Genomic DNA, 72,089 nt, shown 5'->3' with positions numbered 1-72,089 from the left:
TTGTTTACCCTATAAAGCAGCTCCCTATTTCTCTTGCATGTGCTCCCCCCAGCACGAGTTTGTGGCTGCCCTGGGAGCAGCGCATTCTATGTAATAGTGTGCACTTTCCCTGTGTGTGCCTGGCGCACCTGTTTTAAGGTGCGCTGGGTGCAAACAGGATAAAATGCACCTTCTACATAATAGGGCCCCTGGCCGACAAACTAACTAAGTCCTCATGTATTCGCCCCTTCCCAGGAGCCAGGTCATTGCCAGACAGGAGACAATGACGTTCAAAAGGAAAAGATCAGGGTGCAGCCCTCTAGACACACAGTATCTTGAACATTATCCCATTTGTCCTTAGACATCTTTTTAAAGCACCCTGCCACTCTTCACAATCTGTACATTATTGTTTGTCCAAGTGCAAACAACCATAAATTACATCTCTGGATTCACAGTAGCTGCTTAGTGCCCAGAGATACGTGTGTACTACCTAAGTAGAATCATGCCTACATACACCTTGGAGGTAATTCACTTAGGTGTTTTTAATTGTCCTAAATTAAACATAGTGTCAAACAGAGTCTGAAGGCTCTTTGTTGTGGTCCATCTGTAGACAACATGAAATCGGACACTGCATGGTCACAGTGACACTAATGACCTGATTATGAGTTTGGTGGTCTCGCAGTGGGCCACCACACCAGCGCCCTCTGCAAGACCGCCAAACCTGTAGTCTGACTGCCCGCCGGATTCCGAGTTGAATCCTTGCGGGCGATCCTGCTGCGGCGGCCCCACAGCGGTGCCTTTCTAAAGCTCAAAGGAGAGCCATAGAAAGGCTGCACCGCACCATATTTCTACGCAAAGATAAATGCACCATGTCATACATTTCTTCCTGTGCCCGAGAGGGGGTGCCAACATGCAGGGGGACACAGCATGTGCCCCCCTGCATGCACCGAGGCACAGTTGCCTCAACACCACCCTTTTCATGGCGGGCTTACCACCGTGCATATGGTTGCAGTGAGGCAACTCGTATTATGCTCAAGAGTGCCGCAGCGGCATCACCAGCATATTGCGGCCTCAGACCGCTGCGCTACCACTGCAAGATCCATGATCCCTGGCAGTTGAGGCAGCCCTGTGGTGGTCCCACTGCTGGACTTGGAATACGGCAATCAGACTGCCAGTGCCACGGGGCACAGACTGACACCACGGGTTCAGTGGTCCCATGGACCGTCAAACTCGTAATCAGGGCCTATGTCTCTTCAGAATGTACCCTTTCCCCAATATAGTGATTCAGGGGCTAGTAAAGAGTAGTTGTGGACACAGCCCAAATGTAAAGACAAATACACTAAGATTAAATTTAAACATGTTTAGCCATGCAGTGAGGTTCTTGGTCAGCCCTTACACATGGAATGGTTGATTTAAGGAGATGCAGAAAGCACTAAGTTGAAGCTCCTGTCCAACCAAGCTCCGTTAATTAAGCACAAAGAGGGCAAAATAACTCCTGAAGGGCACATTTGCTACCTGTTTAATCCTTGACTGAGGCTAAAGCTGCTCTCTCCAGATGGACAATCTATTCAAACATAGGTAACAATAAACAATAACCAGACAAATTCATCCAAGAATAAGTATTTAATTAATATAAAATCTCAAAAGTAAAATAAATTAGGCAACAGGAACCTGTGGGGAAGATAATTTTACTGGTGCGTCATTGTACCAGCACCCCAGTCACTTGAATGGTCAAAAATAGTCTAACAAAACAACAAGTCAGAGTGTAAAGTGGCAACCCGCTGCCAGTGGTATGGATTCCTTTGGCAGAGAGCATGCTAGGGTCAGACCTGCCAGGCTGCTGGCCGGGTGGAATAATCAATGTCAAAAACTGCTGAATGCAATCGCACGAAATTTGGCAGAAAGCTCGAACTTGGTCCAGAAAGCATGCTTTTTTTGATTTGGTGTAAATTCGTTCAGTAGTTTTTGAGAAAATAATGCCTAAAACTTTATATATATTTCAAGCCATGCAGGATCCGCAGAGCCAACAGATCTCATGATGAAATTGGATTGGGAAAATGGCAGAAAAAAGATACAATAGGGGGGAAGGGTAGAGATATCCATAGGACTGCTAGGGGAGTGGTCCCAGAGAGAACCGCCACTGGCCAAAAACATTTTTTTTAAAACATTTTGATGCTGGCATTTTGGCAGGCGGTAAAACTGCTATATCTCCTGATTTACACCCCAATTTAAAACTTGGCAAACGACGTGGGATTCTAGGAGAGCTAATACCTCCCCAACGTGTTTGTAATTCAGCTGGACCCTGTACCCACCAGGCTTACAACCAAGTCTTTCTATTTTGTACTCCTTCCTCGTAATGGGCAGTCTTTGGATGGGAGACCGGGGATCGGGGGTTACTTTCTTCTCCTTCTGTCTCCTAACAGAGTGATATGAAACGGCACACTTGCACATTTAATCATTCTTCTTTTTTCCTCTATTATTATTTTATATGATGCTGAATTATAAATTACACTCCTTGGGTTGGACGCCCGAACGACAACCCTTCCAACTAGCCTTTCATAAACCATTTTGAAAGCCATTGCGCGATTCAGAAACGTTTTCTAAATTACTAAATGGGTTTGGTACATTAGAAAAAACATTTTATCAGTCGCAAACCCTCTGATTTTGAGAATTGGAGCATATGCAACCGGTAAACAGGTTTGTCTAGTAGGCCCTGATCTTTGAGGACCAAGAGAGGACTACTGGAGTGGACGGATCATTTGTCAATTCAGAGGTAGGATCCTCGTCCTCATGCTAGGCTTGGTGTGGAGGTCAGTTTCCTCGAAGAAGCAGTCTTAGATGTAAAGTGTAGATTCAACAGTCTTCATTCAAGAACAGAATTACATTGAAACCCCATCCAGCAGAGAGCTGAGGAACAGCTGACATTAGCTTTAAACAGCACTAGGCAACAAGCATTCTAGAAGTTATGGCTGTCAGATTCTAAAAACACCACACTTAGCAAAAGGAAGTGAAAGACTATTGTAAGAGTGACAGCCCTATTATTGCTGACCTGCCCCAGCTAGTACTATGATGACAATCCAGTTCTTGGAAAGAGACACAGTCCATAGACTTCTACAGTGTCTTATTGGGGGCCCACCTTTATGCCAAACCAATGGCAGAAGGTGCACAATATTAATGCAAAATAACATAACATGACAAAACCTAACATAACAAAACGAGAGAAAACAATCAGAGTCAATAGAAAGAGAAATAATAGCACAAAACATATTTGATGAGGAGAACAAGCTAAAAAAAGGTGAAAAAGTAATGTGAAGAAAACGGTTAAAGCAACAAGGCAGCCTAATGATCCACGACTGGTAGCCAGGGACACAACTAAGCAGTTTCTGTGATTTTAACTTCAACACAATATGCAAAAATGCAGATACAAGTGTACATTAAGCAAATACACAAGTTGTGGACTCTTTCATTTAATTCACAAACAAAACCATATACAAGAATCAAAATCTTACTTCAAATCGGAAGGTGAGAGAGTTTCAAATTTTTGTTTTATTTTAAAATATCAAGCAATATGATGGATGATACATATCATTCTATCTTTTTTCCACCAAATGCATGTCTTATTTTTGTTGGAGTATACCAGTGCTTAAAATTCAGGCCATCTATCGTCGGTACTAGATTCTTTTTGCTATTCTTGCGCTGCCTCTATGAATAAAAATAAGAATATCAATGTAATTTTTAATTTCCAGTTTCCAATTTCTTAACATGAACAGAACAGTTTCAAAATTTCAGTTTTCAATGTTGCTTGTTTTTGGGTATATACTTTATTAATCTGCTAATATTATTTATTAATTGTCGCAGATCTCCAGATAACGCTGTAGAAGATCCCCCTGAGTCACTTTTCACCTAGATTATTCTATTCACCGCTGTCTTATCCTTTCATCTTATGCTGTTTTCACCAGACTAAATAAAGTATGAAGCAACTAATAGGTTAAAGGTGTTTTTGGTCGAAAGTGTATAATTGATAAAATTACCAAAAATCTGGCTCACAAAGTACTAAAGGCAGAAAACGAGCCTCAAATGCCCTTACCATTCACAATGTTCACATGGAGACTGGTTGTAAATTGGGGAACAACCTTTACAACGCAGTCATTACATTGCACTACACTTACAATGCAGTCATTACATCGCAACATCCTTTACAACGCATGTCACTACAATGCAGGTATTACAAAGCATACCATTACAACGCATACCATTACAACTCATAGTACCCCTACACTATCCAACACTTACCCTACTGTTGCACCCCCTGGAGTTAGAATAGTAATTTTAACCCCCTACACTATCCAACACTTACCCTACTGTTGCATCCCCTGGAGTTAGAATAGTAATTTTAACCCCTACATTATCCAACACTTACCCTACTGTTGCACCCCTGGAGTTAGAATAGTAATCTGTACCCCTACACTATCCAACACTTACCCTACTGTTGCACCCCCTGGAGTTAGAATAGTAATCTGTACCCCTACACTATCCAACACTTACCCTACTGTTGCACCCCCTGGAGTTAGAATAGTAATTTTAACTCCTACACTATCCAACACTTACCCTACTGTTGCACCCCCTGGAGTTAGAATAGTAATCTGTACCCCTACACTATCCAACACTTACCCTACTGTTACACCCCCTGGAGTTAGAATAATAGTTTGTACCCCTATACTATCCAATACTTGCCTTAAATGCAATGTAATGGTATGCGTTGTAATGGTATGTGTTGTAAAGGTAGTATGCGATGTAATGGAATGCGTTGTAAAGGTAGTTTTTTAATATGCAATGTAGTGTCATGCGATGATTGGAATGCGTTGTAGAGGATGTTGCGATGTAAAAACTGCATTGTAAGTGCATGCGTTGTAAATGTATGCGTTGTAACATCATACATTTGTTTGTGGCTGTAATCTTGGCCGCGGACCGTGGATTGGATGCTAAGTGCGGACAGTGGTGGTTTCTATTTGCAGAGTCGAAGATGTCCAAGAGAGACCGACTCTGCTTTGTGAACCGAGGTTGCAGATTATAAGGTGAGGAGACTGTGGTCCATGGACCAGTGCATACCCCCACCATCCCACCATGCCCTTTGCATTCCATACCTGCCAACTCACAAGGTGCCACAGTGTGTCACACATTTTCGTCTCCTTCCACAAGGTCTCTCGATGGGGAGCCGAAATCACACAGTGGCAGGGAAAATGAGCTGCAAACTACCATAAAACCTGGATTTTTAGCTCGTTTTCGGAGGCAGTAACCAGCGGATATACATTGAGGATTTAAAACACCCCATTATATCAGCCACAGCCTCAATGACACTTTGTTTTTATTTTTTTGAGAGGGGCGTGGGGGCTTGGTGAGGGGCAGAGTACCTCTTAGGTAGATCTTGGCCTTAGGCCCCGACCGCTCCTCATACGGTGGCATTCATTTGTAAGTTGGCAGGTATGACATTATGGCTGCTTTTTAAAAATTCCTGCCATGCAGGGATGACAGTTTTGGCACTTTGCAAATGCCAATGCAGAAATGATGCTCTGTTTCTCCTCTCAGGCCTCCATCTTTTCATTTGCAGCCATTCAGTAGGATTCACAAAGGGAATCGTGACTCATTAATACGCACGAGGCAGGATCTGTGTGAATCCTACAAAATGTCAGTTTTTGCACCTTGATGGATTAGTCATGAATAGCTAGGAAAAAATGTTGGCACGCAAACTTGTAACCTGTGCAAAAACAACAACTGTGTAGCAACCCGGGACATCGGGCCCTAACTTCTAGCCAGTGCTTGAAATGGAAAAATAGAAGTGCAGGTACTCTGTATCATAGTACCTGCTTGTTTCTGAGAAGTGCGGGTACTCTCCAATTGAAAGTATTACGTTTCCCTTGAGAAGTGCAGATACTCTCCCTCTCAAAATAAGAAAGTGCTGGCACTCCGTACCGATTTATGAAGACAGTGGTCCTTAGACAAGGAAGAAATTAAAGGAGAATGAATATAGACCAAATGGAACTATATTTTAAGACAGTGTCCAGCCGGACAATTTATTATCTTGATAGGAATGATCACAAAACAATAAACCACGGAGTGTGATGGAAGCGGGACACCAGCCGATGTCCGACTAACACACTAAGGGGACACAAACAAAAGGGGAAGTAGTAGGCAATAACAGGTCATCTGGATATTGTAAATCATAAAGCAGATAATCCAAAACATACACATATGCATGAAAAATTTGTATCAACTGTGCATTTAGTGCATTTAGGTCGACGACGTTTCGAACCTTAAACAATGTCGGTTCATCCTCAGGACAAAGAATAGTTGCCTAAAGAGTTAACAGTCACAGTTGTCCCCACTGTGCGGGAATCAATATGCCATACCATAACAGTAAAATGGAGAAAAGAGGGGAAACATAAAAGAATGAAAACATGTCAGTAAATCATTGGTACAACTGCGTGTGCAGTGCAAGACTCATACCATGCCAAAGTGTCAACGGCAACGGAGTGCAATGCATGCTAGATACAAGCAGTGTGCTGAAAGGAGGGAGCAGGACGAGTGGCGCAACGACCAGATGGTGACAAGTGATGGCCCAGACTGGCTAAGGAGAAAACAAAATAAAACGCTATTGCGCAATTGTGCAAATGGGCTGTGTCCTAAATTGTGACCGAGGTGGAGGACTGTGGTGGTGCGAGCGGGTACTTGCAGGGGTGAATTGAAAAACAATGGTGCGCAAAGGTCAAGATCTTTAATGACAAAAATTGGCTTACCGGGGGGGGTTTTGGCTGAAAAGGATTCAGCCCGAAATTCGATATAGAATTGTGTTCTAAGGGGGGAAAAATATACGGTCAGTCAAACCGATCGAATGGCCATAACGTCAGATGCCGTGATAAACAATAAAGAACCTTACCAATGGGAAAGTCCAAGATTAGGTTCATGTGAATCTATGAGGAAAGGGAAAGAAGTGTTATGGTGTCAGTGAACACTAAAAAGGAGATGAAGCATGCATGCTCCGCTGCTGGGGCTTACCGACAGGGAAGATGCCCTCGTCTAGAATTCTGTTGAAACAGAAAATGAATGAGGGGCAATAATACCGGCATTTCGTGGGAGATCGTATAGATGATCATACCAGGGGTCGCCGTAGTCTTACCTGGCAGTGTAACTGGCAGGTCCGCAATGGGGGTCCTTGCAGGCTTGAAAATTCAGCACGGCGTACACTCGGGGGAATGTGCACTCGATATGGGAAACAATCGGAATCACGTGAAGGCGGCTGACCAATAGGAACATGGCAAAAGCTGAACGCCATTTTGGATTGGGCACAAGTTTAAAAAGTGTGGCGGACATCTTAGGTGTACTGCGGTCGGGAGGTCCGCAATTTAGACAAAAACGAGTCGTTGCGTAGCCGTTTCTCCAAGTGAGAAAGTGAATTTCGTGAAACCCACATCAAACATACAGTGACTAAATTACAAGGTCGAATTCCACATAAATAACAAAAAATTAAAATTTTCATAAAAAACGATTTTCAGTGAACCAAATAGCATAAAACTAGTGGTGAAAGGTTAAAACAAATAGACCAGTCAGAGCGTACTGAACAGAAGTAAGTAGTCCAGTTATAACCAGAGTCATAGTGAAGTTACATACGGCCAGGCAAAGATGATGCCTAGGTCAGGGAGGTCCAATCCTCAGTCCGATTCAAACCAGTGTGCAGACTTTGTGTCTTCAATATCCAACGTAGTTCCTCTTTGTTTAGTAACTGCTGCAAATTACCTCCGCGACTGGGGAGTCTTATCACAGAGATGATAGTCCATTTGAAGTCCATTTCAGTGTGGGATCGTTCAGTGAAATGATGCACAAGAGGGGCATTAGGAGTCCTGCATTGTATTCTGCTCCGGTGTTGGCACATTCTTGTGCGTGCCTTCTGAGTTGTTTGCCCTATATAGATCATAGAACACGGACAAACAATGGCATAGATGGCATTTGTGCTATTACAATTGGAGAATTCTTTACGCTCATACTTGATATCATTATGCATAAATTCCTTGCTCTCTATAGTACTATCACACATAGAGCAGTTGCCACACCTAACATGCCCAGTGAGTTTTGGTAGCCCCCAAAGTGTATCAATTGTGGTCATTTGTTCAGGAGCGGGTAATGCTGCACGCACCAGATGGTCTTTCAGATTCTTAGACTTCTTAAAGGCAAACAAAGGTTTGTCTAGTTGGAGTTGTCCTGCATTCAACACTGGCCAGTGTTTCTTAATACTCTTAGTGAGGGAATTGGATGCTGGCGAAAAGGTGGTCACACAAACCAGACGGTTCTGTGCTTTTTTGGGTTTGGGTTCCAACAGCACATCCCTTGGGCAAAACCACGCTCTTTTTAGTGAAGTTTTTATCAATCTACGAGGATAGCCTCTAGCGCTAAGTTTGGCACTAAGTAAAATTGTGCTTCCTTAAAGTAATCATCTCTAAGGTAACAATTTCTTCTCAACCTTAAAAATTGTGAATAAGGGAGGGAATCATGGAGCGCTCTGGGATGGTTACTTTTGTAACTTAAAAAAGTGTTACGCTCTGTAGGCTTCCTATAGAGGCTGGTGATGAGTACGCCCTCTTTGTCCTGTATGTTGAGGTCTAAGAAGGGAATGCTAGAGTGGCTTGTAGTTAGGGTATAAGTTAGACCGCTACAATTGGAATTGAGCCAATGTAAAAATTGGGGTAGCATGTCATCAGAGTCATTCCAGATCATAAAAATGTCGTCAATGTACCTCTTCCATAGGGCAATGCCACTATGGAAGGGGTTGGACGGAGTCAAAATGCGCCCGCATTCAAGGCTGTCCATGTATAGTACCGCCAGATTGGGGGCAAAAACAGCCCCCATGGAAGTGCCTTTGATTTGGCCATAATATTGGCCATCAAACAAGAAATAGTTCTTGGATAAACACATTTTTAGAAGCTGCAAAATGAACAAAGTAGGTATGCGATGGGGTCTGGGGCGGCTGTTCATAATACCTTCGATGACTAACATAGAATAATTCTGAGGTATATTGGTATATAGGGACTCCACGTCCAGAGTACAAAGTACGTTGGACGTGGAGTCAAAAGGGTGCTCCTCTATCAGGTTGATCATGTGCATACTGTCACGAATGTAACATTGGGTAGCAGGCACAAAGTCTCTAATGAAATAGTCTACAAAGAGACCCAAGGGTTCTAAAACTGACCCACAACCTGACACGATGGGCCTGCCAGGTGGGTGTTCAGCGTTCTTATGCACCTTCGGTAGCGTGTAAATAACCGGGGTGCGTGGAGATCTGGCATTGAGAAAAAGATGTTCTTTTTTACTGAGAAAGCCAGAATATAGGCCTTCCTTGGTAATCGACTGTATCAGGTTCTGTATCTCCATGATGGGATTCTTTGGAAGTTTAACATAGTGTGACGGATTATCCAATTGAGAGAGAATTTCTGTTTTATATGTGTCGGGCAGTACCGGCCCATTTAAAGCACTGCAAGTTCTATCGCTAACTGCGCTTTGGTACAATAAACTCGGCCTTCATTCCTAACAACAGTTTTGTGCTAGCACAAACAGTGCCTCCATCTTCATTTTTAACAATAAAGCACAATTTACTACCCCCACTTCAAGAATGGGGCTTTCTTTTTTAATCACAGGCCTGCAAAACACTTTAAATGAGATTTTAGACTTTTTCTGAATAAAGCACGCATGCTTTGACAAATCAGGCCCTCTGCATGAGGGCACCAGCATGCCAGGAACACTGTCGCTTCCCTCCCTGGCTGCTGTAGATGGACCCGCACTACCTGCTGGAAACATCTCGTAAATGAAGAGTTATAGCAGGCTGAACATCAGTCTAATATGATCAAGAGATACTGAAATAGAATTAGCATAGGCACTTGCCTGGCACGGATGGCCTTGTCTGTGCTAGATGGGCGAGCCTACCTCTCATTGTCTGCTGCTTGGAAACAATCAATCAGAGTACTTGTAAAGCGCGCTACTTCCCTGTGAGGGTCTCAAGGCGCTAAGGGGAGGGGGGTGCTGCTACTGCTCGTAGAGCCAGGTCGTGAGGAGTCTTCTGAAGGCGAGTAGGTTTTGTGTCTGCGGTATGTGGGTAGGGAGGGTGTTCCAGGTCTTGGCGGCGAGGTAGGAGAAGGATCTGCCGCCGGAGGTCGTTCGTTGGATGCGGGGGACAGCGGCGAGGGCGAGGCTGGCGGATCAGAGCTGGGGGTGGGGGTGTAGAAGCTGAGTCTGCTGTTCAGGTAGGCTGGTCTGGTGTTGTGGAGTGCTTTGTGTGCGTGGGTGAGGAGCTTGAAGGTGATCCTCTTGTCGACGGGGAGCCAGTGTAGGTCTCTCAGGTTGGGGGTGATGTGGCTGCAGCAGGGGACGTTGACGATCAGTCGGGCGGTGGCGTTTTGGATGCGTTGTAGTCGTTGTAGGTGTTTGGCTGGGATTCCTGCGTAGAGTGCGTAGCCGTAGTCCAGTCTTGTGCTGACGAGGGCCTGTGTCACCGTTCTTCTTGTTTCAGTCGGGATCCACTTGTAGATCCTGCGGAGCATTCGGAGGGTGTTGTAGCAGGAGGAGGAGACGGCGTTGACCTGCTTAGACATGGAGAGGGAGGAGTCGAGGATGAATCCTAGGTTGCGTGCATGGTCAGTGGGTGTTGGTGCTGTTCCCAGTGTGGTCGGGCACCAGGAGTCATCCCAGGCTGAGGGGGTGGGTCCGAGGATGAGGACCTCTGTCTTGTCCGAGTTCAGCTTCAGGCGTCTGCTCCTCACCCAGTCGGCGACGGCCTTCATTCCCTCGTGGAGGTTGGTTTTGGCGGTTTGTGGGTCCTTGGTGAGAGAGAGGATGAGCTGGGTGTCGTCGGCATAGGAGATGATGTTGAGGTTGTGATGGCGGGTCACTTGTGTGAGGGGGGCCATGTAGACGTTGAACAGCGTCGGGCTGAGAGATGAGCCCTGGGGGACGCCGCAGATGATGTCGGTGGCTTCGGATCGGAAGGATGGGAGGCGGACGTGGTCCAGTCAAGGGCCTTCTCTTGGATTCCGGCTCCTAGGAGGCGTGTCTTTAGAGTGCGATGGCAGACCGTGTCGAAGGCGGCTGACAGGTCCAGGAGGATGAGGGCTGATGTTTCGCCGTTGTCTAGTTGGCGCCTGATGTCGTCTGTGGCCGCGATGAGGGCTGTCTCGGTGCTGTGGTTTCGTCTGAATCCGGACTGGGACGGGTCCAAGATGTTGTTGTCTTCCAGGTGGCGGGCCAATTGCATGTTGACGATTTTCATTCCCTCGTGGAGGTTGGTTTTGGCGGTTTGTGGGTCCTTGGTGAGAGAGAGGATGAGCTGGGTGTCGTCGGCATAGGAGATGATGTTGAGGTTGTGATGGCGGGCCACTTGTGTGAGGGGGGCCATGTAGACGTTGAACAGCGTCGGGCTGAGAGATGAGCCCTGGGGGACGCCGCAGATGATGTCGGTGGCTTCGGATCGGAAGGGTGGGAGGCGGATGTGGTCCAGTCAAGGGCCTTCTCTTGGATTCCGGCTTCTAGGAGGCGTGTCTTTAGAGTGCGATGGCAGACCGTGTCGAAGGCGGCTGACAGGTCCAGGAGGATGAGGGCTGATGTTTCGCCGTTGTCTAGTTGGCGCCTGATGTCGTCTGTGGCCGCGATGAGGGCTGTCTCGGTGCTGTGGTTTCGTCTGAATCCGGACTGGGACGGGTCCAAGATGTTGTTGTCTTCCAGGTGGCGGGCCAATTGCATGTTGACGATTTTCTTGATGACCTTTGCCGGGAATGGGAGCAGGGAGATGAGCCGGAAGTTCTTGAGGTCCTTGGGGTCCGCCTTGGGCTTCTTGAGGAGGGCGTTGATTTCGGCGTGCTTCCAGCTTTCCAGGAATGTCGCTGTTTCAAAGGAGATGTTGATGACCTTCCATAGTTGGGGTGCGATGGCTGCGTCTGCTTTGTTGAATACGTGGTGTGGGCACGGGTCTGACGGAGATCCTGAGCGGATGGAGTTCATGACCTTGCGTGTCTTGTCGTCGTTGACGTTGCACCAGGAGATCAGGCGGTTGGCGCTGGTAGTGTTTACAGGGGAGGTGGAGTCTGGCGTAGTCGGGGTGGTCGTTGTGTTGAAGCTGCCGTCGATGTCAGCGATCTTGCGGTGGAAGAAGATGGCTAGTGAGTTGCACAGTTCTTGTGAGGGCGGGATGTCGTTGGCGCTGGGGTTGTAGAGTTCCTTTACGATGCTGAAGAGCTCCTTGCTGTCGTGTGCGTTGTTATCCAAGCGGTCTTTGAAGGAGGATCTCTTGGCTAATCTGATGAGGTGGTGATGTCTGCGGGTGGCGTCCTTGTGGGCTGCGTGGTTGTCCGGTGTGCGTTCGTGGAGCCATATCTTCTCCAGTTTGCGGCATGCGCATTTGGAGTTCTGTAGCTCGTTGGTGAACCAGGTGGCTCTCTTGCTGGCGTGGCTGTTGGAGGGTTTCTTGAGCGGGGCAAGGGTGTAGGCGCAGTCGTCGATACACTGTCTGAGGTTGCAGGCTGCGGCGTCTGGGTTGGTGGGGTCGGCAGGTGGGTTCTGGGCGAGGGTGGTGATCAGACTAGGTAGCAAGCTATTGCTCTACCCCACAATCCCCTTCTTAATGTTCCCAGCTAGAGAAGTTAATAAAATATATTTTTTCTACTAAGCCAGGGAATTTTTAACTTTTTGTATTTCTGCACTCACTTGTTAGGTCCCTACACTTCACTGACACCCCGACACCTACACATAGCCTCTGTCACAACTTAAGTGCTCCCGTGTAGTTCGCTTGGTCGTAGCACGCCCCGCCCCATTATGGGGACGGGAAGACCCCTATGATGAAGCATGACACTAAAGGACTTTTTAGTGTGTGAGGGGTATTTTAAAAAGCACATAGTGCTCTCATCTTTCTAGACCTAAGAGAGAGCCTAGTATCTCACTAGACCCTTAAAGAATAAAAACACCTAAAAATGTATCACCACTTCACATTGATAGAATCCTATTGTTTATATGATCAGCTGGTCTTCGGTGACTTCGCTCCAGCAGCGGCAAGGCAGCTGTTGCGTGCGGTGGTGCGTGGTTGGTTTCTTGAAGGTGAAATGGATGCAGCGGTGGTCAGTCCAGTGGAGTTCGGTGGTGTGGTCGAAGGCGACGTGGGTGCCTGTGAAGAAGACGGCGTCCAGCGTGTAGCCGGCGGCGTGGGTGGGTGCGGTGACGAGTTGTCTGAGGCCAAGGTTGGCGAGGTTGTCGATCAGGGTGGCGGAGTTGGCGTTGTTGTTGTTCTCGAGGTGGAAGTTAAGGTCCCCGAGGAGGATGTAGTCCGTGGAGGCGACTGCGTGGGTGCTGGCGAGGTCGCCGATGGAGTCGCTGAACTGAGCCCGGGGTCCGGGGGGTCTGTAGATGAGTGTTCCTCTGAGGGTGGTGTTGGGGTCGGTGTGGATCCGGAAGTGGAGGTGTTCGGCGGTGTTCAGGGTGTTGTCTGCGTGGATGGCGACCTTGAGGGTGGACTTGTGGACGATGGCTATTCCTCCTCCGATTCGGTTGGCACGATCCCTGCGGGTGATCTTGTAGCCGTCCGGGATGGCTATGGCGATGTCGGGCGCCGAGGAGTCGTTCCACCAGGTCTCAGTCAGGAAAGCCACGTCTGGGGCGGAGGTGTTGAGCAGATCCAAGAGCTCGACGGTGTGTTTGCGTTTGGAGTGGGTGTTGAGGAGTATGCAGCGGAGGTGGTTGGGTCCAGTCCTTGGAGGTTTGGTGGCACTGTCGCAGGTGCAACTGCAGGTGCGGCAGGAGAAGGGTCCGGGGGTCCGTTTCGGGGTGGCCTGGAAGCAGGTGTGGTTTCAGCCGGCGTTGAGTGCATGGAGGGTGCTGGCGTCGTAGTGGAGTCTGGTGTCGTGGCGTTCGCGGGGTCCAGGGGTTCTGGCGCTGGGTGCGGTTCAGGCGCGGATGGGGGCAGACGGGCTTGCCTTAGGTGCGCCTTCGGCGTACCAGCGGCACACCTGCTGGGTGCGTCCGTTTCACGGCTGTGCAGCATCCAGCATATATGGGGAGGTGGGGGGGAGGAGCAGCTGGGAGACGGGAGCAGCGAGTGGGCAGGGGGCGGGCCGCAGGGGGCACAGCGGCGTGGAAACAGTGGTACAGAAAGCAAAATGGGGCACAAGGGAGGGAAACGAGTGGCACAGAGCAGAAAACGAGGCATGAAGAGGGGAAAACAGTGGTACAGAAGGCAAAATGAGGCACAAGGGGGGGAACGAGTGGCACGGAGCAGAAAACGAGGCACAAAGAGGGGGAACTGGTACAGAAGGCAAAATGGGCACAAGGGGGGGAAACGAGTGACACAGAGCAGAAAAAGAGGCACAAGAGGGGGAGACAGTGGCACAGAAGCAAAAAGGACGGAGGACACTTACCAGCGGCAGTGGCAGCGGCAGCAGGAGCACACAGTCGGAGCTGCGTGAAGGGGGAGCGACCTACCAGGAGGGTCATGGGTCGCTCGCCTCACTGCACAGCGTCCAGCATATATGGGGAGGTGGTAGGGAGGAGCAGCTGGGAGGCGGGAGCGGCGATTGGGCAGTGGGCAGTCAGTGGGGCAGGGCTGTAGGGGGCACAGTGAAAGGGGAAACGAGTGCAACAGAAGACAAGAGGGGCACAAAAAAACGAGTGGAACGGAGGGCAGAAGGGCACAAAAAATGAGGTAAAAACGAGTGGCACAGAGGGCAGAATGGCACAAAAAACAAGTGGAACAGTGGGCAGAAAGGCACAAAAAACGAGGGAAAAACGGGTGGAACAGAGGGCAGAAAGGCACAAAAAACGGGGGGAAAACGGGTGGAACAGAGGGCAGAAAGGCACAAAAAACAAAGGAAAAATGGATGGAACAGAGGGCAGAAAATGAGGCACAATAGGGGGAGACAGTGGCACAGAGCAGAAAACGAGGCACAAGAGGGGGATACAGTGGCACAGAAGCAAAAGGGACGGAGGACACTTACCAGTGGCAGCGGCAGCAGGAGCACACAGTCGGAGCTGCGTGGAGGGGGAGCGACCTACTAGGAGGCCGTGATCGCTTCTTCTTCAGCCCACAGGTACCAACTGAAATCTGATGTTCTGATCAGAAAATGAATGGCTAGGACCAATGCCTGGCATTAATACAGACAGGGGCGTAGTTTCGTCATTGAGATTTGGGGGGTGTGAATCGTAAATTTCCCGACTACAAAACAGTATGCCAAAGGGTGGAGGGTTGGCAAGGTTTGGGATACACTGTTCCCAAGAGGCACAGGATCAGAATTGATTTGCATTAAGTTTGCCCCTGTCTAACTTCTTGATTAAAAAATAAATAACAAGTTAAAACCTTTCAGTCAGACAAGGACGATGAGAAAAAACAACAAAGGCATGGAAGTCCCGACTCAGGGCCCCTAGACCCATCTCTCAGGCCAAGAATGCATTTATTGGGGGGGGGGGGCCACACCCCAAATACCCCCCCCCCCCAGAATGCATTTATTTGGGGGAGTCACTCCCAAAATACACCCCCCCCTCCCAGAAGCGACATACCTCAATACAGAGACCCTGATTACAGCTTAAATTTCAGCAGGTTATATTTGTTGAAACTTCCTGGGGGAATTGTGCCCATTATATATCAAGACTTATGGAATTTAGTGAGAAAAGCAGGAAACTCAGCAGGCAATCCTCAATTTCAGATGGAAAACTCAGAACTGCAGGAGTTTACTGCAATCCCACACCCGTGCTTTTGGGGGCAGGGTGGGGCAAGATCCGTATATGGACCTCGGCTCCTTCCGAGCCCCTCATGACCAGAGTCTTAATATCAGTTTTACAGACATTCTCCATTAATTCAGTTCCTTACAGCCGGGAAAAGATTTGGGGGTCTTCAGAGGATCCACTTTTGGATTCTTTTATTGGTTTGGTTTCATTTCATTAAGGTTTGGCCCAGAAACATAAAGAATAGGTAACAAAGTATACACTTTTGTTGATATTTTATTGGGAACTCCCAAGCTGATTAGCAAGACTGTTTAAGTAAGCATATGCATTTAGCAACAATGCAAAGGCTTTATTTGGAAGTAAGAAGCAAGGCGGTCTCAACGAATAGGCAGGATAGACGGTCACCTTGGGGCTGTATGTCAAAATATCGGATTTTAAATATGGTGCTTCCAAAATATTGCTGCAAAAATATTGACGTTTTAACTATTGCTATGAGAATTATAAACGGGTAAATCAAATCAAATCAAAAGGTACTTTATTCGGTGTATTTCAACCATAAAAGTGCATCAAACATATAGTACAGACATACAATAACATTCAATAACATTAGATTGCCGGTAATAAAGGACTGAGTACATTAGATTCGTCAATTCATTCATTGGTCCAAGCATATTCGCAGTTTAAGAGACAGTTTTAAAAATTCAAGAACTTGCAAAACAATATCACTATGCAGCAATTGTAAATATAAAAAGGCTGGTCGTATCTGATTAAAATTAATTTTTTTTAAAAGAGCAATTAAAAAGCGTTTACGTGGGAATTCATAAAATCTGCATAAAAACATAAAATGCAACATATCCTGTGGAGACTTTCCGTCGCAGCCACAGGATATTGGATTTTTACAGAAACTCTCCTTTTTAGGCCTGATAAGCAGATGTTGAAACAGATTAAGTCTGAATCTTGTTAATAAGAACTTATCGTGAGTGCTAAGAGTGCCGAGTAGGTAAGGCTCTGTTTTCAAACAGGTTTTAACCATAATAAATTTCCTTACACTTACTTTATGTAACTCCGCACCCTCCCTCACAGCCTTCTTGCGCAGAAGAAAGGCCTGCTTGACTAGATCAATGTCCACCCTTCCAATTCCTGACGGGTGTTCGAACAAATCAGGACGACCCATCTCAGAGAAACAAGTTTTTAAATACTTCAACCAGGGAGTGCCCAGTGCATTGTCATGAGCCATTAAATCATTAACAATTAAATGTGTTAATGGAATGTCTTCACACAACCACATTTTCAGCCAGCATAACAGAGGTCGTAGGGACAGGATATCGCTCAAATACCCTACTCCTAGTTCCTCGTGAACTGCAAAGTTGGAGGTGGAGGCCGGGACACACGGAAGCCGTTTATAGAAAGAATTTTCTGTGATCTGAAGTTGATCACCAGCCATGTATCCCCAGAGCTTACTCCCATAGGCTGCGGTTGCTACAGATTTTGCGTCATATAATTTTAACATAGCAGCCGTGGGCTTTTTACCGAGTTTTGAATCAAAGTTGAAGATGGAAGCATTAACCCTAGTCACATCACATCTTTTCTTCGCAAGTTGTGGGCCCCAGGTTAGTTTAGAATCAAAGAGAACTCCCAGATAGGAGAATGTGTTAGAGAACGGTATTACTGCCTTATCTAGTTTAAAAGCATATTGTCTCTTTGGCTGTTTCCCAACTTGCATAATATATGATTTAGAATTATTCACTAACAGATCTCTATCTTCCATGAACTTTTTGAATGCGTTCAGTAATGATTGAAGGCCTTTTTCAGTTCTTGCCAACAACACCGCATCATCTGCGTATAACAGGACAGGGATACTTCTTTTCCCCACTCTTGGACTATCTGCTTTCACCTCCTGTAAAACACCATCCAGCTCGTTTATATAAAAGTTAAAAAGGAAAGGAGCTAATATGCAGCCTTGCCGCACCCCCTTCCCTGTTCTAAAATCATCTGTTACAGACAGGTCTTGGCAGTACCTTATGTTTGCACTCGTATTACTGTGGAGGTCAACCAAGAAATTTATAATACCGCTGTCTACTCCCTTGTCCCTCATGGACCCCCTATGAGAATTATAAACGGGTAATTATAGATGTATTATTCTTAGCTGCACCGCTTCATACCTTGCAGATACACATACTGTCATGGTACATATATGTGGAGTAAAATATATAAACCTAATCTAGCTCCATGTATTCTTGCATTAATGTTATTTTGATGTTTTTTGCCTCATTGTTTTGGAAGTCCAATATTTGAATAAAATCATTAATCTGGCTGCATAGCTTACTCCGCCATACCCCCCTCCCCGAGGGCACCAATCACGAACCAACAGAATCAGTTGCATGGTTTATAAAAAGGTACTTTCAAGATGCAGCACAATGCCTTATTTCACACTTTTCCTCATTGCTAGGAAATGTTCATTACTGCAGAGGGTCTCCATCCATGCATTTTTGTGAAAAGTAGGGCTCTGCCGTTCACCTCTATTGTTATAGGACTGTAATATGGCATGCGCACCCAGTCGTCAATCCTTCTAAGGCCGAGAAAAAATCAATACCTCTGAATCGGGTTACTTCAACCATCGACTGAACTTCCACCAACCCGCTAGACACTTGCACTCCTCTTCACTTACCCTAGCACACACCACCTGCATCCGCTGCACCCGCAGAGGCAACGGCTCCTGCTCATACATGGCTGCTGAGACCTGGAACGACCTTCCCCTCCAACTCCGCACAGCCTCGTCGCTGGCAGACATCAGAAAGCGACTCAAAACCTGGCTCTTCTACGGATACACGGTGCCCAGATACCCCTAGGGGTGACAGCGTTGCACTTTACAAATGCTGTTTGTTTGATTGATTGCAAAGCCCGAAGAACTTGTCAGGAGAATGTGCCCTATTTCATGTTATAGTAGGGAAGGCCGGCCAATAAATCAAGTACTGAACACTGTCACACAGCTAGTCATACGCAGTGTTACCAGTAATATGGATCTTTAAATACATGTGATAACACGCTGTCATTGAGATGAGAAAAGGGGCACACAGATCAACACACAACATAGCACATCTGACACTTAGGAACAGTTGTGGGGACCAGGACGAGCGGTGATAAATGTGAGCCGGCATTTACATGGGTGTGTAAAGTGGCACTGGGGCCCAGGGGTGTGAGGGGCACTCTGCACCCATATTCCCACTGTCTTTTACTATGCAAAGTGAGCTGATGGCCCAGTTGGCTTACTTGCTGTAGCACATGGGTACTCGCAAACATTTCCCCTGGGGCCACAAACTATGGTCTTTGGTGTGCCCGACAGCCACATTAATGGAAGCATGGTGGGAATGGGGTTTTGTGGGGGTTAAGGTGAGCGTAGGGGAAGCTAATCACATACATGATGTGGTCAGTGAGTCATGGAGTTACTTTAAGGCTTTCTTTCCATACTAACCCCTACATAAAGTCCCTAGTCCCTAGAAAAGTCATAGATATGACAATACTGTGTTATTCTGCATCTGAATACCTACCCCCTACTGCACATTGGGGTAAGCCTTTCTGCTTGCTATCACTACTTTGGGAGAAGCAAGTGTAAAAAGTAAGTAACTTGATTATTTAATTGAAATGAAATAGAATTGCAGAACGTGAAGTCATAAAATCTAGGATCAATCACGGCTTCCCCACTTGACTCAACTTTGATCCTAAGCAATTGCCTAGTTTTACTTTACCTCCTTTTTTTCATTATGACATATAAGAGCTCTTGAAATACATGAGTTCAGGATATACGCTGTACAAACCTCTTGTGTTTGATTTAATAAACTATAACGTTTCCCATGTATAATTACAACCCTGACTAACCAGAGGGCTCCACGTGGCAACTGATTTCCCTCTTAGTTCACTATTGGCAGTGTTGTCAGGGTGTGAGGAGGCATGAATATTTCTACACTGATTCTCGAAAACGGTCAGTTTTAAATAAAGTACTTCTGAATGCACTTATCTATCCTGATGGAATAATGTGCAATTCTTATGCATGTTAAAGAATAGCACTTTTTTAATTTTGAAGAGACTTTATTACATTTTTACACGTTTATTGCATGATTTATTGAAAAATGAATGTGCTCATAAAGTAAAGTTATGCAGGGCACCTTATCTGCTTCTTTTCGTTTACTTCAGTTAGCCTGTAATTAAACACATTCTCGTTTATTTAATATATTTTTGAATGCAAGTGCTTTCTAAAGTAAACTGCAGCCCAGTGCAGTCATTCAGCCAGCAGCCACATGTGAAGGTCAGGAGGGCCGCATGCGGCCCGCGGGCCGTACTTCGAGTACCACGGATCTAGCATCTATGTGCATGTATGCATGCGCATTGAAAGGTGCAAACCAGAAAGCTGCCTCACAAAAGCATTTATGAGTACAGAAAGTATTTGTGCAAAGAGGTCTCTGTCCTTTCTATCTGTACTCACCTTATATGGAAATGTCATACACTTCCCCATTTTATTCTAGTTTTAGATGTTTTGGGACCAATTCACAAAAGCATGTAAAAGTACGTAAAAGTAGTACAGGAGCACTATTTAATGTATGCCGAATGCCATTGTGAATCAGCCCCATGTTCTCACTAAATCAGTGCTGTGGTTTTTTGAGAAAATAACACTTCCTTATTCCACAAACAGGGTCCGCCATATTGGGCCTTCGAGAACGAGGGGAACTGAGCAAGTACAACTTGGCACATCAGAGCATAAACAGGAAAAATGAAAATGCTCAGCTTAATAGTTGTATCAAACTAAAGTGTGTACCTGGGCATCTCCGCCGTTCTCGTTTCTGTGGAGAAATACCTATTTATTTAAAAAGTTATAAATGCATCTCTTGCACCTCTATAAATCTCTCTCTTACTGGCTGTTGTAAAAAGCAACATTGATGTGCACTCACGTTTAAGTACACTATAAACACATATCTGCAATATTTAGAGAACGTGCGTACATAAGACGCTCATGGACAGAATCCACAAGAAAAATCATATTTTTCGAAATAAGGGTAATTGGCGGACTCCTTTTGTATTAAATGGATGAAAACAGATCTTTTTGGAAAATGTGCGTTAATTATAGGTATCACTCACGCCCGTTTCGCTTTGCTACACACTCAAACCCAACGCTGTTACGAGTGACACGAAAAAAAGCACAACAACTGTGCCTCAGGCTTAAGACCATAACAACTACCCCTGCAGCTCATCTATAAGCCCTCAATCTCCAATCACCTTTTGCCTATGGCAGGGTTCTCTAAAGTCGGTCCTGGAGGGCCGGATCCATGCCAGATTGTTAGCATATCCCTATTTAGATAAATGCAGTTATCTAAAAAATCTGGCATGGATCCGGCCCTCCAGGACCGACTTTGGAGAATCCTGGCCTACGGGTTAAGGTGCTACCCATCCATGGGTATGAAACGCTATCTGGAGGTGACTGGAATAGTATTGCCACCAGACATTGTTTAATAGGAAAGTTTGATTTTGGAATATGGCACAGTAGTTTGGCCACAGGACATTGATTGGAATTTTGGAGCTGTACAGCCTTCAAGTGCAGTCAATAACCGTTGTTATTGGATTTCTCTAGAATGTCTTATAGTACAGGTCATTCCAGGCTCTTGAGGGCAAGAGGGGTAGCACTATATAAAACTCAAAATAATAATAATAATATTACTAAAGGGGAATAGATTGATTCTTAGTAGTGCTACCAAAATCACCTGCTAACAGCAAGCCTGCTCTTGGTGCCAATAAATAATTCAAAGTTATCGCCCTTCCCCTTTTTACAGATACTTACTCGTGACTCTGATCCTTATACAGAGGGCCGCTAATCTGTATTATTGACTAACATTGCACCATTTATTGAGCATTGTTCAAAACCCAGAGAGGGCTTTATGGTGGGAATTATGTTGTAAAATTTAGAGAGTGTTGCCCTGCTTCCAGTTGAGTAATGATAAGTTCAAAGGGACGTTAGCATAATTCAGATTTAAACCTTCTGCATTATGTCTGGTATTTGAGTCATATTAGGCCTGACCAAACCCACAAACCCAGCTCAAGCCTCCAGAGACCCCAGGATGAGAGAGTGCGCATGACTTAAAGCAGAGCACAGTTGATTCATCTGACAACTGAGACCAAGGCGGCCGACTTGTGCGGAAATATAAATATTGCGTGATTTTAACCTATATGATGCAAACAACGTCGTGTTTTGTCTAGGTTTGAAAAGCACAACCGGTCAAACAATCCAACTTGAACAGGAATAGTGCCATTTTCCTGGAATCTGCTAATTCGAGAGTATAATGTGTTGATTTAATAACTTTATGTCTTTAATCTACTGGAGGGGCCATTCCTGTAAATTCCTCTTTCAAGTCACTGCCTCATCTCAACCACATATGGGGCTAGAATGTCTCATCTCCCGCGAGGCCCCCTGTGTTGTGTTGCACGTCTACATAGTCACCAGCAGTTGTAATCCTATCATGCAGAGAGAAGGTTGCATAGAGCAGGTTGTAAAATGCTCTGTTTGAGAGGGGTTGGGGTGTAGGAATTTATATACCTAAGGAATGGGGCAAGTGTTCAATGAAACTGCTGAGGTAGATTCAAGGCTAACATTGAAATTATTACTGTAGGAAGGGTGGTCACTGTGTAAAGCAACTTTTCGGAGGTGGTGATACGTGGGGGAGCATATTCAAATCTGGGTTGGTCAGGGTCAGGCCGTGGCAATGAACCAGAGGCAATATTCACTCATATCCACCTTCAATTCACTTAGACCCACCTCCAAGCTGCTTTATATCACACACAAAGCAGTACATGGCAAAGGGGCACTGTTCAAGGAACCTACTCGTAAGAATGGCTCCGCACCTCAAAATTTCTACATGCAAGTAAAGAAAACAGGGGTGGAACGTCTTTCTCTGTTCAAGCCAAACTATGGAATTCACTACCCATACACATAAGATCCACTGGCAACCATCTTACCTTCAAAAAAGATTTTTCAAGCGCTGGCTCTTCCCCACATGACAACGATACTTACAACACAACAATGTAACACAACAGTATACCCAGACATGGCAAACTCTACTTCTCACAGTATACAGTTGAAGTTGTTGTTATACACGTGTCACTGTACATTGAACTATGCTTCCTGTTATAAGCTTGCAGATACATGTATATAAGGCAAAAATGTATATTACACCACAAAATCAATGGGTATATCACAACATGTCAGGGTTACTTCTTCTTTGTACATGCAGTGCAGATATAGAGGGGTTTATGCCTGCTACTATAACTTTAAGAAATGGCCTGAAAAAATGTGCATACTTCACCACATGAAAAATGTGCACATCAGACAATATATATTGCTGATTTTATGCACATATGGCTATTTATATAGACTGGTTTTCTTCAGCCAATAAAACTTTACCAAGTGTCTTGTGCATATATTTATGTAGAAGTTAATTTCATATTTTTGTTATAAAGAAAAAACATCCTCCTCTAAACCTTTGTCTCATCCCTCCTCTCTCTGCCTCACCCCAAACCTTTTTGACTACCAGCTCCCAAACATCCTCTTCTTCTTCTAAACCACTTTATTCGATTATTAAAAATCATAAAAATATACTATACAGGTTATCATTTCTTTTAAAATAGTATCAAAACATGCAATTCCATTAAAAACAGTTAAAAAGAATAATTTCATGTTAAAATTCAGTTAATCACTATTGATAGACTTATAATGACTGGTTTATCATATCCTGTTGGGCTGCCTGTCTGATCTTCCTACTCCTGATAGACGCAACAAGAAAGTTTGCAACACCAAACATGGTTACAGGGGATTCCATTAATTGTAAAAACAGTAATGCAGGTTTGGCTTGTAAAAAGGCCTTCCCTTTCAGTACTGGAAAAATAAACCTTTTTCTAGCTTCATAGTACAGAGGACAAAAAAACATAAGGTGCATGGTATCTTGGGGGGAAAAATCATCATATTTACAAGGAACCGCATCCTCAGGCCTACGTCATCCCTGTAGGTCACCTAATACCAAATGGATCTGGCTGAAACGAAATTTGGTCAATAGCCATCTGTGAAAAGGAATCGTAACAATGGAAAGGTACGACTGCATGGCTAGAGACGACATGAGCAAGAAATGAGCCCTGACGGTAGATTTACTTAGCTCTTCAGATTCCCGCTCTAACTCGCTGAGCTTAATGTAGTTTATTTTAACCCATTTAAGATCAGCTTTACATAGACCTTCAGGATTGGAGAAAATCTCTGGGCGCCCCAAATTCTTTGTTGACATTTTAATATAGGACAACCACTGGATTTCCTTCGTTTTATCTAATTTCATGCAATCCTTCAGAATCTTGTGGTTCAGAGTAAGATTCAAATTCAACCAGGTTCTGATCCATAGCAGGATTGGGGCCATTTTTATTGTATCTGAAATATACCCTATCCCCAACTCGAGGTGGACCGAATGGGTCGCTGTCAATTGTGGGAGGCCGAGGAGGGCACGTAGAAATTTATTTTCTTCTCTTTGAATGGAATCGGATTTAGTGGACCCCCATATTGCTGCCCCATACCTAGCAATTGATTTGGTTTTTGCTTTATATATAGCTAGGATGGCCTCGCATGGCTTTCCCCCCAGCCTTTTAGCAAAACCTAATGTTGCAGCTGAGGAGCTTCTCACAGCATTTACCTTAGTTGGAAGTTGCGGTGCCCAAAGTCCTTTGTCATCAAAAACGACTCCCAGGTAAGTAAACACTTTCACTCTAGTGATAGCTTCCCCGTTGCAATAAATGGATTTAATGTTATTTTTCCCCTTTCCTAATGACATAATGTGCGATTTACCATTATTAACCACAAAGTCCAGTGACTTCATAAAAACCCCGAAAGAATCTAGTAATCTTTGTAAACCTAGGGGTGTCCGTGTCAGTAGTACGGCATCGTCCGCGTATAGGAGTACAGGGATAGAAGTTCCTCCCATACGCGGAATGTCTGGTGTTGTCATTAACAAGTTGTCTTCCAGGGAGTTTATGTATAAAGTGAATAACATAGGTGCCAAGATACAACCTTGGCGCACCCCTCTACCTGATTTAAAACTTGTAGTACATTTCCCCTCCTGCGTCATCCTTATTGACGCTCTCAGGTCTCTGTGTAACTCGGCCAAAAAATACACAAGGGGCCGGTCGAGTCCTAGGTCCAACAGCATGGTCCACAGCCTTGATCGATTAACTAGATCAAAGGCGGTGGACAGGTCCATGAAACCCCCAAAAAATCGAACCCTTGGCAGCCTTCGTGTATTTAGATACAATTAGGTGTAAGTTAAGACATTGGTCTTCCGTCCCCCTCCCAGATCTAAATCCATACTGGGCATTGGTTAGAATATCATTCTCCATAGCCCAGTCTGTTATTTTAGCTAGAATTACCTTCCCTAAGATTTTAATAGAGGAATCTAGCAAAGATATTGGTCTATAACATCTGGGGTCTCCCCTTTGGCCCTTCTTAAACACGGGGATTATGATTGAACGGGACCATGATTTCGGGAACCCTTTGGCGGCCGATGTATTAAAAACATTCATCAAAATTTTTGCCCAATATTTGGGATTAGCCTTATACATGTCAGAGGGAACACCGTCAGGGCCTGGCGCCTTACGTCCTGCCGTTCCCTCTATGGCTTTCTCAACCTCCGCTGTATTAAAACTAATAGATGTCAATGGGGGATCAGAAATCGGTACCTCAAAGGTTTCCTGCTCGATATTACTGCCATAGATTTTTTTCAAAATGGCTTAACCAGTCCTCCTCTGAGATGTTAACTTCTAATGCAGAGTTCTGGGTACCAGCAAACAAGGGATTATTAACAATTGCCCAGAACTTGGAACTATCTTTCATAGTTGCCTTTTCCATTAGTGCTGCCCATGCATCTTGTTTGATTTCATTTTTCTGTGCCTGAACTGTTAAGGAATACTCTTTCCTGAGCTGAGCTATCAGCCTTTTGTCCCTTTGTGTCTTGTTAACAACCTTTTTGAGTAGGTTGTGAGCTTTGGTGCATTCATGATTGAACCAGCCTAAGGCAGGATTAGTTTTAACTCGGGTGTTAATTGTGAGTTCTTTAGCTACTTGCTGGCAGATGGCTTCGTATGAGGCTATTACATCTCCCCCATAGTTGAGGGGGTCTGCACATATATTTAGTTCCGGGCCAACCTTTGATGTAATAGTGTGAAAAAAGTCTTCGGGAGTGACCGTACTCCATTTTAATCTCCTCCCTTGATCTTTAGCTTTTACATCAGCTACAAATTGTAACGAAGCTGTTTTGTTCAGGAGGGAAAGGTCATTATCCAGTTCAATTACAACCGGGTTGTGATCACTAAAGGAAGAAGGTATAGCATTATAAAAAATTACATGACTTAAAAGTCCTGGGGATAAGAATATGTAGTCTATTATAGATTCACAGTTCCTAGCTCTATACGTAGGAACACGATTACTTTTATCTAGAAACCCCACCTCAAACAGGTCATTATTGGCCAAAAGTACCTCCAATACTTCCCCCTTAGGGCTGTGTTCAAAGTGTTGAGGGGTTGTGAAATCAGGACCATCGCTATCTCTATACTGACAGTTTAGACTACATAAATGTACGTTAAAATCACCCATCAGGATATAGTGAACAAAAGTGGTTTGATTTTCCTTATAGGTTGTTATAAAATTTGACAGTGAATGGAGATGCTCGTTTGGGGACTCCCCTTGCAATGAATTATAACAATTAATAAGAGTTAGTTTGATATTGTTTGCCAGACTTACTTCTAGTATTAAATAATTAGAGGAAGTAAATTCGACCTTTTTTTTTTTTTTTACAACAGATTTTATTGAGTGAATCAAGCAAAGCAATCAATGTGGCACCCCACAGTCAGGAGAAACCACCAAACATGTTGACACATTGTATAACTCAGGATCTGAGTCCAGACTAGGACCATGGCAAAACAAGTATATTGTAAACTACCCCCCCTCCACCCCTACCCCAACTCCCACCACCCCCAGCCCATCCCTCCCCGGTATCCCTCCCTAACCCCGTGCACGTGTGTAGAGGAACAACGTTGTGCGAGCGTGGTGCGGCAGGCATGGCGCAAGTCACAGGCCCATGCACAGATGAATGCCTAGAGCTCTTCCTCAGGTTCGACTGGGGGATCCAGCGTCAAATCTCTATAGTCAGCCCACCTCTTCCATATCTTAAAATGTTTGCGGGGGCACCCTCGTGCTTCGAATATCGGTCGCTCCAGACCCATACAAAAATCCAATCCCGCTTTCCATGCACACAGAGGAGGGGCCCTTACGTCTTTCCAAGCTCGTGCCAGATCTCTTTTGGCTAGGACAAGCCCCAGTAGTAATAAATGACGTTTATAAACATTTCCCCCCACCCCCTCAAGAATATGAAGCATTCCTAAGCGATGGGTGCGTGGCAGGTCCCAATTCAGCACGTCAGACAGGCAGCTCCACACACCTCTCCAAAACCCAGCTATTCTTGGACACATCCATACAGTATGGAGCAGTGAGCCGACCTCCACCCCACAACGCAGGCATTCCGGCGACTCAATCAGTCCCGCCTTCCACAGTCACTCGCGGGTGTAGTAAGCCCTGTGGAGAATTTTAAATTGGATAAACCTGAGCCGCATTGCGATGGCAGCCCCACGTGGGGACTCCAGGGCTTCCCGCCAATCGTCTTCGTCCATGGGACCTATGTCTGCCTCCCAAGCCGCACGCAGGGGAAGGAGGTCAGAAGAGCAGTGAGTGACCATCGTATGGTATATACGGGCTACTTTTTTGTCTCCGAGATCGCCCATAAACAATTTCGCCTCAATGGGGCTAAAATCAGGGAGCGAGTCTAAGTTAGCAATGCTGGGTGTCAGCGCATGTCGAAGCTGCAGATACCGGAAGAACTGGGTCCGTGGCATGTGGAACTCCGTACTGAGGTCCTGGAACGACTTGAGGGCAACTCCGGACATCACATGTCCCAGCAACGAGATCCCAATCGCGTCCCATCCATCGAAGCCCGATAGTGAGGCCAGTGCGGGCAGTCGACCGTTATGCCACAGTGGTGTTTCCGCCGTTAGCTTACCCCACCAGCCCATGCGCCGCAGCGCTTGTCGCCATACAACAAAGACAGTTTTCGTGACTCTAGGCAACCCCCGTCGTAGCCGAGCCGAGTAAAGGAGCGTATGAAGCGTATTTTCACCCATCAAGACCCGCTCCAGAGCATAGGCCGGATCACTACTATCGCCGTACCACCAGTCATTGAGGACGAGCAATTGAGCAGCTTGATAGTAGGACATGAGGTCCGAGGTGGCGAGCCCTCCACAATACGTAGATAGGAAGCACGTACGCAGCGCCACCCTGGCGGAGCCCCCAGCCCACAGGAACCGTCCTAGGACGGAGTTTACCTGTCGAAACCATGAGGAAGGGACCGGATGGGGGTAGTTCTGCAGCTGATACAGAAGGCGCGGAAGTGCCACCATCTTGAAGATGGCAGACCGGCCAAAAATATTAAGGGGCATCCGAGTCCAGATTTTCACATCAGCCTGCACTCTCTCCCAAACCGGCAGCACGGTGCGTTCCCACGTGAGGCTCACCGATTCCGAAAGGAACACTCCCAGGTATTTCAACCCACCATCTGCTACCCGCAGTTCCAACGTCCAGGGGTCAGCCACAGTATCGCCCCCAAGGACCCACAGGGTAGATTTGCACAAGTTCAGGTACAGGCCCGAGACCTCTCCAAAGACACGCATTATTTCTAATACCCGTGGCCCTGAGCGCCGCAGGTCGGTAAGGAAGAAAAGGACATCATCGGCGTATAACGCAATCCTATCAGAGAGGCCCCCGGGCCACACAAATCCTCGCATTTGTGCATCTATGCGCACCCAGGCGGCTAGAGGCTCCATAGCCAGGGCGAACAGGTACGGGGAGAAAGGGCAGCCCTGTCGGGTTCCCCGACCAATGCGGAAGGTCCCCGACACCGCCCCGGCAATGCGCACTGCAGCCGTGATATCGGTATAAAGCAGCTTAATATATGACAGAAACACCGGGCCCAGATTAAGATGGGGCAGGAGCTCAAAGAGGTATGCCCAGCTCACCGAGTCAAATGCCTTATTGATATCGGCAAGCAACAAAGCCGCCTGTTCACCTGTGGCCCCCACAGCATCCACCGCCGCCCAAGCACGCCGAATATTATGGCGCGTGGCCCTGCGAGGCATAAATCCGGATTGATCGGGGTGTACTAGATCCGTTATATACGGAAGCAGCCGATTCGCCAGGGCCTTGGCCAGTATTTTGGCTTCTATGTTGAGTAACGAAATGGGACGATACGAGTCGTGCCTATCGGGGGGTCGACCCGGTTTCGGGAGAACCACCACCTCGGCATGGCGCCAATCTGGAGGCATCCTGCCCTGTTCGCGTGCCGCCTCAAGTGCACGGCGATAATGGGACCCTAGTTGCACATGAAACTTTTTATAAAATTCACATGGGAATCCACTCGGCCCGGGGGCCTTACCTACATTGAGCTGTCCTAGGGCCTCCCCCAGTTCCTCCGCCGTCAGGGGAGCCTCCAAGGAATCCCTGGTCTCATCCGACACTGCTTTAGGGGGCAAGTCATCAATGAATTTAGCCACCTCGTCCACCGACAAGCTGTCACACGGAGCATATTGTGTCTCAAAGTAGGTGGCAAAGCTCGCCGCCAACTCAGTAGGATCAGTGATAGCTACCCCGTCAGCATCCAGAAGGCCAGGCAGCGTGATGGGTTGAACGCTATATTGACATTGTCTATGAAGCAGGGAACTCGATTTATCACCCCACTGATATATCCTGCTCCGCGTGGCTAGCCACGCCTGTCTGGCCTCATCCAGTAAGACCGACGCATAGGATTGCTGTGCCTGGAGAAGCAGCCGTACGCCCACTTCACTCCCTCCCCCCCGACTCTGCCGCTCTAATGTTGCTACCAGTGCCGCCGCTGCTGTGATCGCTTCGCGCCGCCCACGACGGGCCGCAGTGCTCCATGCAATGTCCACCCCTCGCACAGTAGGCTTCAGTGCCTCCCATACCACCACTGCGTCAATGTCATCAACTAGGTTCTCCCGCCAATAATGGTCTATGGCCTCTCGAAGATGCTTGACATAACCAGGTTGTTGGAGATGCCACGAGGACATCCTCCATCTGAAAGGTTGACGTTTCCAAAGGAGTTCCACCTCAATTGACACCGGGGAGTGATCAGATAGACCTCTCGGTAAAATCTCAGCTGCTCGCACCCTGCACATACACACCGTGGGAACAAACACATAATCCAGACGTGAAAAGGAACCATGTACAGCAGACACATACGTATATTCGCGCACTGTAGGGTGCATATGTCGCCAGGCATCGATCCAGCCCATACCGTCACTTATCGCATGCAGCCTGGTAGGAGGGGGGGGAAGGGGCCGGCCCACCCAGGTCCTGGCGCCTCTGGCGGTCCATACCCACGTCCATCACCTCATTCCAGTCTCCCCCAATCACCGCCAGGGACTCAGGGATATCCTCCCATATCTGGAACAGTTTCTCAGCCAGGGCCCACTGCAGAGGGGGGGGAGCATACACACTCCCAAAGACCACGGGCTCTGTGCCCATTATGCCCTTGACAAATATATAGCGGCCCTGCGGGTCTGCCCACGTCTTCTCATGTACGTAGGCCACTCTACGATGAATTAAGACAGCCACCCCTCTGGATCCCCTGGAGAAGCCAGCGTGGAATACCTGCTGATAACCAAACCGCTGCATACTGAGCACCTTTGACCCCATCATATGGGTCTCCTGAAGCAGGAGCACATCTGCAGCTGCTCCCTTTCCCCAGCGGAGGACCGCCCCACGTTTCACCTTGTCCAGCATCCCCCTGACATTCCATGTAACCACTCGCAGAGATGCCGCTGGGAGTTTATGTACTATATCAGCCATAGTCAGGTGTATCCCACCACGAAGGCCTTCTGCACCCACACCACCCACCACGCCTCAGCATCTGTAGCTTTGTAAAGAACACGTGCATCCCCCCCATCTGCCCCAAGACCCAAAAACCTCAAGAAAAGCAACAGCTGTCCCTGCCCACGTACCCCGAACCTCCCCAACCACCTCTATACCTACTGCCCACACCCCCCAACCCCCCCCCTACACCTCACAAAACTATGAAGCATCTGTCGCGGCATGTGCAGCCCCAAGCCCAAAACGGAGGGCCCAAGACCAACCATGCCAATGGATCCCAACTCCCTTAAACTCAGTTGTCACAACCCCCCCCCAAAAACAACTCCTACGATGGTAGGAGAGGGACCGCCCCCAATCGGCTGTCCCCGAGCCATTTCCCACCACCCCACTCAAATCCAAGAATACAGTCTCGAGATGACGCTGAGGCATCAATAAAGCGTCCAGTTCGCCGGGCCACCGCCATTACCTCTCCAATCCCCGGGAGCCATACCATCAAACAGGGAGCACAGAGTACCTGAAACCATTAGTGTCACTTCCCAGATTGGTCCGAATCTTCGGTTCTGCCGCCACCCTGTGCACCAGAGACAGAGGCCGACCGCTTTCGTGATCTAGATCTCCGGTGTCTCCTACTCTTGGTCGGTCGATCTCCTTGTTCCAGCGATGAACCCCTTGAAGATCCCGGATTCAGTCCCGGCTGGGCATGTGGCCTGAGCGCCACCGTTTCATCCGTCCATTTAAACAAATCTTCCGGAGAGTCAAAAAACATCGTCTTGGATTGGAAGATCACTCTCAGGCGAGCTGGGTACAGCAGGGAGTATTGGAGACCTAAACCACGGAGCTTCGCCTTAGCATTCATGAAGGACTGTCGCTTCTGCTGCACGAGTCTGGTATAGTCTGGGAAAACCATGATCTTCTGGTTTTCATAGAGGATGGCATCCCTGGTCCTCGCTTCCCGCAGGATGACATCACGGTCGTGGTAGTTCAACAGTCTAGCTATCACTGCTCTGGGCCGCTCACCCTCCGGCGGCCTCTGGGTCAAGGCGCGATGTACGCGTTCAATGACGAAGCAAGTGGACAGGGCCCCCAGAGGCAGCCAGCTCTGCAGCCACTGAGCAAGGAACTGTTCCATGTTACCCTTCTCACAGCGTTCCGGAAAGCCAACAAATCGGAGGTTGTTACGACGAGCGCGTCCTTCCGCATCCTCAGCCCTAAGCGCCAGATTCTTCTGCACCGATTCCACCACCGCCAGTCGTTTCTTCAAGGATCCCACATCGTCCTCCACCACTGAGATTCTGGATTCTGCGTCGGTAATCCGCGCCACAGCATTTCGTAGGTCTTGGCGTAGCAAGGTAACATCCGTGCCTACCGCGCCGATTTTGGCGTCCAGCATGTCTCTGGACTGGGTGATGGCGGCCATAAGAGCTGTATTGTCCGGGGGGGGGGGGGGTTGTTGTTGTCCCCCACCCGAGGGGCCTGGGCCTCCAGTAGGTCCTGTGAACTTATCTATGGTCGGCTGCTTGGTTTGGCTGCCGCCTCCTCCTCGGGTCATGATCGCCACCTACCTGTGGGCCACCGACAGTCAATACAGGCGTGGCAGTATGGGGTCTCCCACCTCGTCTGTCCAGCCCAGCGGGGACCCCCTCAGCCGATCACTCCCCACTGCCAGGTGCGCTCTCCCGGATACCCGATCCAGTATCTCAGCTCAGGCGAGTTAAGGCAGGCCTCGGGATCCACCCCCACGCCACCAGTGGCCCGTGAGTCCCTTAGCGCACTGGTTGGGTCTTGTTTCACCCTCTTTGCGCCTTTAGTCCTGCCGCCACTGCTGTTAATGCCCGGGGGTCCAGATGTGGGTACTCACAATGTGCCGTCTGCTACAGGGCCCACCACTCGTCGTTCCGCTGTGATCAGGTCATCGTTTGTAAAGGAGCAGCGGTGAGGCGCCGTCCAGCCCCGGAAACGGCCACAGCCCACCGCGAGCCCCGGGCGGGAGCCGCGAAACTCGAGGCCCCCGGCTCCGCCGGCCCCGCTAGGCCGCTGCAACCACCGGGGCGAGCCCCCGCCCCTCCGGACCTCTAAAGCAGTGGCTGGGCTCCCAGGGGACAGTGTCAACAGTCTCTCGTCCCGCCGGGTCGTCTCAGTGCCGGAGAAGCGGCAAGGCGGCCGCGCCACACAGGTGCTCCCCGGACGGGGGGCGCCAAAATCGAGGTCCCGGCTCCCGGCCGTGCGCCAGGCCGCACTCCTCTCCCTGCCTCCCAGCCGCGGTCAACGCGCCAGAATCGCCGCCGACCACACCGGAGGAGGCCCGGTGCCCTCAGCTACAATCGCCTCACTTGGGGTGTGTTGTAGAGGCTCGGGGACCAGGATAATGGACCGGATGTATCACGGGCAAGCGGGAGCTCTAGTAAGCTGTGACCGCCATTGCCGCTCGCGAAGCCACCTACATTCGACCTTTTTAACTCTTCCTGTAATATTTACTGAAACCAGAAACATAAGTCCCCCTCTATCTCTCTCTGCAGACGAACACAAGGCAGGTACATAATAAGAAGTAAAACCATTAATCCAAAAATCACAGTCCTTGTCCCAGGTCTCTTGAAGTGCAACAATGTCATATTGTTTCACAAGATTTAGCCAGACATTATCATCTCTTTTGGACCGCAAACCAGCAATGTTCCAGCTTGTAATTTTTACCTTTTCCCCCACGCCCTCAGTGATATTTTCCGACTTAGCATGGATATTATTAAGACTCGTTTTAACTTGGGCAAGTCCCTTACATCCCAGGTTAGCCATTCTTTCCCCTCCCTGACCCTCAGAGTCCTCGCGTCAATCACACGCCTCTAGGCCCGAGAGTAGATCAAATCTATTTTGTATCACCACATTTGGCACATCCCTGCGATGATTATCAGCATTAAGGGGTTGTGATACTACAGGGGCCCAAGGCTCGGTTGGAATAAATGGTCTAGATCTCCCAGGATTAGGGGGGGCTTTGATTAAATGCGTATAAAAATAACCAAGTGGACGCACACAAACAGAGTTGACGTCATAGTCCAAGGAAGCTGCCCTTAACAGAATTGTGGCAACATGTTGGGGGTGTTTAAAATTAATGATTATACAATCCCCACTACACGTCTTTCTAGACGGGCCAATCCAGTTTGCCCTCCTAGTGGACAATATTTGATCGGAATATTTTGTTGGGAAGCCACATCTCCTATTCAGCCATGCCACTGTTTTATTTTTTAGTGAATCATGTGATTCCTCATTGGACTGGGTGGAGTGATGATCAACAGGCGGGACATTGGTCAGGACAACCACGTAGGGTGCACAATCGGGGGGAAGGTTTGTGAAGCGGCTTTTTTTTTACCTGTCTAAAACCTGATGTGCCATCTAGTCCTAAGAGGGGATGTTTAGTTGGGCAGACTATTGGTGGGGGACGAGGGGGGGCAGTTTCAATTACAGTTGTTTGCTGGCTTAGTTGCTGTAAGTTGTCGTTACTAATACCCTGCCCCATTCCAACAGGACCCTTTACAGCAGCCTTGGCTTTTTCAACCGAGGTCAAGTGAGTAGCTAACAGACCTCCTAGCCTCTTTACTTCTGAGATGACAGTATCTAATTTGAGCACTAGGGGTTTAATAAACTCTTCTATCTTGGCCTCGATCTTAGCTTCTATGGAGCAGACCAGTAATGAAAATTGTTCTGGGCTTATGTTAATGCTGGCTGCACTATTTCCTTCCTGTTGGTCAGTTCCAACTGCAAGGCCGTTTTGGTCTGGCTGGGAAGTTTCTCCTCATTTTTTACTATGCTTCCCCCACGTTTGGTTTGATTTTTTCTACAGGTTCTCACTGGTCTAGTGGCTGGTGGGGCCTCCTCTGATACACCAATAGATGCATCAGATAATTCCTCCTGCAGCTCAGAGTGAACCTGCGCTTCGGTCATTATGATCACCCGGTTGCCTAGGTCGATTATGTCATTGGCTGGAGATTCCGCCAAAGGGGTAGGAGTATCTTGGTGTAAAACAGGTGGGCTCCCTCGACCTAGTGAGGCTCTCCTGTCATTATTAATTTTGTTTACCTTTTTTACCAAGTAGTTGTCTAATGTGCCTGCCCCAGATACGAACTTATCATTTTTAGCCATGGACATAGTCAATAAATGATACTTAGATACTAATTAGAAAACCCAAAAGCAAACATTATTAGTAATATACCCTGGTGCGATGTTACAGGAATGTTAGCTTAAGGAGATCACAATGTCAAACCTCTCAACAAGTGTCCAAAGAGATATAAAGTCTCACTTGAGTGGATGTATCTTAAAGTGCAGAGCCAAGGTCCGTGGCCCAGCCCAGCCTCCTTCAGCCCCGGACGGCCAAAGACGGTCCTGCCCTTGTCACGGGCTTCTCCCGGCAGCTCCAGCGCGCGACTCGCAGTGCGAGAGGCGCTCCGCCTTCTTTAAGCGCCTCCGGGCGCGTTGGTGGCGTGTGTGCTTTGCGCCACCCCCAGGGCAGCTGGGAATTGAAGTTTCGTGAAGCCGTTCCCCTCACGCGCGGCGGCGATGGTGTGGCAGGCAATGGGCTGAGCCGTCTCCTCTGCTGCGTCGCTGGTGCCGGGAAGAGCAAGGTGAGAAATGCCGTTCCCCTCACGGCTCGCGTCCTGCACAGAAGCTGACCCCCAGGCACTCTGGGCGCTCCGCCTTCTTTAAGCACCTCCGGGCGCGCTGGTGGCGTGTGTGCTTAGCGCCACCCCCAGGGCAGCTGGGAAATGAAGTTTCGTGAAGCCGTTCCCCTCACGGCGCGTCGGCGATGGTGTGGCAGGCAATGGGCTGACCCGTCTCTTCTGCTGCGTCGCTGGTGCCGGGAAGAGCAAGGTGAGAAAAGCCGTTCCCCTCACGGCTCGCGTCCTGCACAGAAGCTGTCATTTTTACTCAGGCAGCAGAGTAGCAGTCCTTCCTGCAAAGCAGCACAGCAGTCCTGCTGAGTCTTCCACTGGTCCAGAGGTGTGCTAAAGAGTTGTGTCTGCAGAAAGACTTGCCAGAACTTTCCAAGGGGTTAATGCTGTGATGTGTACGGTGCGCAACCATCCCAGCCGGGACTCAGCTCCGCTTGTCTCCACTCGGCAGCTCCTGTAGCCCGTCTGCAGTGCCTATGCCGCCATCATGATTTTTGCTCCGAACGAGCGTCCAGGAGTTCCCGTCCGATCCGCCGCCTCCAATCACGCCAAACGGGATCCGCCACACATCCGCATCACTTGCCTGCTTTGTGCATAGCTGTGGGCAGTGCTGGAGTTAGGGAAATGGTCAGCGGCGCTACCACGGCGGGAGAGCTCTAGCGCGATGCGGCCATCTCGGCTCTCGGCTCGGCCACGCCCCCAAACATCCTTCTCAAACTTCCCCACTCCTGTGTTACGCATGTCGCCCAAACTAACACAATCAGCCACTACTTACAAAACCAACTTTTTAGCTCCCCCTTTCAGATCAATTCCCTTCATTGTATCCCTACTCCAAACTCTAATAAACACAAGAAATGAAGAGCACAAACCGAACACAACTAGTGCAAAAGGTGGAAAAAGACATATTTCTAATTTACTATTAACCTCTAATCTTGGGTTCCAGAGGAGCGTGCTACTCGCTGCAAAGTTTTTCAATGCCTCATCAGGGGTATTAGGCACAATATAAATACAATTTAGAATCACAATATTGAGCCATTCATTCGCACATATAGGACTAGAAATATGTATGATTGGTGGACCAAGGACATCAATGTGTATCAGTTCCTACTTTCTTATGGATTCCTGCACATCCTCAGTAATACCTTCTTGGTATCATGCAGTAGTTATGTTGAATCTCTCCATGGCATGGTTTGCTGCCAGGCATTATACAGCAAGTGTGGGATGCAATGTCTTGGTTATATATTAGAGGATGCAAGAAAGATGGAGTAGTTAATTGAGCAATGTGGTGGACAAACGGGTGAAAGTGTGGTTGACAAAGTCGTCATCTGATATATGAAGTGGCTGAGTGTGGGATGCTGTGAATGTGCGATGGAAGGAGTGGTTGGGTAAGGGCTGTGGTTGTTAATTGAGCAGTGAGCTAGGTTGATTGAGGAAAGGTAGTTTGTTGAGGGAGGCAGGGGTTGAGTCGGGAATGTTTAGTGGGGCACTGGGTGGTTGATCGGGGAATGAGGTGGTTGAGTTTGGGAGAGGGTGGCTGTACCTGCAGCAGGAAGGTTGAGTGGGGAACAATGTGGTTATGCAGGGGATGGGGTGGTGTTGGGGGGAAACAGGAGGCTGGTAGCTTATTGAAGGCAGGGTCGCTGAGTTGAAGGATGACATTTTACATTGCAGATTACATTTTAATGATTGACAGGTTGGTTGACCGAGGGATGCTGGGACTGAGTGAGGGTGTGTGGCTCAATGGTTAGAGCGGCAGACCCTGATGCAGAGTTCTGGCCCGGGACCAGGGTTCAATTCCCGCCTTGGCGGGTCTTAGGCTTAATTTCCTCGGACCTGAAAATTCTTGCCCCGGTGCCTATTCTAATCATGGGCCCCACGCTGCAACTCTGGGCAATAGCTTGCTTAACCTCCACACCGGCCCCAACAGCGCTAGGATGCCTGGCTTCACCCTGGGGGTGCCCAGGAGTGGACACTTCACAGGGAAAGCCAGGAAGGGTTCCACAGCGGTATGAGTAATAGCGCCAGGAAACCGCTTGGTGGCAGTACGCTATACCTTGACATTTACATTTACAGGGAAGGGTGTTTTGAGTGTGCAATGTAGGTTGATCAAAGGATGGGATACTTGTGTGATGGACAGACTACTTGTTTCCTCTAAGTGAAAGAGTATCTTGATAGTGAGCTGGTGTGCTCTCTCCTCAGATGATCCCTCCGCCTTGACAACATGGTGTATTTAAAGGGGCCATCCACTAAATAGAAACAAACCCAGTCGCGCATCGCTACCACTCACCGACAACAGGCATTCCAGGACGCTCCATTATTTGATGATGCGACATGAATTTGTGAGACCTATGGTGCACCGGATGGACCCAGACAAATCAATATTGCCCGTTCAACATTTACTTTTAAGTACATCTTTGTGACAAACAATTTATGATTCCTTCTGGCCTTCCCCGCCGCTGCTGGGACCACACGGCAAGACAAGACGGAACTTTCCACAGCCCAGACAATTAAGGAAACAGTCGCTGTTTTAGTGCCATATGAATTTATTATTTTCTGTTGAGGAATGATTGTGTGGCTGAACGGGCAAAGCACAAAAAAGACTGGCTCCAGGGGGTGCCGATTACAGGTGCTTACGTTTTATTCCCGCCACCTGCTTTCTCCGGCACCCAGAGTCCACCACCTGCATCTGTGCGCCAAGCTGAGACATCATTACTTTTCCTCCCAGCTCGGTGGAAGCATCATTTTAGGAGCCAGAGTGTTTAATGCCCACCGTTCCACAACGTTCCTCTGCATGGCCGGATTGGGAACCCAAAGCAACTCTGGCAATTTTGTCGGACCAGCCCCCGGGAGTGGGGGTGGGGTGTGGATATGCAAGTATGAAGCAGCTGCATAACAACACTTGAGCAGACCCTCCTACAAAGTACATGAAGGGGCCCCCTCCAGACTCACTCAGGAGCTCTCAGGCCAGTGTACTGTGCTGAGGGCCCCCCCTGAAGAAGGCCAGCACTGCGGGGGCCTTTGTTACACCGCTAGTATGAAGCACAGCTGCTTATATTACTGGGGGCTGATATTTCAGCACTGCTGCAAGACTGCCCCCTCCCAGTAACAAAACTGGTCCCCACTGCTGCAAAACCGCTCCCACCCTTTCAACCTTCTGGGGAAATGCCTGATGCCTGCTACGGCCAGTCCGGCCCTGTTCCTCTGTCATTTTTCCCCTTTTTTAAAGTTTATTTTTAATTGCTTTATTAGGGTTGGCTGAGATGCGAAGTCACATTTTGAAAGGAGGAAAAAAAATCACTGGTGACTTTTATTGGCCCGTTTGATCTTTATAGAAATACGTTTTGGAAAATTATATGATAATGGGGCCCGCGAAACAAGGGAAACGTATGGCGGGTAGATGGGAGATATATGCCGCCTTTGATGGCTGCAGAGTTTTTGTTTGATTGGGTTTTAAAAGCCTTCTTGGAGGCAGTTTGGAGGGAGCACCTTGTAAAATATGTGATTGTCATCGCGGCCCGTAAACCTCTTGGTTGTATTAAATATTACACACTGTCAGCGCCGTAAAACACACTTTCATTGGTCACTTTTATCCTGGGTTCTGAGGCCATACCTCTTCCCCTAATGTCTTGTCACATAAAGGATCACCCTAATTTATCAGCCCTCCCCTGCGATAAGCGATAATCTTTATGCCGCCTCCCTGGACAGTGAAGCTACTGGGTCTTCAAGAAAGAAGACTCAGTGATGGAAATGGCAACACCCGCTACACAATAATGTAAGGAAAAAGCCCCCCCCCCAACAATACGAGTTCCAACACCCGCTACACAATAATGTAAGGGAAAAGCACCCCCCCCCCCACCCCCGCCACCCCCCCCCCCCCCAACAATACGAGTTCCTGAGGCAGGGAAAGCCAATATCAATGTACAAGAACCTAAGGCAACTCAAATAATGTAGTCCGCATGTGAAAAAACATACATCAAAGAGAAAGGGCTCAAAGAAAAATACATACAGGGTGTATCACAAACATATTTTTTATTATTAAGTTTGGAATTCTCATTGTGGAATATAGTGAAAATGTAAAGAAACATTATTAAGCCAATGCATTCTTCATTAAACCGGAGACATTTACTACACACATCAATTGCTTTCGCATTATTAGACTTTCAAAACACAACCACACCTAGTAAAGCAGAGTATATGTAATATAGACAACAATGAAATGCTCATAAACAAGGAAGGATGATTTGATGATCCAAAGACAATACAATCTGTTAAATTGATTTCTTTTAAATCAATCTTCATGTCGATTTTGTTCAATTGTCATTATTGTTTTGAATGAATGATGAAACTCCCGCTGCACAAGCCACATTCTCCCCACAACCGCCTCTTGAACTAAATGGTGGAAGGATATATCTGCTGAATAGGTAATGGAGAAAACAACTTATTACAAGGCAGATTAGTGCATTGCTGTGATCCGCATATACGTGTGGACAGAGGTATCGCTTCAATGTGCTTTGCCTGCACAGATGGTTTGTAACACTGTACAACCTGCCCTGTTGGATTTGCCCATACTTGGGGGAAAAGGGGCAAAAAGGATTGCTTTCTGGATAGAATGCATGAACTGGAACTAAATAATGTGACAATCGGCATATTATTGAGTTTCCTTTTTAGGTATAACATTGTTTCTCGTTCATCCGAATGGAAGTACTGCCTGGAAGGTGGAATGTTACACCAAATAGTCAATGCTCTAAGGTGGAGTAACGGTTTGCTGGGTAAAGCCACCATCGGTAGTATCAAGATGATGACATGTTGTGAATAATTGCGGACACACACTTTCTGTTTTTTAAATTGTATTTAACCCTTTCCACGCTGGTGACGAGCTCAGCTCGTCATGAGGTACACCTCTCGTACGCTGAATCTTGGGATTCCCCGATTCTCAGCGCACAGCGGGAAAACACGCAGCGCGCATGTGATTAAGATCCTCAAATTTTTGCTGTCACGATGGAGCTACTGGTTCGCTGCAGAATCCGGGGTCCCAAGGTAGAAGGTGAGCAGTATAAATTGGCCCTCTTTGCGATAATGCTCTATGTTTCCTCACACATCCTGAGGAATCACTCCTGCAGTTATCAGACGAATTGCATCACTTTGAAGAGGTCTCAGGTTTTCGTGTCAATTTCACCAAGTCTATAAGCATAGGGGTAGCGGATCCAACCCAGAAAATTCATCCTTTACTCTCTTCCTTCGGCCTGGTTTGGGGGGGCTACCTCCCTGTGATATCTGAGTATTCGCCTGCCTAACTCTGCTCATAAGCTTTATGATTATAACATTCCACCGGTATTAGAGGCCTTAGTTAAAGACCTCAATCCCTGGAGTGAGATGGAGATATCTTAGCTAGGCCAAATTAGTGCCGTACAGGTGAACTATTTACCACGCCTAGTGTACGTAACACATACCCTGCCCCTTTGGATGCCCCAGGAGACTAGCCAGCAAACTCAATGGCAGTTACTGCCATTTGTGAGGTGTAACTACCCCCCACATACCGAGGACCACACTTTAAAGAGAACGCTGGATGGTGGGCTAAGCTTCCCGGATATAGAAAACTATATACACGCCGCCCAATTGGAATCTGCACTGGATCGGCATAACCCACCCTACACAAAGCCTTTGGTGCTCCTGGACCAAGGATGCTCGTCCCTTCCACTACAACACATCCTTCGGCTGAGACCTTGTGTTCGTTTTCCATCGCACCAGTTGCCTCTTTATGCTACCGCAACCCTTCTTCAGCACTGGGATAAGGTCAAGCGCAGTCGGGCAGCCACTACTTATCCCTTCCTTCTGTCTCCCATAATACACAATTCAGGTTTTGTACCAGGCACTATCGATGCTCGCTTTGCGGACGGGGGAGGGGTGCCCCCTTTACTGGGCGACCTACATCACGATGGAGTCACCTTGAATAGGCAAACTTGTAGATAACACTTCCAATTGACTTCCTACGATGAATTCCACTTCTACAAATTATTGCATGGGGCTAAATCACCCCCTATAAAAACAAAGCTAGTAGAACCAAGACTATCCTAGAACACCTCTTCGCGCAGGGGTCTACAAGGAAAGGCATTGCCCGCCTGTACAGAGCTCTCTGCGAACATTTCCAACCACAATGACATTCATACCAGTCACAGTGGGAACAGGACTTAAGCGCATCCATTCCTGATTAAACCTGGCAGCAAGTGTGGGGGCGAGCCACCAGGACCTCTATTTGCTTACAGCACAAGGACAGTTCTTATAAACTCCTCAGAAGCTGGTACTTTACCCCAGTTAGGCTGCACGCTATGGTTGGCAACTCCGATCTCTGGTGGCGGGGATGTGACTCTAGGGGTACTTACTTCCACATATGGTGGAAATGCGAACAAGTTAGGCATTTTTTGAAGAATTGCTTACGTTGATTTCCCGGATATATCAGCAACCCTTCCAATGGACCCTTTGGTGCTTTTGTTGTGAGCGCGTGGCGAAGACTCTGCTTATTCGTATACTACCCCCAGGGACAAGTTACTCACATTTTTTCTCCTAGAGGCCAGGCTCACTATAGCTCACACCTGGAAGGGCCCCCTCCCTCCCAGCTTTGCTTTGTGGTGGACCAAGATGTGGCACATTTACGCAATGGAACGTTTTAATGCTTCGGTTACGGACACGATGAATACATTTGAACGTACCTGGTTACCCTTCTGGACATATATCAGGAGGGATGAGGTAAGTGCGAATCCTACCACTACTCTGCCATCTACCTTGTAACATGCTTGTGTAGAGGGCCTTTCAACATCTGATAGTGAGCTGGAGCAGGAGGGTTCATGTGCAGTTGTAATACCTCCCGGACTTCATTAATCTGCAGGGCCGGACTGGCCATAGCGGGCACTGGGCGTTTTACCAGTGGGCTGGAAGGGTGGGGGCTATTTTTGGACCGGTTTGTGGCCGTTTTGGGCACAGGGGGCCTGTTTTGGAGCAGTGCTGCAATATGGGCCCCTGTACCAAAAGCAGCAGCAGTGTTTCACACCAGCACACCAACCACACCCACCCGCAGCCGGTCAGATTTAATTGCCAGGGCCGGTTTGCATTCCCAGTCCGTCCCTGTTGATCTGTGTATGTTTGTCAGCTCTGTACATGTTCGAATTCTTGGCTGCAATACATTGCTCTAGGCTCTTTTGTATGACTGCTGCCCCTTGCGCCCAGGATTCCTTTTTTGCTCGCCTCTGAATCTGCGATCACCCTGGTCCTTTCCCTTCTATATCTTCCCCCTCCCCCTCCTTTCTTGTACTTCTGTGGCTTTTTTTCTGCTTGTATAATTACAAAATTCTATAAATAAATATTTAAAAAATAATGTATTTAAGAATTTTCTTTCTTTATAAATATGAAATTCTTTTCTTTTTGACATTCTGTTGAAGAGATCTATTTTCCTCTTCTTTTATGTCATTTTATAAACATTGCATTGTCTTGCTAGAAATGCTTGATTGACAAAAATTCCCATAAACCAAGCTACTACATCCAAGTGTGGCTTGGGTGTGAAAGCCCAATACCTAGTCATCGTACAAGCTTATCGCTGCTTCGTTTTACGCCCTGTAATAAGATAAATACGTTCACCAGGAAACACGAAGTAGCTGATAAGTACAATGCTTCCTATGGCTCCACCCACTGCCCTAGCAACATATCCAGGGCCTGCTCCTCTGATGGAGTGGAGGAGTGTCACCCCACTTAAATTCCCCCCCAAAATGGAAAATAAAATAGCAATTTATTATCATTTTATTTTTCATCCCCGTACTAAATAGAGCATCAGGACGGGGCTGAGTGACAGCAGCAGGGAGGAGGGTAGGCTGGCTATGCACTTTTCAAAGTGCGAATGTCCCTTTCTCCGGCCGTCTTGCGATGGCAAGCCAGACATGAAACCTCTAACCCAGCTGTCTTAGAGTGAGTGCAGGCCTCCAGGGCACTGTGGAGCTTTGAGTGAGGTCGCTCCCTCCAATCAGGGTGCGGCTCCCATAGAATGAGAGCAGCGCGAGGATTGGTTAAGGGAGTTGGAGCATCCAGTTCTTGTGGGCGTCGGCAGAAGAAGAGCTACGGAGCCAAGGACCTCATTCGGCAAGTCTTTTTAACATATTTTGCACCCCTCCCCCAGTAGATGCCAGCCACCACTGAGCATATCAGACCAGTGACCGTCCATGGAAATGTAGCCAACTGGTTTGCTGCCTGGTCGGAAAGGGGGCTTTAAACTGAAAAACACTTCTTTTTATGGACATGAATTTCCAGCTACGAAGAACAAAAACGTTATATTATTAAATAATCATGGTAAAAAGGAAATATATATTTGCAGTTATTAACCTACTTATAAATAAACCATCAAGAAATGATAATTATCTTTTCTACTCTCCAATAAATCATTTTACTCCTAGAAAGGGAGTTAAATATTGCCTAATGGCACCTTGCTCGCACCAGCCATGCTTCAGCACAAAATAGGGCCTGTGAAACACTGTAAACAAACGTGTAAAATCTGGTTGAAGTAAATTAAAATAAATGAGGGACTCCAGCCTTTCATCCCCTTTTCCACTCTCTGCTCAGCTTGTCAAAAATCATCCTGTTCAACAAGAATGCAGACATCTACATATCACTCCTGTTTACAATGTTGCTCTGAAGGCTGTGACTGGGATTCATATGTGAGTGACAGTCCATGGTTTTAGTTAGGTCCCCACTGGACTCTCCATGTCTACCAACAGGTGGCATTTAAACTTCATATTTTATTTTTATTTATAAAGTTTTATATAGCGCGAACAAGATCCCGAAGGATATCAGAGCGCTGTACAATAAATTGGTAAAGAGGACAACATGAAATAAACATAGTAATTGAGAAAAGGAGAAAAAAAACAAAAAACTAAGACAGTAAACAAAGGAACAAATATAGGGTATAATTTTGCTTTGGTTGATTTCTTCACACTGGCAGAGAGGAAGGGCAGGAGTTGTCTTGTCAGCAGAGCGATATGTGGTGGTTTTTTCTTGCCTTTATAGTTGTTGGATAATACCAATTGAAGTAGGGGATACTGTACTTCGCTTGAGAGGTGTTGGTGTGGCTCACTGGTGTGGAGTGGTGTGGCTCACTGGTTAGAGGCGGCAGACCCGGAAGCAGAGGACGGCCCAGGACCAGCGTTCTATTCCCGACGCGGCAGGGTCGAGGACCAGGGTCAGCGGACTCGATAATTCTCGCCTCGGTGCCTACTCTAACCAGGGATCACACTCGGCAACTCTGGGCATTAGCTTGCCTCATTTCCACAACGGCCCCCCACATACGCCGGGGATGCCTGGTTTCACCTTGGAGATACCCAGTAGGGACCATCTCACAGGGAAAGCCAGGACGGGTTCCCCCGCGGTCTACAGCGCAGAGATACTCCTTCGGGAGTCTATTCTAGCGCTTTAGAAAACCCACAATTAATTAATTAATGTTGGTGACCCGGCAACGCATGCACATATTTGAATGCGCCAGGCTCCTGTTCACCAGTTGCTCAGTTCACACTTAGCGGGAGACTGTTGCTAACCATATGGCATGCTCTACTGCAACACATTCATGCTGTCTGACCCCAGAGCATGGCCACATTCCAATTCTGGCTTAGGTGACAGCTGCATCTGCCAAGGATTTTCAAAATATCAGGGTTGCGAGATTAGATATTTTGTACATTGACTTAGCCCTATAACTCCACAAGGGCAATTAGGAAATGTGTAAGGAGGTCAGTTTTGTGGCATATTTACAAGGAAATGATGAAGAGCGGAGCTGCACCAAATTTGGCATTACCGCGCTCCAACATTTCCAAAATGCAAGGATGTTTTGTATTTACAACAATAAGGGGCACGCACCCCTGTGTTTTCCCTAGCGCTGGCGCTAAAATTAGCTGCCTAGCACCAACGCAGGGACCCTTGCAAACAATCAACAATGGCGATTTGTTACTTCTATGTGTGCTGCATTCTGCAGCATACATAGAAGTAGCAAATTGCCATTATTTAATGATTGTTTATGTGCAGGATGAGACACCTTCCTGCACATAAACAATCATTAATGGTGTTTGCACTTTCTCTGTGAGCTGCACAATGCAGCACCCATAGAAAACGCAAAACCGAAGAGAAATACATAATTTCACCTCATTTCGCCATTCTAACGCCTGCTCTTGCATGGCATTCGTTTTTGGGGCTGCCTCAGATTTACACCTCCTTGTAAATTTGGGGCAGCGTCAAACTGCAATAGGTGGTGCGGTGGAACACCCACAGCAACACCCATCGCATGCCTCTTTCATGCAAAGTGATGCGTGTAAAGGGGCCGTATTTACAAGGTGGTGTTAAACCACTCAAAGTGGCTTTGCGCCACTTTGTAAATATGGCGAAGGCCATAACGCCACGAGAACATTGCAAAAAGTGACGTTCTGGTGGCACTATCCTCTTGTAAATATACCTCTTTGTATCTCTGTTAAGCTACAAGGGAGAACTTGCGTATTTTCCGAAGGATAGAGGTAGGCCTGGGCGGCAAATTCCGTTCCGCTTGCGGAATTTGGGTAATTTCGCGTTCCGCGGAGCACGAGAAATTGCCCAAATATCTGCGTTCCGCGACTTTGTGAAATTTTTTGCTTGTTCAAACAGTAAAAAAGCATCGCGAACAAGCAATTCCGCGTGTTCGCGGAGTGTTTTTTTACAGTTTCGTGGAGATTTGCGTAATGCGATTACGCAACTTCCGCCCACCCCTAGATAGAGGTCAAGTTTACACAAAGCTCTTGAAGGAGTCCGTTCAGAGGCTGGGTCAAGAGCTAAAAGCATTCGCTTCATCTGCTTGGTGAGACTTGGAGGAAAAGTCGCACATCTGAAGGCGGATGTAAGTGACACGGAATCAGTCGAGTTTTTGAGCTGTCGTTGACAATGTTGCCATTGGTGCATTGCTCAGTGAGTGACGGTCGGGAGATTGAATGCCTACTTAAAAATGTAGATGTCTTAGGACAAGCTAATATTGACTCTCCTTGTGGCGTTAGTCGTGGCTTTGACTACACAAGTTACAATTTTTTTATTCAAGTGATCAAACGGCCAGTTTTGCTTTGGGTAATTAAGAGGCGAAGGACGTAACTATGTACTTGTGCTTAGAAGTGCCGCAATTAATTAAATACATCATAAAAAAACTATAACAGTGGGACATTTGGCGTGACATTAAGGGTACTTTAATTGCTAATTAACTAGAGGTTGCTATAATTGTACGAGTGGCGCTATTATCCTTAATTTGTAGGCGTCTGACACTGGGCTGCAGGCAGAGTGCACCTTGGATATATTGCCAACTTGATCATAACCTTCCTTTGCCACTGACGTGCTGCAGCATAGAAATCAAAGAAAGAACCACCACGACATGCAGCGCACACTGATAGACTTTATATTGTTGTTGCTACTATGCTCAGATATCTGGTCCACGCGTTATGATGGACTAATAAACCTCAACGGTATGTCAAATTACATCACATATTCAGTTCAGTTAAAGAGAAGTCAACCACCTCATTACCCTGTACCTCAGGATAAGACCAGACGACCACATTGTACTTGGGACCACGCTGACTTGCGGCCTTACATTTTTGCCTGAAAATACTAAAAGTGAACAAATTGATTACTTACTGGATTCCTTATCTTAAATACGAAAACAGCCCTGAAGAAGTCCGGTGACGGACAAAACGCGTTGGCTATTGGGCTATCTGCCTTTTTCTATACAATAAAAAAAACATTGAATAAAGAATTGAATTGAACCGAAGAACCCTCGTTTGCTGCTTCTTGGGAAAACCATTACTTGTCTTGTACACAACATGATTACTATTGGATTTAAATAATGTTTTGAACTTTTGAAGGGTGCAGACCAAATTTTGTGTGTATTTTCAGGAATACATAAGCACCGGGATTATGAAAAGTAAATTCTCCCTAAATATTCAAGGATGGGTATTTTATAATTTCTAACTCCTGCTTTAGAATATCAGGGATATAGGAGTTGCGGGTGTTCCTAATTATTTTAGAACTGATAGTATTTTCCTTACTCTGTTCCTACAGTATTTTGGTTGTGGGCAAACACTTGAAGTCGTGCCCTGCTATTCAAGGGCAGATCTTTTACTATTAATTTCTATTTCCTAGAATATCTAGGGAGATGGGAGTGTAGTTGTCTCAAAATATTTCAGGACAACCCTTATATATTTATTGACTCCTTTCTTAAAATATTGGAAAAGTTTAAGCAGGTAGAGATCTCAAAATATTGAAATATCTTTTATCATTTCCCATCCTACTGCTGTGCTAGAATAACAGAGGTGGAGGCAGTTTACCTTCATATATTACCTGTGTTTGCTCCATGTGTGGTGAAAACACATTAAGGATTAAACAACTATTCTTGCACCCCTCCTACCCGTGGAAGCCTGTTTTCTGCAAAAAATATTTCACTGTACAAAATCCAAAATAATGTGCTTCAACAGACGTATTTCTACACACACAGGCTGTGTAAAGAAAGGCACGTACAGAGATGCGCAGAAACAGGTACACATATACCACCCCTTTAGAAAATTGACATGTTGGGAGCTCCACTGAAGACAATGAAGTAGCTCTGGGCTTATAATGGCTGATATAAGCCTTCTTTTAACAGGAGGGGGGAGAGAGAGAGTCAGTGGATTCAGTCTCCCAGGTCATATAAATAAACAAAGTGGAATCCACTCAGGGTGATAGTGATCCCTAGAGTGATGGGGAACACACAGTGTTGTTTAAATGCCCCTCACACACCAACAGGCCCCTTGGTGTCATGCTTCATCATCGGGGCCTTCGCACCCCTCTACGGGATGCGGCGTGCTACGACTCGCGAATACGCAGGAGCACTTGAAGTGAACTATGTGTGGGGGTGTGTGTTTTATATACAAAGGTGTGAGTGAGGTGAGGTGAAAAAAAGTGAATGGTTAAAAAATACCTGGCACGTGGGAAAAAAATACTTTATTAAATCCCCGGCTGGTTTTATTAAAATAAAAGTGCAGGGCGTGGTTTAAATAGATACGTATTAGGGTATCCAGACCACTGTTTCAAAAAGTCAACATGTTTCGGAGGTCAAAGCCCCCTTCTTCAGGACAAGGGTTAATGCACTTACCCTCCCCTTACTCACATGTAAAATGTAAAAGTGTCAATAAAAATTACCACAATGTGTAATGTTCCTAACAGTGTTATATGTTAGTGAATGTCGTTGCGCCCAATTGGCGTAAGAACCTGTGGAGACAAAATCATAGATAAACATACAGATCTATAATTCACAGGTTAAAAGAGAAGAATCAAGCTTCTCTGAAAAAACATCAGGTTGAACCAAAAATAATGGGACCCTGGAAAGAAAAAAGAAAAAGGACACTACAAACACATAGACACACACAACACCAAAATGACTCTCTGCTCGGATGGAAGGAGAGCAAACATAAAGAAATAGAAGTCTTACTTAAAGTTCCCAAATACAGGACTTCATGGGCCTAAGCGTATATTGGGGAATCCTTCCTTTCTAATCAGAAACCTAAGAAATCAATATCAGGGGTTCAGTAGGAAAACTTCGTAGTCAATACATCAATAGTACAGAGAACCACTGCTTCTCTCAATGGTGTATAACTCACGGTTACTGCCACAGCTAATCGCCTGCCTTCCCTCAAGGCGGCTCCGGTGAAGTGAGCTACGAAGAATTCAAGGCCCTTATATATGTTGTGCCTGTAGGTAATTGGTGCCGGTAAATTGATTAATGCAGCCCGGGGGAATGCCCAAATACGGAGATAACAACCTCCGAGCTTCCGGTGTTGCGCTAGCGCCTTTCACTGCTCTGTCGCGCATGCGCATTACAGCTCTAAAGGTGCGCATGCGCGGCGAGCGAGGCTGCCGCGCATGCGCCGACGGAGACGCTACGTTAATACACGGAGCAATTGGTTTAACAACTAAAAGCCTGTTAGATGAATGGAGCTTCAATGGCAAATACAAAATAAGCGCTTCGGTGAAAAAGTATGCGCATATGAGGCAGTGCATTTGACAAATTTACAGCTAGATGCTGAACAAAAAATATAGGCAATAAGCACAATGGTGATGAATTAAACAACCTTTAAGAAGTAGACTACCTTAAAGGAGTTTTTGAAGGGCAACAGTGTACTGGTTGAACTCAACAGACGGTGATTATTTCACAGGGCTTGTTGTTAAAAAAGGGGGAACTCATGGAACATGGTCCCTACCGAAAGGGGATAAATCCTCGATCACAGCTAGGTAGTATCACATTGCAATGGTGTATTGACCCAAAGGAACCCCACAGTCATATTTGTTGGATGTAACCACACGTGTACATCAACAGTTTGTGATGGGTAGTCAGATAAGGTTTATCTGAGAAGGTTCCATGGAATAGAATCGTTCAGTCCGGTGGTGTCGGTTCCCAACCGAAACACCCACCGTTGCTCTTTTTCCAGGAGACCCACCTCTGAGGGTAGTTGTTCTATGATCGTCCACTGTAACTCATTCACACAGTGTTGATGTTCAATATAGTGGGTTGACATCTTGGTCGTGAGTTTCTTGCACCTGATGTTGCTTTTATGTTCATTCAACCTGACTCTCACAGGTCTAGTGGTCATCCCCACATACTCTTTTCCACAGGGGCAAGTAATCAGGTAAACAACATTTTTACTGTTGCAGTTCGTAAAAGCACGTTGTTCCCATTTTGTCCCATTGGTAAAGGTTAGATTCCGGCTCTTTTTTGTGAGGTGGCAGTTATTACAGTTGCCACACGGGTAATGCCCATGTACACCTTGCAACCTCGTCTGATCCTTAGTAGGAGGGGGTGGTCTCGTATGGACGAGTATATCTCTTAAGTTCCTACCCCTTCTATGTGCAAAGAGAGGTTTCTCCAGAGTCAAGCCACCACTCGTTAAGGTGCGCCAATGTTTGTGGACCAATTTTGTCACTTGGTTGCTGACCGGACTGTATGTGGTGACACAAACCGTCCTGTTTTCGGCATCCGCCCTTCGTGGATTGTCCTCCAAAAGGGCCTCACGGTTGTTATTTCGTGCTCTTATGAAAGCTTTTTTAATTACAGTCTCCGGATATTTCCTCTGTCTCAGTTTACCACTGAGATCCTTGGCCTGAGTTTTGTATCTTGCAACATCACTACAGTTCCGCCGGAGGCGTAGGAACTGTCCATAGGGAAGGTTCTCTCTCAGATGACGAGGATGAAAGCTGTCAAATCTGAGGAGACAGTTCCTCGCCGTTGGTTTAAAGTGAGTTTCTGTTTTTAAGATGCCAGCTTCATGGTAGATATTCAAATCTAGGAAGACCATGTTGATATTAGATGCCTGATGAGTGAATTTCAAAAAGGCATTTCGATTGTTCAGCCAGTTGATGAATTCAGTTATCGTGGTTGCATCTCCTTCCCAGATGACCAGGATATCATCAATGTACCTCCGCCAGGTGCGAATCCTCGCCCTGTAAGGATTATCCGGATGCAGGATTTTTGTAGATTCCAAATGGTGGACATACAGTCCAGCCAGACTTGGGGCAAATGTGCTGCCCATACTGGTCCCATGCTTCTGCCAGAAGAGAGTGCCCTCATATTCGAAAAAGTTTTTCGTGAGTGCCAAAGAAATGCACTCCATCACTACATTCCGTGGAGTGTGGTATTCCCAATTAGTAGAGTGCAGTACCTCCTCAATGATTTGGATAGTCTCATCGTGGGGGAGACTCGTATAGAGGCTCTCCACATCCAGACTAAGCAGCATCTGTGAAGTTGGATCAAAGGTTTGGTTATTCAACAGTTGTAATACTGCTTTAGTGTCACGTAGATATGTGTCAGTAGCCTGTACAATGGGCCTCAAGAAGGCATCCGCAAACTTAGATAATGGTTCCAGGATGGATGAGATTCCGGAGACTATGGGGCGACCTGGGGGGTTCTCCAGGTTCTTGTGCACCTTGGGTATGGTGTAGAAGTAAGGGATGCGGGGGTTCCTCTGTGTCAGGAACTCGGACTCCTTTTTAGTAATCCAGTCGTGTGCAAGTGCCTCTTCCACCATACCACCTATCTGGACTCTTAAAGATTCAGTGGGATCTTCTGTAAGTATTTGGTAGTTCCTGTCATCAGAAAGAAGCCGTCTGCATTCCATGTCATAGGCTGTGGTTGTTTGGATAACCACTGCCCCACCCTTGTCTGCGGGTTTTATAACAATGTTTTTGTTCATCCTCAATTCCTTAATGGCCTCATTTTCTGTTCTGCTCATATTCTGAAAGACCCTTTGTCTGGTTTCTAGACATTTTAATTCCTGCATCATGGCTTTTTCAAAGGCCAGTACTTCAACCGGAAGTTGGTTGTCTAATGGTGTAAATGTTGACTTAGGTTTTAAGCCGGTGTCAGAAGTCTCTGTGGGTAGTTCCTTGTCTTGAAAGAATGCTCGTAATTTTATAGTCCTTATAAACTCCTGCATTTCCTTATGTAATAGGAAAATGTCTGGTTTATTGGTGGGGACATAACCCAGGCCTTTATTCAGTACCTCTTTTTGCAGATCAGTGAGGGGCCAGGGGGTTATATTGATAACTAGGTCCCCCTGTGGCTTGTTGACGCTTGATTGGCTGTCATGCTCCTCGTTACTGCACGTGGGTCTGACTCCTCTGTGGGTTGCCAATTCACGTTGTTGCCCTTCTTGTTCCGCCCTCTGCGGGATCCCTGACCCCAGGATAAAAAAGGTTGTTGGTTCTGGGGTACATTAGTTTGGTCTGGAACCCACTGAGGGCACATTTGTCCCATTTGGGGTGGGACAAACTGATATTGCGGGAATTGAAAAGGGGGCTGATAAGGGTTGAATTGAGGTCCTTGAAAACCCCGCCAACCTCTTTGACGTGGAAATTGGGCTCTTTGTTGGCGAAAACCTCCTCTTTGCTTTTTTTGCTGGAAACCTCCAGATGTGTTACTTGAGTTGCTGCCATCTGAGTTAACACTATCTGTATCACTCATGTTATCTTTCATGACATAATCTGCTCGAGTGTAAGGGTAGGCTCTCTCAGGGGTAAATCGGTCTTTATCTTTTTTCAATTTATTGAATTTGCTTTGTTTTAAGCCAGCCTCAAATTCTTTCATTTGTTGGTTTAGTTCCTCTAAGCCCTTTTTAAGATCCGCTGGTGAAATGAAGGCCTTTAGCTGTACTTCAAGTCTTTGGATCTCTACTTTCAGCTCCATTGACTTCCTAGCTGCGGTCTGGACTATAAGTACCAGCCAATCCCTGGTACAGTGCCAAGAGATAAGTGACCATGCCTTTTTAAAAACAAGGTCATCCTGGAAGATAAATGGTTCAGTTTTAACCAATGGGTTTATTGGAGCTGAAAGTAGAGATCCAAAGACTTACCCCTGAGAGAGCCTACCCTTACACTCGAGCAGATTATGTCATGAAAGATAACATGAGTGATACAGATAGTGTTAACTCAGATGGCAGCAACTCAAATAACACATCTGGAGGTTTCCAGCAAAAAAAGCAAAGAGGAGGTTTTCGCCAACAAAGAGCCCAATTTCCACGTCAAAGAGGTTGGCGGGGTTTTCAAGGACCTCAATTCAACCCTTATCAGCCCCCTTTTCAATTCCCGCAATATCAGTTTGTCCCACCCCAAATGGGACAAATGTACCCTCAGTGGGTTCCAGACCAAACTAATGTACCCCAGAACCAACAACCTTTTTTATCCTGGGGTCAGGGATCCCGCAGAGGGCGGAACAAGAAGGGCAACAACGTGAATTGGCAACCCACAGAGGAGTCAGACCCACGTGCAGTAACGAGGAGCATGACAGCCAATCAAGCGTCAACAAGCCACAGGGGGACCTAGTTATCAATATAACCCCCTGGCCCCTCACTGATCTGCAAAAAGAGGTACTGAATAAAGGCCTGGGTTATGTCCCCACCAATAAACCAGACATTTTCCTATTACATAAGGAAATGCAGGAGTTTATAAGGACTATAAAATTACGAGCATTCTTTCAAGACAAGGAACTACCCACAGAGACTTCTGACACCGGCTTAAAACCTAAGTCAACATTTACACCATTAGACAACCAACTTCCGGTTGAAGTACTGGCCTTTGAAAAAGCCATGATGCAGGAATTAAAATGTCTAGAAACCAGACAAAGGGTCTTTCAGAATATGAGCAGAACAGAAAATGAGGCCATTAAGGAATTGAGGATGAACAAAAACATTGTTATAAAACCCGCAGACAAGGGTGGGGCAGTGGTTATCCAAACAACCACAGCCTATGACATGGAATGCAGACGGCTTCTTTCTGATGACAGGAACTACCAAATACTTACAGAAGATCCCACTGAATCTTTAAGAGTCCAGATAGGTGGTATGGTGGAAGAGGCACTTGCACACGACTGGATTACTAAAAAGGAGTCCGAGTTCCTGACACAGAGGAACCCCCGCATCCCTTACTTCTACACCATACCCAAGGTGCACAAGAACCTGGAGAACCCCCCAGGTCGCCCCATAGTCTCCGGAATCTCATCCATCCTGGAACCATTATCTAAGTTTGCGGATGCCTTCTTGAGGCCCATTGTACAGGCTACTGACACATATCTACGTGACACTAAAGCAGTATTACAACTGTTGAATAACCAAACCTTTGATCCAACTTCACAGATGCTGCTTAGTCTGGATGTGGAGAGCCTCTATACGAGTCTCCCCCACGATGAGACTATCCAAATCATTGAGGAGGTACTGCACTCTACTAATTGGGAATACCACACTCCACGGAATGTAGTGATGGAGTGCATTTCTTTGGCACTCACGAAAAACTTTTTCGAATATGAGGGCACTCTCTTCTGGCAGAAGCATGGGACCAGTATGGGCAGCACATTTGCCCCAAGTCTGGCTGGACTGTATGTCCACCATTTGGAATCTACAAAAATCCTGCATCCGGATAATCCTTACAGGGCGAGGATTCGCACCTGGCGGAGGTACATTGATGATATCCTGGTCATCTGGGAAGGAGATGCAACCACGATAACTGAATTCATCAACTGGCTGAACAATCGAAATGCCTTTTTGAAATTCACTCATCAGGCATCTAATATCAACATGGTCTTCCTAGATTTGAATATCTACCATGAAGCTGGCATCTTAAAAACAGAAACTCACTTTAAACCAACGGCGAGGAACTGTCTCCTCAGATTTGACAGCTTTCATCCTCGTCATCTGAGAGAGAACCTTCCCTATGGACAGTTCCTACGCCTCCGGCGGAACTGTAGTGATGTTGCAAGATACAAAACTCAGGCCAAGGATCTCAGTGGTAAACTGAGACAGAGGAAATATCCGGAGACTGTAATTAAAAAAGCTTTCATAAGAGCACGAAATAACAACCGTGAGGCCCTTTTGGAGGACAATCCACGAAGGGCGGATGCCGAAAACAGGACGGTTTGTGTCACCACATACAGTCCGGTCAGCAACCAAGTGACAAAATTGGTCCACAAACATTGGCGCACCTTAACGAGTGGTGGCTTGACTCTGGAGAAACCTCTCTTTGCACATAGAAGGGGTAGGAACTTAAGAGATATACTCGTCCATACGAGACCACCCCCTCCTACTAAGGATCAGACGAGGTTGCAAGGTGTACATGGGCATTACCCGTGTGGCAACTGTAATAACTGCCACCTCACAAAAAAGAGCCGGAATCTAACCTTTACCAATGGGACAAAATGGGAACAACGTGCTTTTACGAACTGCAACAGTAAAAATGTTGTTTACCTGATTACTTGCCCCTGTGGAAAAGAGTATGTGGGGATGACCACTAGACCTGTGAGAGTCAGGTTGAATGAACATAAAAGCAACATCAGGTGCAAGAAACTCACGACCAAGATGTCAACCCACTATATTGAACATCAACACTGTGTGAATGAGTTACAGTGGACGATCATAGAACAACTACCCTCAGAGGTGGGTCTCCTGGAAAAAGAGCAACGGTGGGTGTTTCGGTTGGGAACCGACACCACCGGACTGAACGATTCTATTCCATGGAACCTTCTCAGATAAACCTTATCTGACTACCCATCACAAACTGTTGATGTACACGTGTGGTTACATCCAACAAATATGACTGTGGGGTTCCTTTGGGTCAATACACCATTGCAATGTGATACTACCTAGCTGTGATAGAGGATTTATCCCCTTTCGGTAGGGACCATGTTCCATGAGTTCCCCCTTTTTTAACAACAAGCCCTGTGAAATAATCACCGTCTGTTGAGTTCAACCAGTACACTGTTGCCCTTCAAAAACTCCTTTAAGGTAGTCTACTTCTTAAAGGTTGTTTAATTCATCACCATTGTGCTTATTGCCTATATTTTTTGTTCAGCATCTAGCTGTAAATTTGTCAAATGCACTGCCTCATATGCGCATACTTTTTCACCGAAGCGCTTATTTTGTATTTGCCATTGAAGCTCCATTCATCTAACAGGCTTTTAGTTGTTAAACCAATTGCTCCGTGTATTAACGTAGCGTCTCCGTCGGCGCATGCGCGGCAGCCTCGCTCGCCGCGCATGCGCACCTTTAGAGCTGTAATGCGCATGCGCGACAGAGCAGTGAAAGGCGCTAGCGCAACACCGGACGCTCGGAGGTTGTTATCTCCGTATTTGGGCATTCCCCCGGGCTGCATTAATCAATTTACCGGCACCAATTACCTACAGGCACAACATATATAAGGGCCTTGAATTCTTCGTAGCTCACTTCACCGGAGCCGCGTTGAGGGAAGGCAGGCGATTAGCTGTGGCAGTAACCGTGAGTTATAGACCATTGAGAGAAGCAGTGGTTCTCTGTACTATTGATGTATTGACTACGAAGTTTTCCTACTGAACCCCTGATATTGATTTCTTAGGTTTCTGATTAGAAAGGAAGGATTCCCCAATATACGCTTAGGCCCATGAAGTCCTGTATTTGGGAACTTTAAGTAAGACTTCTATTTCTTTATGTTTGCTCTCCTTCCATCCGAGCAGAGAGTAATTTTGGTGTTGTGTGTGTCTATGTGTTTGTAGTGTCCTTTTTCTTTTTTCTTTCCAGGGTCCCATTATTTTTGGTTCAACCTGATGTTTTTTCAGAGAAGCTTGATTCTTCTCTTTTAACCTGTGAATTATAGATCTGTATGTTTATCTATGATTTTGTCTCCACAGGTTCTTACGCCAATTGGGCGCAACGACATTCACTAACATATAACACTGTTAGGAACATTACACATTGTGGTAATTTTTATTGACACTTTTACATTTTACATGTGAGTAAGGGGAGGGTAAGTGCATTAACCCTTGTCCTGAAGAAGGGGGCTTTGACCTCCGAAACATGTTGACTTTTTGAAACAGTGGTCTGGATACCCTAATACGTATCTATTTAAACCACGCCCTGCACTTTTATTTTAATAAAACCAGCCGGGGATTTAATAAAGTATTTTTTTCCCACGTGCCAGGTATTTTTTAACCATTCACTTTTTTTCACCTCACCTCACTCACACCTTTGTATATAAAACACACACCCCCACACATAGTTCACTTCAAGTGCTCCTGCGTATTCGCGAGTCGTAGCACGCCGCATCCCGTAGAGGGGTGCGAAGGCCCCGATGATGAAGCATGACACCAAGGGGCCTGTTGGTGTGTGAGGGGCATTTAAACAACACTGTGTGTTCCCCATCACTCTAGGGATCACTATCACCCTGAGTGGATTCCACTTTGTTTATTGATATAAGCCTTCTGCTCCAACATTCCAGTGTTTGTCTTTCTGTTTCTCCTTTTTTAATTTAGAACATTCTATCCTCAGTGGATGGATTGTTAAGACTATTGTTCCTAGGGCTATACCGGCTGTTAAAGGCCCGCTCCCTGGTTAGAGGCCTGAGCTATTGTCAGACCTTTAACAACCGGTATAACCCTTAACAGCGGGCTACAATCTTATTATTTTATGTATCCTGTTAGAGTTCATACACTCTGAGAACTTGAGGAGGCCCACGGTCTGTTGTTACTTCCTGTGCTTGTATTGTTTTAAAAAAAAATATATATATATTTACATTGTGCATGAGTGCGAGCCACACACTGAACCCAGTGAGTAGCAATAGGGTAGCATTTGCTAGAGCTTGGGCATCTGTAAGTTCTCAAAGTGGGTAAATAACAATGGGACGGAATATGAGTGCCTGGGCCTGTTTCTGGGCACTCTGTATGTGCCTTTGTTTACGCAAGCTGTATGTGTAAAATAACACAGAGTTTCTACTGGGGCACTGTGAAAACAGTAACCCTGGGCGAAGTACTACGCTACGGTGCACGTAGCAAACACGCGTAGCGTTGCAGTCATTTTTTTGCTTGCTCGCGGTCCTCAACGTCAAGTTGGCGACCGCAAGTGAGCAAAATGACATCCCGGTGAGACTTTTTCCTTGTTCGCAATCAGCAACATTAAGTTGCCGATCGCGAGCGTGGAAAATAAACCTCCCGGCGAGATTCTCAACGCGGGGGTGTCAGGTTTCTCATTGCAAGTGGTCGCGTATGCTCGCGGCCGCTCGCAATGAGAAACTACCAGTCCGCGTTGAGAAAGCTGCCGCTCGAGTAGACATCTACTCGAGCGGCAGAAAACGACCCCTTGCACTGTGCAAGATGCCGTTTGCAATGATTGCACAGTGCGGACAAGCATCCGGCACTGTGCAATCATCGCGAACAGCATATCCTACCGCACTACGCAGTTCACGTAGTGCTACGCGTAGCGCGCGTAGTGCTAAGTGCACTTCGCGTAGCTACACGTAGCGCTACTACGCAAACTACGCCCAGGGTTAGAAAGCAGCAACATTGAGGAAGTGTGTGTAGTACTGGCATGCTGTGGAAAGTAGGCAAAGAAGGGTTTTACTACATAATTATGGGCACTGGACGAGCATGAGCTGTGCTGGTTGCATGCAGATTGAGTAGTAACTCAGTGATCTATAGATCTGTGTCCCTGGGAGAGTATACATTGTGGTCTTACGTTTGCTGGACCCACCATCATATGCACTGCCACCACTGGGTAAACTACATCTTGACGTCTGAATCTGCTACACTGTGCTGATGACATCACAACGCAATTGTGTCACGTAGTGTGGCTTGCTTCTACCGTGTACTAATAAGCGGGTTAATATGTCTATTCAAAGTACAAACTTGAGGAAATGACGTGCTCATGTCCTACAGTGGACATTAATGATGGATATTGCCTCGGAATTTAATGGACATTGGAGGTGTTGCAATGATTGGCCAGTGTGTGTTTTTACACACGTTTTTACCATTTATTGTGAATTTTACTCGGGGTTATGGCTTTGATGTGCACAAACCAAAACATCACTTCACTTTCAATGCCCGTTTTTAACAATGAAATAAATCAACATCCTTTACAGATATTTTTTCCACTCAGGAGTCCATTCCACTCAGGTTTAGCTTCGTGTATGCCTAGATGCTCACGCACACCACCGAAATGTAGCCCCTTAGTGCTTTAAAATGCCACGTTGGTCCTGGTTTTTCTCCCCTTAACAAAAGAAGTCAAAACGGATGTGTAAAAAGGGCAAGGTTTTCTCTAACACAATAAAGGTGCATAAATGTTTGCCAGGCCAATCGAACCTAGCCCAAAGCTGACATCAGGAGTGCAAGCTTCCTTTACATCATGGGTACTCACAAACATTTTCCCGGGTGCCGCAAAGTTTGGTCTTTGGTGTGACCGAGGGCTGCACTGATGCCAGCGGGGCAGGGGGGGGGTGTTAACTGGGTGTAGGGGAAGCAAAGCATTGTGTAGAAATCCACGGGAGGCGAGGTTGTTGATAGAAGTAGTTTTATTCGATTTAGCGGTACAGGTAGAAACAGCTGATGATGTCGTGGTCTAAGCCAGAGTGTCTAACCAGTAGAACGTACTCTGTGAGCACAACAAGATTCTATGAAACTATGGTGATAGAACATAGAGGATAAACACATGTAGGAAAGCTATATATGACAAGAGAGAATACACTGAATACTACATCACCTCCTTTTCTCAAAATAATAAAATTGCAATAAAATAATATTTAAAAAAAACAAATTGAAACAGAAAATTACTCTATATACTTCAAAGGTCTATTAACTACACGAGAACTTTTCCTGACACCGAAATCAGTGACAGGAGCTTTTGTGGGAAAGGAACTAGTGGAATTGTTAGGAACATCGGAGGTTGAGGAGGCTTTTGTGACAACAGATGAGTTACCAACCACTTTGGCAATTCTGTTGAGGTTCCACCAAAAACCACCCTCAACTTGTACAGCATTTCCCACAATCTTAACAACTTTCATAGGAGGCCCAAACTTGCTTTCCCCTTTGCTGACATGGACAGATTTTCTAATCCTCACACAGTCTCCAACTTCCAAAACACTCTCTTTCGCACCCTTTCTTGTATCAAAATGTTCTTTTTGCTTGGACTGGGCATGTAGAACATTGTTCTTTACAATGGACATGAGACTCGAAACATCAGAACTAGACTTCATCCACTTGGACATCCACCCAGGACAAAACGAAGAGTTAGGTTTCCGACCTCTCATCAACTCAAACGGAGAGATCTTAGTGGAGGAGTGAGGTGTGGTCCTATAGAACCAAATCATGCTCTTTAAAGCTTTGCTGACTTCAACATTGTTGCTCCTAGCCCACTTCACACAGTCGCCAATGACTCTGTTCATCCTCTCGACAAGACCATTCCCTTGAGGATGATAGAGTGAACTCTTGATGTGTTTAACACCTGAATTGGATAAAAAGTCAACAAACTCACGACTCACAAATTGTTTCCCATTGTCGGAAACTAGTACTTCAGGAAAACCTTCCCTAGTACAAACTTCACACAAGAATTCAATTACACTTTTAGAATCAGCATCTTTTGTTAACTTATATTCTGGCCACTTGGAAGCATAATCAACCAAGACTAAAATGAACCTGGAGGTCCCACTCAACACAGCATAAGGTCCCATAATATCAACGCCTAGTTTAGCCCAAGGACGATCGGGGCACTCAACCGGCATAAGAGGAGGAACCCAAGTCTTGAGACTCTTGTCTGAAGACTTGCAAATACAACAGTCCGCAACAAACAGATCGATATCAGAATCCATCGCGGGCCACCAGAACACTTCACGAATTCTGCGTTTAGTAAGTGAACAACCTAGATGACCCTCATGAGCCTTCCTAATGATGTCATTTCTAAATGCAAAAGGAGGAATAATCTTATCATTGCGAAGCAAAATACCATCTTCAATGGAGATCTCATCGCCAACTTTAGAATAGGGCTGAAGGGAGAAAGACAAGACCTTCTCACGCGGCCAACCCAACTTAACAAAATTACTAACATCCTGCAGAACACTATCTTGCTCAAAAGCCTTTCTCCATTCAGCTTCAGAACAAACTTGTAGTTCAGGAATGTCTACACATGCAACAAAACAATCATCACAGTCTTCTTCAATGAGACTAGAAAAGGAAATGTCAACATCATCGTCACACACAGGGGAAGCAAACCGAGACAAAAAATCTGCTCTCATATTTTTCCCACCAGCAATATACTCAACATCAAAATGAAACTGCAATAGTCTGGTCACCATCCTCAAAATTCTAGGTGTGCTACATTTAGTAATTCCACCACCCAAGATGCTAACCAACGGTTTGTGATCAGTTTGGAGCAAGAAACGCCTGCCCCAAATGAATGGTCTAAACTTCTCAATGGCCCATGTGCATGCCAAAAGCTCTTTTTCTATCACAGAATATTGAACCTCAGTAGATCTTAGAACCCTGGATGCAAAACTGATAGTTCTTTCAACACCAGCCTCACATTGTGTCAAAACAGCACCGAGACCAACACGACTCGCATCCACAGTCAAACAGCACGGTAGAGAAGGGTCAAACGGCTTAAGAACAGAATCAGACGTCAGAGACCGTTTCACTTCTTCAAAAGCCTTAGCACAATCCTTACACCAAACAAACTTCACTCCCTTCTTCAACAAGTTACTAATAGGACGTACAATGGTCGCATAATGAGGAATGAATCTGGAGTAGTATTCACAAATACCTAGAAGAGATTTAACTCCAGTCTTGTCTGACGGAATAGGAGCATTAGAAATGGCATCCAAAAGCCCAGGTCTAGGCTTTATACTATCTTGTGTCAAAATGTGGCCAAGATACTCAACCTCAGTACACAAAAACTTACACTTCTCCAATTTCAGGACAACACCATAATCCTGAAACAAATTCAAAACATTGTCAAGAACAGAGTCGGTATACACCTGTTACAACGCAATTTTTACTCCGCACTACCACTACAACGCGACCATTACTCCGCATACCTTTACAACGCATTGCGCTGGGGGGCGCTCTAGGATAGGGAATAAGTTTAATTTTCTATCCAACACCTTCCCTAGTGTCCACGGGGACTGAAGTTGGAATAGAAAATTATACTTACCACTATCCAGCACCTCTAAGCGCTATGCGTTGTAACGGTATTCGTTGTAAATACCGCGTTGTAATGGTATGCGGAGTAAAAGTATGCGTTGTAACGTCATACATCCACAGAGTCATGAGAAGAAACATCCTTCCCAAAAATCAAAACATCATCTTGGAAGATCGTGACCCCTTTTACTTTTTCCAAAATATTGCTCATGACTCTCTGAAAAACCGACGCAGCCGAAGCTAGGCCAAAAGGCATACGTCGATACTGAAAGATGCCTAAGGGAGAGATGAAAGCAGTCATGTGACAGGAATCAGGATGTAACTCAACCTGATGGTAGGCACTAGCTAAATCTAATTTAGTGAAAAACTTTGCTCCTTTGGTAGCTGCAAAAAGATCATTAATCAGAGGAAGGGGATGAGAATCGACCCAAATAGCTTTGTTTACGGAGCGAAGGTCAACACAGACCCTAAGTTTACCATCCCTCTTGCGAGCTACAACTAAAGGCGAAAGCCAAAGGGAAGATTCAGCAGGTTCTATCACACCATTCTCACACAAAATCTCAAGTTCCTTCTTCAAATCATCTCTGACACTGAAGGGTACACTACGAAGTTTATGTTTAACCGGTATAGATCCCTCTTTAACAATAATCTTGTGTTTGAACCCTTTTATTTTACCCAATTTGGAACTAAAGACTGAGGGAAATTTGCATTTGAGTATTTGTAAGTAGTCGGAACAAGTAGCGATAAATACTTGTTCTTTCGCACCAGGTCTAAGTGTCATTCCAAAAAGACCTTGATGGAACCAACCCAAAATGTTGAGACCTTTGATTGAAACATACATTTTCCCTCTTATCTTCCTCCCCTGGAAACATAAAATGTCCTCAAAATACCCAAGGAGATTGATTTTCCTTCCTTCATAGGACACAGGAGTACGGTCTGGAGGAAGTAGAGGTTGTTCATCATTCCAAGTGTTGTCAAAAAGTTCCTTATCAATCATAGTGATCTTCGCTCCTGAGTCGACTAGAAGTTTCAAAATTTTACTGCCAATAGCAATATCAACAATAGGATCGACACAAGAGTCGGGATCACCTTCAATAATAGATTTTTCAGAGCACTCAGTGACAACACCTATAGTTGTTTCTGATTCAGAGGAGGAATCAGAATCGACAACACCAACAACCGGTTTATGGGAACTATTCTTGTTTTTCAACTTCAAACAAACTTTTGCAAAGTGTCCAATCTTTTTGCAGTAGTTACAAACTACACTAGAAGCAGGAAAAGGGGATCCTTTTTTGTGTTGTGGATTACCACACCTTATACACATTTGAGAATAAGTTGAAACTTCTGACTTATTTAAAACTTTCCCTTTAGTAGAGTTAAACATAGATCTCTTTTTGTTAAATTTTGAAGAAGAATTCAAACTTAAAGCGTTTATAGGTTCGATTACTTTATCCTCCAATTCTTTAAGAGAAACCATGGACGTTTCTACGCTTTTACTAACTTTATAGTGTCATCTAGAGAAGGGTCACTCATGGCTAACAATTTTTGTCTAATGTTTTTATCCTTACAATGACAAACAAATTGATCCCTAATAAGCTGTTCATTAAAATTTTCAAATTTACATTCAGATGCTAATCTCCGCAAAATAGAAATGTAAGTATCAATGTCTTCAGAATCAGCTTGTTTTCTCTTAAAGAAAGTATGTCTGCGAATCATTAAATTAGGTTGTTTATCAAAACGAATCTTAAGTTTCTGTATTGTATCGCAATAATCGTCAGATACAACACCCTCAATAATAGGTAAATCAGGGAGATGCTTAAAAACAGATCTGCCCTCAAAGCCCAATGAATGTAAAAGAAGGCATTTCTTCCTTTCGGGGCGAAACCTAGACGCTCCAATCGCTCCTAAGTAATTTTCAAAAGCATCATGCCAAATTTCCCACCTAATTGGAGGTTCACCAGGGGTTTCTAAGAAAGGTGGAGGTGGATTGACAGATTGTAAGGTGGACATGTTGCTAAATTGTAAGTAAATTAAAGGAACTCAACGAAAAACAGCAATTAATAACAGAAAGGGCGTGGAATTGCACGCTAGTAACTTAACGCTAGAAACTGTATACAATAAGTAAATACTTCTCAAATTTGCTGTGACTAAATGGTTGTGCACATTAATGGTGGAAATGTTGATATGCGTTGTGATGCAGAGACAAAGCGTAAGCTGTGCACAACAGCGAAGGGTATAGAGAATGTGTGGAAATTAAGTTGACATCATACGATGTAAGTTGTGCGCATCAGTGATGAGCATAGGGAATTCGTCAGGCTGTGCGCATCAGCGATGAGCACGGAGAATTCGTTGCTGGGCAACGAGAACGTCACAAAGAATTCCCCAAGCTGTGCGCATCAGCGATGAGCACGGGGAATCCGTCGCTGGGTAACGAGGACGTCACAAAGTAAAGCTTACAATGTCCAATCAGAATCTCCAAATTTCCAATAGCACACAAAATGCTTTGTTGTCCAATCAGGAGGAGGAGATGACGTACACCGAGCAGCGTGCAGAGATGACGCGCATAGGGTAAGGTGAAGACGGACTGGGCACTCCTCAAGAAACTAGAATGTTGTAAGAGAGAGATTCCGAAACAGAAGGTGAGGCTCGAGAAGGCACAAACAGCGCAGAGAAATGTTATTTGAAAAGTGCAGGCAACCGTTGATGTGGGATATAGGAGCTCCAAATGTTACAAAAGAAACACACGAGGCAAATCAAACTCCACAGAGAAGCCGAAAGGCTCGACTTTCAGGCAGAGAGGCAAAAGGTCAAACACACAGAGACGAATACGAAATTCTCACAGTTTGGTTGAAGTCTCGGTGTTGACGGAGTCAGTGGAGGAATACACTCGCTGTTCCTTGTTGTTGAGGATGGAAGTGGAAGATGGTGATGGTCGAATATATTGTCGGAAGACACAGAAGTACTCGCCACAGTTGAGGGTTTGAGTGAAGACTCTTGACAGGAACGGAGTTCTCTCTTATCCCTCTCTTGAGGAAACAAAACAACCTTGTAGGTCCCAAGGATGTTATAGGTGCCAAGCACGCATCGTCGCCAGTAAAATTATGTAGAAATCCACGGGAGGCGAGGTTGTTGATAGAAGTAGTTTTATTCGATTTAGCGGTACAGGTAGAAACAGCTGATGATGTCGTGGTCTAAGCCAGAGTGTCTAACCAGTAGAACGTACTCTGTGAGCACAACAAGATTCTATGAAACTATGGTGATAGAACATAGAGGATAAACACATGTAGGAAAGCTATATATGACAAGAAGGAATACACTGAATACTACACATTGATATCTACTGGCTGAACTCAATTGCACAATGTAAAACCAGAAAACATGGGATTAATCCCAGCTTCTCCACTTGACCACAACTTGACCAAATTGTGTGATCCTGGGCAATTTTTTTATTTCAATTTCCCTCCTTTTTCTTCATTATCACGTATAAGAGGACCTCAAAATACATGACTTCAGGATGTGTGCTGTACAAAATCATCTCCTGTACTTGGGTGTAATCACTAATGGCATTGTTGCCAAGGTGGGAAGCATGAATGTTTCTAAATTCATGTTTGAAAACTACCACTTTAAAAATATACTTCTGAATGCACGTTATAATTTGATTTACTAAGGTGAAATGGGTCTACAGTTCAATGAAATGCACTTTTTGAATTTTGAAAAGACTATCCTATTTTTACGTTTGCGGTCTCTAAAAATAAAGGTGCTTCTAAAGTTACGGGCCTGGTTACTTCCTCTTGTTTAATTGCAATTGACTTTTAAATAAGTACTTGCAGTACGTTTAATTTTATTTTTATGATAGTGCTGAGTCCAGTGAGACCACATGTGAAGGTCAGGAGGGCCGCAGGCGGCCCCCGGGCCGAACTTTGAGTATCACTGCTTTACACACACAAGGACAGCAGCATGACCCTGTCACGCTAAATCAGCATGCGTTTTCTTGCAAGTGATTTTTACAGATAAATACAGACAGAAAAACATTTATTTACTTGTCTGTATTTTTTTTTAATGTGGATAAAACCAGAAATTGGGTGCTTTTTGAGTGATTCTAAATACACTTTGCCATGACTGCCAGGCCAATAACTGTGGATTGATAGGTAAGGGGGGGTAAAAAAAGGAATTTTAGTAAAGAGGCTTAAACAGCAGTAGCTATACACAAGGCTTATACTGAAATGTGAATATTTTCATATAAGGTCATTGATTTATCTTCTGCGAGTGCACACATCACTGAAATCTTGCAGGCATTCAAGCATGACTGCTTATGTATTGGTTAAATAAAAGTGGACATATATCAATTCAGCTCTATTTTTTTCACAAAAAAAACATAATAAATATGGATAAATACAGATAAAGTTGACAAAAAATAAGTATGGATAAATACAGAGGGAAATGTCAAAAAAATAAACACCATAAAACCGGGAGCCCTATTTATAATACAAATCTAGGCCACATTTAGAGTGCAAATGACAACCGACTTGCCACTTGGCTCACGAATGGCACTAGGGTTGTGGGGAATATACGCTTTTAAGTTTATGTTGAAAAACTACTACATAATATTAAATATCTTTCAATGCAGTGATATAATCTGATGTACTATGGTGAAATGCTTCTACATATTATAGAAATATATCTCTGGTGTGTTGACACAACCTAGTGAGCATGGGCTTGCTTATACACTAGTTTGTGCCTGGCTTCAGTCAAAGCCTGGGAGGGGAGGGATGGGCCTGCAATGATACTGTAAGGCGTGTACGGAGGGCCGCAGCTGCGCCTGGGGATTTGAGTCCGGCGATGAACGGATGAGCGCCAAGTGTGATATTTACTTTAGGATTACCGTGTTTCCCTTCACTGAGCCGGCGAAGATCGCAGGCGGGCCAGGTGAGGCGGGCCCCGAGAAGAGCTCACGGCTTCAGAAAGAAGTCTTTAAAATAAGCCGCTGCTGATCGCGTATGTGGCGGTCTTCTTATGAGACAGCGCCTTGGAGGAATAAAGCACGTGGTCCTCCCCTGGGAACGCTCTCTTGTTGCTGCTCAGCGTGCAGCGCTATACGTTAAAAGGCTTCACGGATGCAAAGATGGGAACCCAATGGGGCGGCACCAGAGAATGCCCTCCTAAACATTCATCAATACAGCCCAGGGCACAAGTCGGGGGTACATGCTGGTGCACGGCGTCCATCCACTATTTTCACAGGGTGGATGCCGCCCGCCCTGCCAGGAAGTTGGGCCCCACAGAAATGTGCTGAACTTGTACAAATGTAGTTTTCAGACACCGGGACAAGTTCAGCAGCGCCTGCACGCTGCATGCTTTCCATTACCTGCAGCAACATGCAGGCAGAAAGGGAGGACTTTTTTTAATTTTCACCTCCAGCTGGACCAAAGATAAAGGCCCAAGTTAAGGGGTATCCTCACTGGACGCGGCCTGGAACCTCACACTTAACCTCTTCGAGGCTTATGACGAGCTGAGCTCATCATGAGGCACAGTTGAGCTGTGCTCATGACGAGCTGAGCTCGTCATAACAGCCGTGGAACGTCCACGTGGGGATAATTCCCCTCCTGTTCGGGGCGTTCCATTGTGTGGGCGGGCCCTCTCCCCCCGCGCCGCGGGGTAATTAGCCCCGCGGCGAAGGGGTTAAATGCAGGAGAGGCTACAAAGGCTCACAGCTTGTTATCTCTTACAGGTATTTAAGTGATGCATGCTTTGTTCAGTCTCTATATAAGTGCATGCACTGTAACAATATCGGATGTGTTGGCCTGTCCCAGTATATACACAAATAAAAATGTAAAAAGCACTGCTTTTATTTCTTTTATAGCGCTACTCATTCCAATACAGGGTGTCAAAGCACTTTACGTAACATACACATTATACACTGACAATAAATCATGTGTGTAAATCAATGTACATGATGTGGTACATGAGAAAGTGATGACTAACCAAGTTAGGGAGCATGCACGTGATATGGTGCGTGCCATTAGAGGGCATGACGGCGCCATCACAACGCATGATGTTGTGACGTCATGCGCTGTGAAGTCACGTGCCATGATGCCACTTGCATACTGCCTAACTTGGTTACTCCCCACACTTATTTTTTTAGGAGTTGTGCCGTGATGCAGCTCTTGTCCGTACTCCCTTGGACTTCGCAGTATCAGCGCGAATATTTTTTATATATAATTTTATTGCAGGCAGTACTTCCCTGTCGTGGTAAATATGTAATTACTATGTTTATCGCCACACCATCTACCTGACCAGATTAACTGTTTTATTCTCCTAATATCCTTACATGCACGTACCTGGTTCGCATATGTAGTGAATGAGAAAGTTTTGTCGTGTGATATACTGCATGCTACACAGTGGGGTGTACCTAGGACCACAGGAATTAGGCAAGTTCTGCAGCATCGGTGTTTTCCACACAGTTATGGGTTTTCCGCCCCTGCTACATAATCCATCATTTTCTGCATAGTTCGCAGATTTTAACAAAAACGTAGAGTTTCCAGCACAAATGGATCAAAAGGGAATAAGAATATGGCCATTTGCGTTGCCGAACAATGGCAGGCCCTTTGCTACACAGTAGCAGGTCACCTTTCATTTGCTGATTACTGTATTTAAATGTCAAACTAATAAGGTAAACCCTTTTCCCGGACCATGTTAAAATGTGTAAAAAAAAGTATGCAATATTACCTCCAAATGTCACATTACACCACATAATTTGTCTTTTCTTCCTCTATAATTTAGTTAACCCTGCTCTATAATTTGGTCCTCCCTGCCACATAATTCAAATAGCCCTGGATATATCCAGTGTTGTACTGGTCTTTCACGGTAGTCTGGCAGTGCCAGAGGGTACAGCTTGAAAGGGCCACACACTGGCCCATTTGGCATTGCCTGACTGGCAGAGTAACCACTCAATCCCTGGATGTACCCCAAACTCTGACCGCATGTTGTATGTCGCTGGGGTTACCCTCAATAGCGCTCGATAGGATGTTGCCATTTTGTAAATGGGCAAAGCAGTGCCTCTGCCAAGCGCGGAGAATCGGGACGCGCACACTTAGGATCCGGCCCCCCCCCCGGACCCCGCCTCTGGTCTCAGGTGGTTGGGCGGCCGGATGGCCCAATCGGCAGCCGGCCGCCTCCACTTCCGGGTCAGGGGGTGACGCGTATCCGGAGTGGTGGGGGGCGGAGACCTTTGGCCTATTTAGGGTCAACTCCCTGTGACCTGGGTCTCTGTTCCCGCTACCACTCCAGGATACCTGACCTTACACGCCGGCACCGAATACCTCCCCGTGATCCAGGCCGGCGACACACGTGACTATGGAGGTGCGAGAAAAATCTGGAAAGGCGCGTATGTTGATATATTCTCCCTTTTCAGGCCCAAGAGAAGGGACGTGGATTACAAAGAAAGGGATGGGAAAGAAGTATCCTTCAGGGATAGGAGACCGAGGGTTGAGGAGACAATAACGAACTGGCTGTTTGTTTTTCATGTTTATACCACAGTATTGTTAGAGAAAAGGCCTGAGTTGACTATTCCTTTGGTGTTCTACACTAACAAGATCGTGAAGGCACACTCCACACATGGGGGCACAGTTTGGTTGAATTATGAAAGGGAGTTTCGTTGGGCAAAGGAAGAGAACCAAAGCATTGGTTGGGATCAGGTGGAGGTGAACGCTTGGTTGGAGAGTGTGAGCAGTAGGGAGCATCCCGCTAGGCAGCCTTTTCGGACTTCCCAAGGAGGGCCAGGGGAGAAGAGGGGGCCTGTTGGGCATTCAATAGCAAAGGGTGCACCTGGCCCGTTGGGCAATGCAGGTTCAAACACGCATGCGCCTATTGTGGCCACTCCTCCCATCCTGAATCCAAGTGCAACAAGAAAGCCAAGGAGCGTGGGGGGGCAGCTCCCAGGGATGGCAAGCCCATGCAGTCATAACCTGCCCACGCCGGTAGATATTAGAAGACTGATTTATTGGCTTAACTTGTACCAAGACAGAGCAGCAGCTGAGGTATTGTTTGACGGTTTTTCTGAAGGTTTTCGCATCCCAGCGTTTCATGTGCCCCCCATTAGCCAGTGCAGCAACCTGTTATCAGCAAGAACACATCCCTCAGTAGTGGACAAAAAAGTGGAGAAGGAGCGGGTCTTAGGCCGTGTAGCTGGCCCTTTTCCGGCTCCTCCATGGGAGAATTATGTATGTTCCCCACTGGGGGTGGTACCTAAAAAGGAGCCAGGGCAGTTCAGAATGATTCATAACCTCTCTGCCCCAAAGGCTCGTCAGTGAATGATTCCATTGATCCGGCGCTATGTTCGGTGACATACTCGTCCTTTGACGACGCCGTTCAGAAGGTGAGGGACCTTGGTCGGGGTGCGTTGTTAGCTAAGACAGACATAGATTCAGCATTTCGCCTCTTGCCCGTTCACCCTGACGATTACCATTTACTGGGCTTCCAAGTGCATCATCAATTTTACTATGACAAATGTATGCCAATGGGGTGCGCAGTATCTTGCAAGTACTTTGAGACTTTTAGTTCCATGTTGCAGCGGGTGTTTTCACACAGGTCTGGGTGTTCGGATGTGATACATTACTTGGATGACTTCATGGTGATGGGCCCGGCGGCATCAGGTGTGTGCGCCCAGGCGCTTGGGGATCTGGTGGCAATGTTTCAAGAATTTGGAGTGCCGCTGGCACTTAACAAGACGGTGGGCCCTGACACATGTATGTCCTTTCTGGGCATTGAAATTGATACGATAGCGGGGGAATGTAGGTTGTCGATTGACAAAGTGCAGGCATTTTCCCAAGCCATTGAGGCGACTCTGGCAGGTCCTAAGGTGACCTTACACCAGTTGCAGGTGTTGGTAGCTCAGCTGAATTTTGCTCTGTGAATCATTCCCATGGGGCGCCCCTTCTCGAGATCCATAGCTAGGTCAATGGGGGGCCTTACGCAGAAGCACCACTGGGTGCGCCTGAGGGCAGAAGTAAAGGACGACCTCAAGGTGTGGCGCAGCTTCCTTAGGGACTTCAACGGGCGGGTGGTATGGCCTGCCCCCCGTGTCCAGCGCTGAGCTTGGCCTGTTTACCGACTCAGCGGGCAGCATTGGCTTTGGCGCAATCTTGGGTACAGCCTGGTGTGGGGCCGAGTGGCCAGCGGCTTGGCACAAGGCAGGCCTGACTAAAAAAATAGCCTTTTTGGAACTCTTCCCCATTTGGGAGGCGGTCACGATCTGGGCAGAGCGCTTCAGGGACAGGGCCGTGACTTTCTGGTCTGACAACATGGCAGTGGTACAAGCTATCAATAGGCAAGGGGCCACTTGCCAGCACGTGCTAAGGGTATTGAAGCTGTTAGTGCTGGCGTGCTTGAGATTGAATTTAACTTTCAAGGCTGCGCATATACCAGGTGTTGATAACCATGCTGCTGATGCTCTGTCTCGTTCCAAGTTGCAGGATTTCCGGAGGTTCCACCCGCAGGCAGAAGAGCGCATGACTATGTTCCCTACGTCACTGTGGACAATTGGAGCCCCGCTTTAGCGGGGCTGGTAGGTGCCGCCCTATGTGATCGCACCAAACGGACATACCAGCAGCATTTTAATTCTTACAGGTCATTCGTGGAACAGGCAGGGACAGCTAAGATCTTTTCTCCAGAGACGATCTATGGTTTTTTGCAGGCGTTGAGGGACCAGGGCAGAGCAGTGGCATATGCTAGGGCCAATCTTTCAGCAATAGGCTTCTTTGCTAAACTAGCGGGGGAGCAGGACCCGGGGTCCTCCTTCGTAATCAGGAAGGCCTTGGCGGGATGGGCCAAACTTGAGGGGCCAAGGCGGGACTGTCGTAGGCCTCTGGATCTCCCGATCTTGATTGACATTCTGGGGGTGTTACCCTCAATTTGCGGCTCACTGTTTGAAGGAGTCATGTTGGGGGCAGCCTTCTGCCTGGCTTTTTATGGGGCGTTCCGCCTGGGTGAGTTAGTAGGGGCCTCCAGATCTGACCATAGGGGGGGGCCTGCAGTTCCGAGACACGATCCTTTCCCCGGAGGTCTGGTGGTGCTGCTGAGACGTTCCAAGACAGATCAGGTGGGAAAGGGGGCCACCATTCGTTTGCAGCCCGCGCCTGGAGTGGCGGCCTGCCCCATAACCCGGTTGCAGGCGTACTTGGCCCTGCGCCCTGCTAGGGGGGGCCAGGCCCTGTTCATTCACGAGAATGGGGATTGCCTGTCTCAA

Source organism: Lissotriton helveticus, chromosome 12, assembly GCF_964261635.1.
Source record: "Lissotriton helveticus chromosome 12, aLisHel1.1, whole genome shotgun sequence".
In the NCBI taxonomy this organism is placed as follows: domain Eukaryota; kingdom Metazoa; phylum Chordata; class Amphibia; order Caudata; family Salamandridae; genus Lissotriton; species Lissotriton helveticus.
The sequence above is the reverse complement of the archived record's forward strand: the minus strand, read 5'-3'. Positions refer to the sequence as shown.